The sequence below is a fragment of the Primulina eburnea genome, chromosome 2 (assembly GCF_022965805.1).
Source record: "Primulina eburnea isolate SZY01 chromosome 2, ASM2296580v1, whole genome shotgun sequence".
Taxonomy (NCBI): Eukaryota; Viridiplantae; Streptophyta; class Magnoliopsida; order Lamiales; family Gesneriaceae; genus Primulina; species Primulina eburnea.
This window is the reverse complement of record NC_133102.1, coordinates 15,347,447-15,409,249: the sequence shown is the minus strand read 5'-3', so window position 1 is coordinate 15,409,249 and position 61,803 is coordinate 15,347,447. Positions and strand designations below refer to the sequence as shown.

Genomic DNA, 61,803 nt, shown 5'->3' with positions numbered 1-61,803 from the left:
AATAAGCCAACTGATCAAGTTGAGCTAGTTGATCGATTTACAGATATCAGTTTGGAGGATAATGATGAAGGAGACAATCATATAAATCAAAACAACCTCCAAACACCCGAACCAGAAGTATTAGATCAATAAGCTGAACCAGAAGCCATTCCTAATGATCAGTTGATAGAGCAAACTGATGACATTCAATTAGGAACTGAAGAAATTGCTGATACAACAAATACTGAGTACAGATGGAGAAAATCACATCCACCTGAATTGGTAATAGGAAATCCATCTGATCCAGTAAGAACTCGCAGTCAAATGCTAAATTTATTTATCTATTCAGCTTTTGTTTCACAACTAGAACCGAAGAAAACTGATGAAGCTCTTGCTGATCCTAACTGGGTAAATACAATGCAAGAAGAGCTAAATCAGTTCACTCATAACAATGTCTGGAACTTAGTTCCAAGTCCAATTTCAAAAACTATTATAGGTACAAAATGGGTGTACAGGAACAAACTGAATGAGGATGATTCAATTGTGCGCAATAAAGCGATACTAGTAGCACAAAGATATAGGCAAGAAGAAGGAATTGATTATAATGAAACATATGCACCAGTTGCAAGACTGGAAGCTATCAGAATATTCCTTGCATATGCTTCATTCAAGAACTTCAAAGTCTATCAGATGGATGTAAAGAGTGCATTCTTGAACGGTCAACTACAAGAGGAATTATATGTTGAACAACCCCCAGGTTTTGTAAATCACAACTTTCCTGATCATGTATATCATTTGAACAAAGCCTTATATGGTCTTAAACAAGCTCCCAGAGCTTGGTACGAAACTCTTTCAAAATTTTTAACGGATCATAATTTTTCTGTTGGATCAGTTGATAAGACCTTGTTCAAATTTTCCAAGAATAATCACATTTTACTTGTTCAAATTTATGTTGATGATATCATATTTGGGTCAACTAACCCCAAATTATGCGAGAAATTTGCTAAGTTGATGCAAGAAAAGTTCGAAATGAGCATGATGGGTGAACTGACATTCTTTCTTGGACTGCAAGTGAAGCAACTGGAGACTGGTATATTCATCAGTCAGACTAAATATACAAAGGAGCTGCTGAAGAAATTTGGCATGGAATCATGTTCAGCTGCAAATACTCCCATGAGCTCATCAGTAAAATTGGACACTGATCAAAGGGTAATATTAGTTGAGGCGACATAATATCGAGGTTTAATAGGTTCATTGTTGTACTTAACTGCCAGACGTCCTGATATTGTATTTGCTGTCTGTATGTGTGCTAGATTTCAAGCAAATCCTAAGAAATCACATTTCTCAGCTGCTAAAAGAATTTTGAGATACCTTAAGGGTACACAAAATGTTGGTTTATGGTATTCTAAAGACTCTACTATCAATTTAGTTGGATATTCAGATGCAGATTATGCAGGATGTAAGCTTGATCGTAAAAATACACGTGGATCTTGTCAATTTCTAGGAGACAGACTGATCTCTTGGTTCAGCAAAAAGCAGACATCCATAGCTACCTCAACAACTGAAGCAGAATATCTTGCTGCTGGTAGTTGTTGTTCACAACTGATCTGGATCCGGCAACAACTGAGAGATTATGGAGTAATTACAAATGAATCGCCCATATTTTGTGACAATACGAGCACAATTGCCATCACCTATAATCCAGTTCTTCACTCAAGGACCAAGCATATAGATGTCATGCACCACTTCATTAGAGATCACGTTTTGAAGAAGGACATTAGACTGGAGTATATTTCAACTGGGCAACAAGCAGCTGACATATTCACCAAACCATTACCCGAGACTAAGTTTTCTCACTTTTGTAATATTCTTGGTTTAATTGACTTGTCTTAAAATTATTATCGATGCTGTTTTACTAATAAAATTATTTGCATAAAATAAGAACACAACAACAAATCGAAAATGATACTTTATTAAGAATAAAATCGATTCCATCTTACAAAAGAAATCTCAGAACTAACTGAATCTTGCCATTCTCTAATCCAATCATTCAACTCATACATTCGGATTCTAGAAATGATTCAGTTATAGAAATCTTCTCACTCACATGCCATTCCTTCCATAGCATTGCATGTAACATAACTTTGTCATCAACCAGGTATGTAACATGCCTAACTTAAAAACGATTAATATATCTTCTTGCTATTGCTGCTTGAGCACGAGAAGGAGAAGCACCACTACTACTTATCCTCTGCAAATCATGAATTTGAACCATGTTGACATCACTTTCTTCAAAACATATTTTTCAATCTTTTTCTTCAACTCTTCTAAATAAAGCCTTGATTGTTCAGTAACATGAACATGCGTACTACTGCATGCATCAGAATTACTTGAATCCGACATATTGAACTGTCATTGTCTCACATTTTATCTCTCTCGTCTTATTTATAGACATATGACATTAAATGTTGAAGAAACCAAAGAGTCTCAAGTCAACCGAAGCATTTTTCCTATTTTACCCAGACTTTTTATTTATCAGTTGTTAATTATCAACTGATATCAGTTTGTCATCTATTACTTAATGCTTAACTGACTTTAGTTCATAGTCAACTTATATCATTTAGTCTTTCATCAGTTCATCTATTTAAATTCTCAATTCATATATAACAACTGATGAAATTTATCATTTGAAAAAAGAGAAGAACAAAGTTAAGCACATATAAATACTTCATTCACCATAAACGTTTGCACGAATTACATCATCATATTTTTCCTCTACAACACTTATCCACATTTTCAACCAAGCGGATAAAGGTCCGGTAGATGTCTTGACAAAGCTATGAGAATCAGCTATGCGCTTAAGGATTTTCAGCTCCTTTCGAAGCATTAGCTGATAGATATGATCATCCTTAAAGACATCCACCCACACAGCTATGTCCAAGTGATCCCGCACTTTTCTCAACTCTGCCACCAGTTTGGGAGTGGTAGCCTCTCCAGTATTATACAAGAACTCAAGTTTTTGTAATTTTTCCCAGTAGTGAAGACTCTTATAGAAGACTTCATCTTTTATATCAACCTTCCTGGTCTCCAAAGCAAACGGCGAAGCACTCGAGCTACTCATATCTGCCATTCTTTTTGTCTGGAATATTTTCACCAATAAGACTGAAACTAACCGTGTTACTTCTATTTATAGCTGAATATCCTGGAAGCTGAAGGGCCGTCAATGTTTCAGCAAACGATAATCTTTTTGACCTTTAAATTTATTTTATATCGTCACTTTAATTATTCTATGCACCGATTAAGGGGGAATATCAGTTTTTAAGAGGTTAACTTAGAAGACAATAGTTTGTGAATTCTCAACTGAAATGAATCAGTTTCCCAACTGATTGTTTATCTGGATATTTTACAAATCTTCTCATATAAGTTAACAAATTAAAAACTTATTATATTCCAAATCAACTGATTTGACTGCAATTTCGTAACGTGGCCTATTTTAAACCGTTCATTTTTTGCACACACGCTTACATAACACGTACACATATTTTTATTCAAATATTTAATGGATTGACACGTGTCCCGAATTTGAACAGTCACGTACAAATGTACTATGCCCGCTTCAATTCAGTTTTCTTTCTTACACATACAATCAGTTCCTAAGAGCATACTAATTCCAGAGCTTATCTTTTGCGAATTTCAGATCATTTCGGCCATCTCTCCTACATAATGATTATGAACCAAAAACCGAGTGAATAGCGAGTTCTTCATATTCCATTTTATATTATTGGATAGGTATGATCAATCTATTTTAACTATATATTACAAATAGATCTTTCGAAATGGCGAATCAAATCCCAGCTCACATGTTGAACGCTATGGCCATTGACTTTGACTCAGTTTTATTAGTTCAAGAAGCTGATGTTAAGAACGTCTTTCTGAAGATTTAATCTGCTGGTCTCAGGATGTTTTTGGGACAATCCTTGTAGGAAATTTACCCAAAAGAACTCCAGGATCTCTACTCAAATGGATATATAAATCCTGGTGGAAGCATTATTTTCTCTGTCAATGGTCAGTTGGTGACCATTTCTGAAGATTCTTTCGGAGAAATCTTTTCATTACCTTCTGATGGATTAGTAAAACTTGGTGATGTTAAAGCATCAGATATTGAAGAAATGCAAACTGCACTCTCTGCTGATGGATGGAAAATCAAATTTTCCGATCCTAAGAAGGAACTGAAGCATGAGGTTCAGTTGCTGGCTGATATTGTAGCCAAAGGGCTACTGGCTAAGGCAGGATCGTATGCTGCCCTGACTTTGGAAAAGTTTCAAGCTATTACGGTTATTATAGTTGGAAGAAAATTCAATTGGAAGCAACTCATTTTCATTATCTTGAAAAATATATTTTCCTCCACCAAGAAATCCAAAGGATTTGCAGTGCCGCTAAGATATTTGATGAAAGTCAAAGGGTTGGTGGCTGATGATTCCGAGCGATTATTTAAATTCAAAATTCTCAATGGGAATAATGTTCTGCAACCCAAGACTAAATTCGATATCTCTCCTGATCAGTTCGTAAAGATCAAAAAGGAGATTAGGACGCAACAGGCTGCTCCCAAATCAGTTAAACAGGCCAAGACATTGGCTCAACTGAAGACATTTAAAAGAAAATTGATTATTAGTGAATCTGATTCCGAGAAGATGCCCTCTCCAGAAGTTGCAAAGAAACCAAGAACACAAAGGAAAAATTACCAACCACAGCAGAATCTATTCCTACTGAAAGGCTGAAATCTTCAAATGCCCAACAGCCTATCAAATCAGTTCTCCTGAAGTTCATCCCACCAGAAATATCAGCTGATGCAACAACGGAAACAGTTAGGATCAAAGCTCCTCTAATTCATATCAATCGACCTACTGTTCTAGCACCTGCAAGACCCAAAGGTATAAAGATTACAGAATTGGTGGATACTACTCGTACTGGATTGGAAATTCCACACGTCCTCAGTACTGAAAAAGGCAAAGGCAAATTGATTGAAGAGCCTAGGCCATCCAATTTCATTCAAACTCATATTGACCTTGTTTGAGAACAGGTCAATAATTTTGCAGCATCAAAACTTCAATCCTATGATGCCTGGACCGCTTACAGAACTCAAATTTTTGCTAAGCAGCTGAAAAAAAAATCCCAGCTGAACAAGTTTATCAAACTGGAAGCCATTGTCCTCAAGATAATCAAAGCTGCCACAATTGTTCAGGCTTTGGAGAGGAAAACCTATTTTTTTTTACCAAATTCGAGCTAAGAAGCTATTTCAACTGCTTGAGAAATTGAAGGCAAACTACATTCCCACCAATCCAACTGCTTATAATGATCGAGCTGTGATCACTCAGCTAGATACAGATCTTACTAGCTTGCAAGCTCAGATAAAAATGTGGGAAATGGATCAGGAGTTAGTTCTTCCTGAGGAAGCCTCTGAAGAAGAAGAAGAAGAACCCTCCTCTCAGTAGAAAGAGCCACCCTCAGAACAAACTATTGTTACAACTGAAGAAACAGTTCAGAATGTGCCACAATCATCTGCTGTGGAACATCAGTTGTACTCTGAAGCTGAGTTGAATTTTGCCAACATTGATGAAATTATTCAAGCAGTGGTGACAGAATCTATTATTAGTGAATCCATTTCTGAAGAAGTTGATCACTCAACTGATCAAATCACTCAAGAGGTTCCTATCTCAACTGAATCACCAGTTCAGCCTGCTGATTCTGAACTAAAGGAGCAAACAATGGTGCCTACTCAATCACCAAATCAACAGATTGCTGAAAATATGGAGGCATTGTTGATTCCTACTGAAAAACTTTCAACTGATGAACCAGCACAAATAACAGTTCATGACCCTCTCACTGAAGATCTTATTCAGCAGGAAAGGCTTATTCAGCAGGAAAGCCCAATTGCTGATCAACATCAATCTTCATCTCCTCCAGTCCAAGTAGCAGTAACTGAAACAGATGTCCCAGCACAAACTGTTCCTGAAACGATACTATCTGATAGAACCATGGTAGTCTTTGATCAAGTTTCACATGAACCAAGAACATCTGATCAGTCATCTTCTCTTCAATCCACAGAAATGGATCTTGTCCTTGAAGAAATCCAGAATATGCAACACAATATGCAGCAGATGATTACTGAAATCAAGAGAATTCAATCCACACAAATTTCTCATACTGTCAAATTGGATTCTTCAATGGAATTTGATTCAGCAAAACTGAAAGCCATTCAAGCAAACATGGAGTCTCTTACCCGAACTGTGGATGAGATGAAAAATAACAGAGGACTAGCTCAAAGTCTCTTTAAAACTCAGGATATAATCAGCAAACGAGTTGAGCGATTGGAAACTTCTGTTTCTAATAAAATAGAATTGCTGCAGACTTCTTTACAAACTGCTGTCTCAAGTATCTCCTCAGATGTCAAAATTCTTTCCACTGACGTTCGAAGACTATCTATGAAGATGGATGTGTTTGACAAAAAGGGGGAAGAGATCAAAGAGATTCTAGAACAACAAAAGAAATCTTCTCGTTGAAGAAAAATCTTTACAGATTCGTGTAGTTCATTATTCAGTTGATCAATCTCTTATTTTATCTACAATGAGTTCAGACGTTCAGTTATTATTTACTTAGTTTTGTCAAACACCATAAAGGAGGAAATTGTTGGAAACTAAATTCCGGCGTTTGACAAAATATGAAACAACTGAAAATACGAACCAACTGATCGAGTAAACTGAACTCAGCAACTGATCGAGTAAACTGAACTCAGCAACTGAATCTAATAAACTAATATACGCAACTGAAAACGCATTTCAGTTATTCTCCTCACCAGTAAAACTGGAACAGGTCAACTGACAGATAATACATTCAGCCATATGCTTTTAAGTTAAGCATCCTTCAACTAAACATGTCTCGGGAAATAACATTCAACCGACAAAGAGACATAGAAGACTGCAACTGAATATGAAACGCCACACTTCAATCAATACAGCTTAGAACAACGCATTGCAGTTAAGACGCCACATTACAATAAATGAAGCAAACAATTACCAAGGAATAATGAAGTGGCAATCAACGGATACAATGATTCAAATATATCTCAAGTTACCGGTGGAAGGGAAGCTTATAAATATAACAGAAGACAGCTGAATAACAAGGAGATTACTCCATTCAAAGCTTGCTGTTATTCTGCCAAAATCTTAGCTCATTCATACTTGATTTATTCGTAGCATTTAAGGCTACAATTTGAACTCACTAGCACTTTGTAATAATCGTTAAATTCGATAGTGCTAAGATCAGTTACGCACTGAGAACATTTTGTAATACTAAGAGTTTCAGTTTTTGGCAGTGATAAGTCCAAACTGAAGTGGGTCAATACAAACCTTGTATTCGATCAAAGTCTTTTAGTGAAAATCCTATCCTTGAGATAGAAGGGGTGACGTAGGAGCAATTGAAATCTCTGAACATCCAGAAACAATCCTTGTGCATTTCATTTCAGTTTTGTATTCTATCTTTCAGTCAGTTACTTTCCGCAACTACTTTAGTTTAACTGATTGTCATTGACCAACAAGATTCCGAGAATCAGTTTGTCACCAAACTGAACTTAAAATTCGAAAAGATCAGTTTTAATTGTGACTGTTTATTCAACCCCCCTTCTAAACACTCTTGATACGTTAATCGATCCTATCAAAGTAGTCAAAGATTATCCACAACCGAGGGTCACCTTGGTGCATTCAAATGTCACTACTTAAACATTGATTATTTCCCATTTTTAGCTCCTCCCATGGCTGGATTTTTTTCTCTTTTAGGACAAGCATCAATGAGCGTTGAGATGAGTGTTTTAGCTTGTGAGCTACGTTTCTTCTTCCGAGCGTCTTCCCTTTAATTCTTTTGGTATTGCATTGCTTCAGATTCTTTTGAGATTTTTCCGAGTTTTTGAGTTGAAAATTTATGTATATTGTTGAGTTTCTTTAATTAAAAGTTTTTGATTTAAAGGTTGAATTTTATTGCTTACATTATTTGCTTCAGAAATTATGGGTACTCACATCCCACCCTTTTTATGGGAAATTTAGTCATTGAAATTTAGGTCAGGTTAAATAACTAAAGAGATGAGGGTACTCGCTGCACAGTCTTTCTTCTAGTTCCCAAGTTGCTTCTTGCTCAATATGATTTGACCATTGTATCTTGACTTATGGAATTGTTCGACGTCTCATCACTTGGTCTTTGGTGTACACTATTCGAATATGGACTTCTTCATACTTCAGTTCTTCGTTCAGATTTCCTTAGCTTAGAGCTGTGCAACTTTAAGAATATTACTTGGATCCAGGATATGCTTCCTTATTTGTTAGATGTTCAAGACGGTGAATTCTTGACATATCTATTGGTAAAGCCAGTTGATAGGCCAGGGTTCCCACTTTTCCAAGTATTTCGAAGGGTCTGACATACATTGGATTTAGTTTTCCAAATTTGCTAAACCAAACCAATCCTTTCATAGGTGAGACTTTAACATAATCTTTCTCACCAGTTTCAAACTCCAACTTTCTTTGCTTTAAATCAGCCCAACTCTTTTGTCGATCTTGAGCTGCCATGAGTTTTTCCCTAATAATGGCTACTTTATCAATTTCTAGTTGAAGAAGCTCAGGTACGGTGATAACCTTTTCTCCGACTTCATCCCAAGTCAGAGGTGACCTACACTTGCGACCATATGGTGGTTCATACGAAGCCATTTTGATACTAATGTGATAGCTTTTATTATAAGAAAATTCTATCAGAGGTAATTGTTCGCTCCAATTCCCACTAAAATCCAAAGCACATGCTCTCAACATGTGCTCAAAGGTTTGAATTTTCCTTTCAGTTTGGCCATCTGTTTGAGGGTGATAGGCTATGCTGAGAGTAACTTTGGTTCACATGGCTTCTTGAAAACTTTCCCAAAATCAAGATACGAATCTTGGGTCTCTGTCGAATAATATACTCGTCGGAACCCCGTGTAATTTTACTATGTTGTCCATGTACAGGGTGGCTAGTTTATCTAGGTTGTAGTTCATTCGCACTGGTAAGAAATGGGCAGATTTGGTTAATCTGTCAATGATTACCCAAATCCCATTGTGGCCTTGTCTTGATTTTTGTAACCCTACCACAAAGTCCATGGAGATGTGTTCCATTTCTACTTTGGTATTTATAATCGTTGCAGAAGTCCAGATCGTTGATTTTCAGCTTTGAAATGTTGCAGGTTAGGCACTTGGAAATAAAGACAACTACGTCTTTCTTCATTCCATTCCACCAGTAGTTTTTTTTCAAATCTCGGTACATCTTGGTGCTTCCATGGTGCACTAAAAACTTTGACTTGTGTGCCTCCGACATCACTTCTTCCCGAATTCCATCGATGTCTGGTACACACAAACGTTCTTCATCCAGAGAACACCATTCTCATCAGTCTAGAATTCTTGGGTTTTTCTTTTTTGAAGTTGTTCCTTAATCTTTGTGATGGAGGGATCTTGGTTTTGTTTCAACTTGATTGATTCTCGAAGGCATGGTTGTGTTGAAAGAGAGGATAAGCTCACCTTCCCAACGTTTCTTCGTTTTAAATCATCTGCTACCTTATTCGCCTTATCCAGAAGGTAATTGATCGATAAATCGTAATCTTTCAAAATTCAATTCACCTTCTTTGCCTCATGTTTAAGTCTTTTGAGTGAATATGTATTTGAGGCTCTAGTGATCAGTAAGTATCTCGCATTTGACCCCATAAAGGTAATGTTTCAGATCTTTAGTGCAAATATAATTGCGACTAACTCAATATTATGGGTTGGGTAATTTTGCTCATATGATTTTAGTTTTTTTTACTGCATAAGCAATTAATCGTCCTTCCTACATGAGAACACATCCCAGCCCTCCTATTGACGCATCACTGTAAATTGTGAAATTATTGCCTTTTTCGAGAAGTAAGAAAACTGGTGTAGAGGCAAGCTTCATTTTTAGGGTCTAAAACTCTTCACTCTAATTGAATTCAGAGTTCTTCGTAGTGAACTTGGTGAGCGGAAGAAAATCCTTCAACACATTTTTTTAATAGCCGACTCATCCCCGAAAGCTTCGAATTTCTATTCCAGTTTTCGGTCAAGGCCAGTCCATGATTGTTTCCACCTTATTGTGACCAACTATGTAATAGCCAAGCGTGGTGTACGGTACGGTTTAAGTTTTCATAAGTTTATTGACTACTTGGTCAAATTTAAGTATAGTTTGGATGTTAAGAGTTTCGATTTAGGATTTATAGTATGGTTGGTTATAGATGATGTGTAGTGCTATTGTAGCGGCGTTACGATTAAATTCATGATAAATCGTATGTTGAGCCAATTGGTATGAGGCCAATTGGAGTGATTAGATAAGACATAGAGGTGTAACTTTCTTATTTTGAGTTTTGTTCAAATCATTGTGGAAGGTAAGTCAAAAGAGCCCCGAAGTGTGTCGTGCGTTTCGTAGTTCCTCCAGTGACACATGTTGGGCGATTTAGCATAACCTTTTACTCATACCTCCAAATGATCTGAAATTTGGAGAGCTTCATGAAAAGACATAGGGCTACAACTTTGTAGTTTACCACTTTTTCTAATACGGAAGGTAAGAGGCCTTTCTGAAGCGATCTTTAACGTGGCAGTACGCAGAGTGGCGCCCGAGCGGTAATGTTTGACCGCCCGAGCGCCACTACTTCTGAAATTTGGGTTTTGGGCAGAATCATTGGCGCCCGAGTGGTACTTTTCGACCGCCCGAGCGCCGGGCACAGTAACAAAAACGTGTTTTCGGATTTTAAGTGTTTATATGCAAGAGTTGGTCTCATTTTTCCTCATTTCTACTCCTCCTTCTCGATTCTTCTTCTCTAGGGAGAGCTAGGGTTACATTCTTCTCATTTATTTTCTTTAATCCAAGCTTCTTGTTAGTTATTTGTGTTGAGAGCAAGATTATTTTGGGATCAAGGAAGCTAAGGTAAGCTTTTGGTTTGGTTATTTCTTGGTTTTGGTGTGTGAGATGATATGGGTTTGTGATGGTGTTGATTCTTTGGGTTTATTGGTATTGTTGTTGGATTATTGAGATGTTAATGGTGTTATGTATGGTTTATTGTTGTAGGATTGCTATCAAGAGATTAGATACAAGGTTCCAAGTGGTTGTAAGTGGAATCTCATTCTTGTGCTCACATGAAAGTATATGTATTGTATTTAAAGAGTTTTATTGTGCTATTCCCTTCCATTTGATTCATAGTATGTATTGACTCATTGTGTTGTATAGTAGAGGCTTGTATATGCCTCAATTGTTTAAAAAAGGAATACAAGATAAAAGAGTTTACAAAGTGTTTGATTAAATGCCCCAAAGAGAGTTTAAAATGATTTATGAATTGATAGATACATAGTCAGATATTGCATGCAATTAGTTGATCAACGACCATAGGCTTATATCCCTCAGAGTTATCGATTTATATCGATGGGATATAGGTACAGAGACAGAGATACTATATAGATATCAATCCAACAGAGAAAAGAGAAATACCATCTTATTGTTATATTATTGCTATGTTATTCATGATTCAGAGTTGATGGTATTTAATATTTTTAAAGCCATGTTTTACAGAGTATGCTATGTACATTGCTATGTAAGAGTTCCACTTGTCGAGTTTTATACTCATTTCAGTTATTCATGTGATGCAGATATGAGCGACGAACCAGGACGTTGATTGAAGCCGGGGTCATATGCATATAGAGATGGAAGGAAGTGGAAGATTATTTTGTTATACATGATCAAAATGATATTTTGTATTTTGATGCAACACTTTTTGGATCATGTATATTCTTTTGATGGTATATATATTGGAAATGTATTTTGAATCATTCCTCCCTTTAAAGAAAAATTTTAAATTCCGCTGTTATTTTATAAAATGGGTCAGAGGGGTCACATTTAGTGGTATCAGAGCACCGTTCTTCGGACCAATGCATATGACTTCGTCTACTTTCAACGGTGCGGGTATGTCTTCTTCTACATCTATTCATTCTTATCTATTGATTTTTTTTGTGTGAGCACATTGTAGAGTATGCCTCCTAAGAGGAAAGCCGTAGAGGGTGAGGATAGTTCTTCCACTAGAGTTGTCGATGAGTTCGGCAAGTTGTTGAAAGAGCAAGCCAAGGTCCATAGTGAGCAGTTCCAGCAGTTGCTCCGTATGCAAGGTACAGGCCAAGGTAGAGGTCAGGGTAGAGGCCAAGTAGCTCAAGCAGTTGGTACCGATGGGATCTTTACTGCTTTCAAGAGAATGGATCCGCATGAATTTGCAGGAAGCACTGATCCTTTGGTAGTTGTAGAGTGGATCAAAGCTCTTGAGGCGATTTTGGATCATCTCAACTATGAAGACAAAAACAGAATCATTTGTGCAGTGTTCATGTTGGTCAAGGCTGAACAAATTTGGGGGAATGCTACCAAGGTTGGTGTTGATTTTCCGACATTGAAATGGCAAGAGTGCACTGATCTTTTCTACGACAAGTACTTCCAAATTCACTTCGAGCGCGGAAGGTGACTGAGTTTCTAGAACTTTGTCAAGGAGGTATGAATGTTGATGAGTATATTCTGAAGTTTGAGGAGGGCTGTCTGTTTGCCCCGTATATTGCTTCCAACGACAAAGACAAGGGTGATCATTTCATTAGAGGCCTTCGAGCGGAGATCAGAAGGGACATTAATATGTCCAAAGCTGTGACATTCAAGGAGATTGTAGCTAAGGTCTTGTTGGCCGAACAAGATGAGAAAGACATTGCCAGGGAAAGACAGGCGAGGCAGCAGGCCATTGCTCAGAGAGGCCAGGGTTCGAATCAAAGAGGAAGGGATCGTTTCAAGGGGAAAGGCAAGTTAGAGCCGAGTCCTAAACCACCGACAGTTTCATTTGATCCCGAGAATCCATTGTGTCCCAAGTGCAGTAGACATCATCTGGGAGAGTGCAGATTTGGTACTCACACTTGTTATCGATGTGGCACTGCAGGCCACATTGCCAAAGATTGTCCTAGAGGAGCGAGTAAAGAGAAGGTGCAGGGTCGCATCTTTACCATGACAAAGGAAGGTATAAACCATGATTCTTCTGTGATCTCTAGCAATATTTTAATTTCAGGCAGAGTAGCTAAGACATTGATTGATACAGGTGCTACTCATTCTTTTATGTCTGAACTATTTTTGAGATCTTCGGGTATAGTTCCTTCTATTCTTCCCCTCCAGTTTAATGTTGTATTGTCTTCGGGGGATGTGTTGTGCCCGACATCTATTGTGTATGCGTGCTCTGTTCAAATTGATGAGCGAGTGGTTTATGCTGATTTGATTGTCATCCCGATGGTTGCGTTTGATATTATACTTGGCATGGATTGGCTATCAACCTATCGTGCAATGATTGATTGCGTTGCTAAGACGGTGACATTTGCAGATGATGGCAATAAGGAAGGTATGCTCGCCAGTGCAGGTACTTCGCTGGTCATTCCTTTTATTTCGTGTCTTGAGGCTGAGAAGTTGTTGTTTAGAGGATGTGATGGGTTTTTGGCTTCTATTGTTGATGTGGATATAATGATCAAGTTAAATATTGATTATATTGATGTTGTGAGAGAGTTCTCTGATGTATTTGAGGATGATGTGCCGGGTTTGCCGTCGGACAGAGATGTAGAGTTTGTTATTGATTTAGTTACAGGTACGGTTCTTATTTCTAAGGCTCCGTATAGAATGGTCCCTACAGAGATGAAAGAATTAAAGACGCAGTTGCAGGATCTTTTGGATAAAGGTTTCATTCGACCGAGTTCTTCGCCTTGGGGAGCTCCGGTTCTTTTCGTCAAGAAGAAAGATGGATCATTGCGTCTTTGCATTGATTATAGAGAGATCAACAAAGTGACTATCAAGAATAAATATCCGTTGCCACGGATAGATGATTTGTTTGATCAGCTGCATGGGGCTACAGTGTTTTCGAATATTGATCTGCGATCTGGCTATTATCAGCTGAAGGTTAGGGAGTCTGATATCCCTAAGACAGCGTTCCGGACCAGGTACGGTCATTATGAATTTCTTGTGATGTCTTTTGGTCTGACTAATGCTCCTTCAGTCTTCATGGATCTTATGAACCGAGTGTTCAAGCCTTATTTGGATAGCTTTTTCATTGTTTTCATCGATGACATATTGATCTATTCCAAAACTAGAGAGCTTCATGCAGAGCACCTCAGAGTTGTTCTTCAGTTGTTGAGTGAGAAGAGGTTGTATGCTAAGCTGAAGAAATGTGAGTTCTGGTTGGAGCAGATTTCTTTCTTAGGCCATGTAGTTTCTAAGGATGGTATAGCTGTTGATCCAGTGAAAATCGAGGCGATTAAGAAGTGGCCTATCCCTAACACTGTATCAAAGGTACGCACTTTTCTTGGATTGGCGGGTTATTATCGTCGTTTTATTTCAGACTTCTCCAAGATTGCCCTGCCGTTAACCAATTTGACGAGGAAGACTGTGAAGTTTGAATGGTCCAATCAATACCAGAAGGGATTTCAAGAGTTGAAGGATAAGTTGACAACAGCTCCGGTACTTGCACTACCCAGTGGTTCAGAATACTTTGTTGTTTATTCTGACGCGTCGAAGAAGGGTCTTGGTGCAGTGCTGATGCAACGTGGAAAGGTAATAGCCTATGCTTCTCGTCTGTTGAAGGACTACGAGAAGAATTATCCTACGCATGATTTGGAGCTGGCAGCTGTGGTTTTCGTCCTGAAAATCTGGAGACATTATTTATATGGCGAAAAGTGTGAAATCTTCACGGACCACAAGAGTTTGAAGTATTTGTTTTCTCAGAAAGAACTCAATATGCGACAGAGACGGTGGTTAGAGCTTGTCAAAGACTATGATGTGACTATTAGTTACCACCCAGGAAAAGCGAATGTTGTAGCTGATGCTTTGAGCAGTAAGTCGAGTTCTTCTTTGAGTTCGATGATTCAGCAACCGTTGTTGTTAGACTTGCAGCGAGAGGAGATAGCTTTGGTGGTTCCAGGAACCATTGCTCGCTTTTCAGCATTGGTCATTCGGGCTACATTGACGGACAGGATCCGTAGAGAGCAGGTCAATGATTTACAGTTGACAGAGTTGAGAGCTAGAGCAAAGAAGAGAGATAATTCAGAGTTTGGATTGAATGGAGATGGTTTAGTGACTTTTAGAGGCCGTATTTGTGTTCCTACTGGTGATGATATTCGTAGAGACGTCTTGACAGAGGCTCATACTGTGCCATATTCGATACATCCAGGTGGTACCAAGATGTATCAGGATCTTCGTAGACTCTATTGGTGGCCAGGTATGAAGAAAGATGTTGCCATGTTTATTTCTCAGTGCCTAACTTGTTAGCAGGTGAAGATCGAGCACCAGAGACCTGCTGGGACATTGCTATCATTGCCGATTCCTCAATGGAAATGGGAGCATATTACAATGAACTTCGTGACTGGTCTTCCTAGAACGCAGAAAGGTTTTAACTCTATTTGGGTTATTGTTGACCGATTGACCAAGTCAGCGCATTTTCTCCCAGTCAAGACGACGTATTCCATGAACCAGTATGCCGAAGAGTACATAACAAATATTGTTAGACTTCATGGTATTCCTGTGTCGATCGTGTCTGATCGTGACCCTAGATTTACTTCAGAGTTTTGGAAGAGTTTGCACAGAGCTATGGGTTCACGGTTAGCTTTTAGTACAGCATATCACCCCCAGAGCGACGGTCAATCAGAGAGAGTTATTCAGATTTTAGAGGATATGCTCAGAGCTTGTACTATTGATTATCCTGGTAGCTGGGATTCCAAATTGCCTCTTGTTGAGTTCACGTACAATAACATTTACCAAGCGACGATTGGCATGGCACCGTATGAAGAAATTTATGGCAGGAAGTGTAGATCTCCCTTGTATTGGGACGAGATTGGTGAGAGGAAGATGTTGGGTCCAAAGTTGGTCCAACAGACAGCTGATGTTGTTGCTGTTATTCGAGAAAAGATGAAGACAGCGCAGTCGAGATAGAAGAGTTATGCTGATGTGCGTCGTAGACAGTTGCAGTTTGAGGTTGGCGACCATGTGTTCTTGAAGATAGCACCTCTCAAGGGTGTGATGCGGTTTGGCAAGAAGGGAAAGTTGAGTCCAAGATTTATTGGCCCATTTGAAATCTTGGATAGAATTGGTGATCGAGCTTACAGGTTAGCCCTACCGCCAGATCTTGATAGAGTTCATAATGTTTTTCATGTTTCGATGCTCAGGAAGTATATTGCGAATCCTTCCCATGTTCTTCGCCACGAGCCATTGGATTTGACGCCGAATTTAACGTATCAAGAGATTACAGTCCAGATTCTGGATCGCAAAGTTAAACTGTTGAGAAACAAAGAGATCAGCATTGTTAAAGTCCTTTGGAGGAATCATTTGATTGAAGAAGCCACGTGGGAACCAGAGGATGAGACGAGAGAGAAGTATCCCGAGTTGTTTGCACAGTGACGTCAATTTCGGGGACGAAATTCCTCTAAGGATGGGAGATTGTAATAGCCAAGCATGGTGTACGGTACGGTTTAAGTTTTCATAAGTTTATTTACTACTTGGTCAAGTTTAAGTATAGTTTGGATGTTAAGAGTTTCGATTTAGGATTTATAGTATGGTTGGTTATAGATGATGTGTAGTGCTATTGTAGCGGCGTTACGATTAAATTCATGATAAATAGTATGTTGAGCCAATTGGTTTGAGGCCAATTGGAGTGATTAGATAAGACATAGAGGTGTAACTTTCTTATTTTGAGTTTTGTTCAAATCTTTGTGGAAGGTAAGTCAAAAGAGCCCCGAAGTGTGTCGTGCGTTTCGTCGTTCCTCCAGTGACACATGTTGGGCGATTTAGCATAACCTTTTACTCAGACCTCCAAATGATCTGAAATTTGGAGAGCTTCAGGAAAAGACATAGGGCTACAACTTTGTAGTTTACCACTTTTTCTAATTCGGAAGGTAAGAGGCGTTTCTGAAGCGATCTTTAACGTGGCAGTGCGCAGAGTGGCGCCCGAGCGCCACTACTTCTGGAATTTAGGTTTCGGGCAGAATCATTGGTGCCCGAGCAGTAATTTTCGACCGCCCGAGCGCCGGGCACAGTACCAAAAACGTGTTTTCGGATTTTAAGTGTTTATATGCAAGAGTTGGTCTCATTTTTCCTCATTTCTACTCCTCCTTCTCGATTCTTCTTCTCTAGGGAGAGTTAGGGTTCCATTCTTCTCATTTCTTTTCTTTAATCCAAGCTTCTTGTTAGTTATTTGTGTTGAGAGCAAGATTATTTGGGGATCAAGGTAAGCTTTTGGTTTGGTTATTTATTGGTTTTGGTGTGTTAGATGATATGGGTTTGTGATGGTGTTGATTATTTGGGTATATTGGTATTGTTGTTGGATTATTGAGATGTTAATGGTGTTATGTATGGTTTATTGTTGTAGGATTGCTATCAAGAGATTAGATACAAGGTTCCAAGTGGTTGTAAGTGGAATCTCATTCTTGTGCTCACATGAAAGTATATGTATTGTATTTAAAGAGTTTTATTGTGCTATTCCCTTCCATTTGATTCATAGTATGTATTGACTCATTGTGTTGTATAGTAGAGGCTTGTATATGCCTCAATTGTTTAAAAAAGGAATACAAGATAAAAGAGTTTACAAAGTGTTTGATTAAATGCCCCAAAGAGAGTTTAAAATGATTTATGAATTGATAGATACATAGTCAGATATTGCATGCAATTAGTTGATCAACGACCATAGGCTTATATCCCTCAGAGTTATCGATTTATATCGATGGGATATAGGTACAGAGACAGAGATACTATATAGATATCAATCAAACAGAGAAAAGAGAAATACCATCTTATTGTTATATTATTGTTATGTTATTCATGATTCAGAGTTGATGGTATTTAATGTTTTTAAAGCCATGTTTTACAGATTATGCTATGTACATTGCTATGTAAGAGTTCCACTTGTTGAGTTTTATACTCATTTCAGTTATTCATGTGATGCAGATATGACCGACGAACCAGGACGTTGATTGAAGCCGGGGTCATATGCATATAGAGATGGAAGGAAGTGGAAGATTATTTTGTTATACATGATCAAAATGATATTTTGTATTTTGATGCAACACTTTTTGGATCATGTATATTCTTTTGATGGTATATATATTGGAAATGTATTTTGAATCATTCCTCCCTTTAAAGAAAAATTTTAAATTCCGCTGTTATTTTATAAAATGGGTCAGAGGGGTCACATTTAGACTAGCTCAATTGGTACCATGATTGTGCTAAGTACCTATATTCCATGTGGTCTTAGGTTCGATCCTGGGAAGGCACAGACTCCAGTTCATGGGCTGGAGGAGTTCTATGAGTAACCCGTACGACGCCTATGGAAAGCCCGTGAGGGAAAAGGCCCCATAGAGGGAGCCCAAGATCGGGATAGCCTTGGGTCGATCGGGGCAGTGGGCCGTATGGGCGGTCCACTGGGCCTGTAATGGGTCGTTACAAACTAACATGCCCATTTCAGATATTATATGATCCAAGAATGTGACGCTTTTTAGTCAAAATTCACATTTCTTAAATTTAGTATATAGTTATTTTCTCTGAGCATCTGCAAAGTAAGATGAAGATCTTACTTCCAGTCTTCCTCACTTGTTGAATATACAAGAATTTCATCAATAAATACTACCATAAACTTGTCGAGGAATTTCTTGAACACTTTATTTATGAGGTCTATGAATGCTGCTAGAGTATTGGTCAGACCAAAGGTATTATCGTGAACTGCTAGTGTTCATACCTTGTTTTGAAGGATGTTTTAGAAATATCCTCTGCCTTCACCTTTAGTTGTGGTAGCCTGACCTTAGATCGAGCTTTGAAAATATCTTAGCTCCTTTTAACTGATTGAAAAGGTCATATATTCTTGAAAGATGACATTTGTTCTTGATCTTATTGAGTTCTTTGTAGATCGACACACTATCTTTTACCTTCACCATTCTTCTGTACCAATAAGACTTAAGCTCCCCAAAGAGAGACATTGGTCTGATATTGGAATCGATCTTCTAGCTCCTTGAGTTCAACTGAAGAAGTCATTCTCTAGGGTTGCTTAGATATTAGTGCAACATGAGCTATTAAGTTGCTTTTGAATTCTACTTCACGGTCTGAGATAATTCAAAGTAATGCTTCCCGAGCACTCGTACCACATGAATATTTTATAATCTTGAGTTGAATTCCTTATTTTGCATCTCTCATTATTGCTAGTTAAACTTCTTTGCCATACTCCATGGCTTCCTAAGTTTGAGAAGAAGAAAGGGATGGTTTATTTTCCTTATCCTTTCCATGAAATACGATTTATTCTTAGATTGGAGTTTGGCATTCTTACCCCGAAAATCTACCATTGCATGATTCTTGTCCAACAAATCAAATTTCATAGTACACTAAATAAAATCTGAACTAAATATATGTGTACAATACTTATTTTATTCTATCTTAAAATTATCACGATTACTAACTCAAAACTTAAAACCGATATAGGATCTTAGAACACAACTCTTTATCAGCCTATTGACTTAAGTCCCAAGAATTATAACCTAGTTAAAATTTCTTTCAACCTTATACGGAAGAAATTAATTCCTCAAACAATTCTTCTTTTGCTAAACCTTTATTTAATCAAAACTATGAGCCTAGCATGCTTTAACACCAAAAAGTTTCGTTGGATGTCTTTCTCCTCAAATCTTCCCCTTTTTTTTTACTATAAGAAGAGTCGGCACTTATTACGTATGCTACACTTCCTAGATGCCCATCAATATATTATTTTATTTTCATAAGAAAATGACCTAAAAATAATATAAATTTCTTAATAGCTATTATTTCTTACCTTCATAAGATAGTACAAAATGCGACATATTTAAATTTAGCACTTAGCATTCCCAAATTAATTGTACATACCATTAATTATTTACACAAAAATCAACTTCTACATCTGAATATCAAAGCTTATATAATTCTTATCTCATATTTTCATAAATAATTTATTATCCTCGAGTCAAACATTTCATTTAAGTCCGGAGCTTATCTTCGATAGGCAAATTCTCAAAAATGTAAGTGAACTTATATTGATAGGTGTACTCCCAAAAATATAAGTCAACTTATATTTGATAGGTACATTCCCAAAAATATAATTCAACTTATCTTTGTACATTCCCAAAGAATTGTTACACTTCTTTCTTTTGGTATCATATAATCATAATACCAGTCTAGCATACCTTATCATCTTTCCATCATTACTATTCTTTTTCCACTGCATCCATAGGTGGTTCTTCTTCCACGTTTTCCACGATAAGGTGCATATAGTGATTTTGTTCTTGCAGCCTATCCATAGTGCCATGAAGCTTGGCGATGTAACGTTCGTCCTTGCTAGCAAAGTCTTCATGTTGATGACGAGAGCTATTAGCAAGATCCTTCTCAATTTCAATCCTTACTATCAACTTTCGATTAGGGGAAACTAGTCGTACTACGTGAGATGGGTTACGTAGTGTTAGGGCAAGCTGGATCTCTGCTCGATCAAGATGATGAGTGAGACATTGTATCATTTTGAAGTAGGTTCTTAATCTCCATGAGTTCTTTTTCTCTTGTTTTTCTCTAGCGAGTTGAGCTTTTAGGGTTGAAATCTCTCAGGTTTGGTTGTCAATGGTAAGCTGAATCATGCAAAGGGCGGCTTGAGCACGAGTACGAGGGGTGGCCTCTACGGGGTCGAATTGATTGGCAAGTAGCTTTGATGCGCTATTCACAAAATATCCAGACTCCCCCCAAAAAAGGACTCTTGACAAAATTTCCAAGACAAATCGAATGAAAAAGGGATCAAAGTTACGTTATCAGATAAGAAAGTTATTTCAATTGAATATAATTTTTTATGGGATTTTCCAAAGGTGGAAAGTTTAGCAATTTTCTCATACATTGAAATTATGGAATCGTGGATGGAATCGAGTGTTGAGATTTCTATGCGATGATATAGATCATACAAATATACCCACAAATGGAAATAGCTTGAATTTTTGAATTTAAACGATGAAAGATGAGTTGGATTTGTCGGAATGAGTTGGATAGGAAGACCTGGATTTTTGCCAAAATTTCTATCAAACTCAAAGCCGGATTCTGAACCTGGCAGCTTCCCCGAGACCAAGGAGCCGGTGACATCTAGCATTGTTTAACAATTACATGAAAAAAATAAGCCTCGTAGAAAATAGCTAAAAACCAGTCTTTTCATAAATAAACATTTTCTTTTATAATGAAAACAGAATGGAAATTACATCAATAATGTTGCAGAAGAGAAATACAAAAATACAAAGTTTTGATCTTTGATCTTTTGATACTATCACCAGCCCTAGAAAGTCTCTTGTTCTTCATCATTCAATTGCTCCTCATTATTATCTGGGGAGAGATGTAATGGTGAGTGTTTTGGAAAAAACTCAGCAAGTGGCGGCCGATCGATTAGCATAAGTACATATAAAGATAATTTAAGATCATCTTTTAACAGATTTTCAAAACACATTATACCGACATTATCATATCAGAAATGAAATGTGGAAAATAGGATATAACAAAAATTCAGATCAGAACAAACCAGAAAAAACGAAACATTGTTATTCATCTCATTATCCATGGTCAAATTGTCCCCCATATGTTAGTTCTGATTATCCATGGTCAAATTGTCCCCCATATGTTAGTTCTGATTATCCATGGTCAAACTTTTGTTATATCCTTTTAATAGTGAGATTCGGAACTAACATATGTTCTTATCAGAACTAACATATGGGGAACAATGCATAATGGATATATTTATATCCTCTGAATAGTAACATATGTCACCCATATGTTAGTTCTGATCTCATTATCCATGGTCAAAGAAGGAAGACAGGTGCCGGCTACTTCATCTGATTATCCATGGTTAAATTGTCCCCCATATGCTATCAAATTGTTCATTATCCATGGCCAAATTGTCCCCTATTCAGATCAGAACAAATTTGAACAAACAAAACACAGTTTTATACCCATTGATGGGGTCCAGACATAATTTACAATCGTCGTTCCATATCCAACTCAAATCGTAATTATGTACCACAGAATCAAATTCATCAAATAACACTTATCAAAATTGTGAATGGACTCCGCAAAATCAAAGAAAATCGAGACCAAAATGAATATATTGTACATCGATCGTGATTTTAAAATATATTATCACAATTTTTCGAAAAAATTAGACACACATACAAGCATTTCATGAAATACTTACACAAAATTTAAGTCACAAAAGAAATACCTAGCAATAGCTCACTTACAGAAATTCGAAGATATGGTTCGAAGCTTGCTGAAACTCGGACGAATGATCGAACTTGGACAAGACCTAACGACAGTGTTGACAGCAATTTACAGTACGAAATTGTAGAGGCCCGTATTTCGTATTTGTAAATTTAAGGAATTATTTAAATTTTTTTTTAAATAAATAACATGCCTCGTTCATAAAATAAACTTGATAGAAAGATTTAATGTTTAATGTAACAGCGGAAGCAAATATTGTTTTCAATCCACAACTTAAAAATAATTCGTCAAAGTAAAAACTTAGTTTGAGCATAAATAGTAAATGATAAAAATGAGGTCATCGGGTTCCTACTACTCCCGACTCAAGCTAGCTCACTGGTCCCGGCCCTCGGTCTCGACCTCATCAGTACCTACAACAATCAAGTCAAGTGAGTCTAAAAACTTAGCATGCATATATCATTAAAAACAAGTAAATAAATCATAAAATTATGCGTAACATAAAAATATCGTATCGTAAAGCGTAAGGTGAAAATCGTGTCATGGATAATTATAAATACGTGCATATCTGAAAAATTGTACGTAAAAGCTTTGCTCGATAGAGCTCTGTCATAACATATCGTTTCGTAATTTTCTATAGAGATAATGTACTACGCAAGTGGCCCATAACATAACATGAATCGTCTGATCAGACTAAACCACACTATACTGGGTGGTAGAGATCACCACAGCCCTTGGACTAGATGTCCGTACCCATACATAAACATAAACCGGTCGTAAGTCACCGGATGAAGCAATCCCATAAGCGTAAGTTGGTCGCAAGACATATTGCATATATCTCAAAAATAAACATTTTATATTATGCACGTAATATAATTATAACTCTGTTTTACCGTAAGGGGTTGAATCATTCCCAGGCTCGCTGCGACCTAATTATAACATGAGAAACATGCAATTAAACTTAACTTGAACAACACTTCATAATCGAACAAAAAACGAGACAATTACGCCCAACAACCTTAGTATTCAACCCTGACTCCGTATCAACCCGAACCAACATCGAACCATCATTTAGTCATGAATAAAATACACTTAAAATACTGGAAAAAATATCCCTTGGGCTCTAATACACGAAAATGATGAATGGAGGCATAAATTGTAAAACGGTCTTTCGAGAGTCACTTTGGCACATTACACCGTAAATTCTCGTACGACTTCTAAACTTAACCAAATAACAAACGGCCAAAAACATGGCCTTCCTAACTCAATGTGGTACTGTCCAGTTCAAGGCGATAGATTAAAATCCAACCAAGAACTCGAACATGACCTCTGAACCGAAGACAAAGTTGCTGTCCAATTCCAGCGGCAGCAACTGTTCTTGCCTCGCTTCGACTTCAAGGCTAATGGCCATTGGGGCTTGAACCACCAACCAGAGCCTCTTCCCAACATCCTAAGGTGTGGCTTGAACCATGGATAAGGACCCTAGGCCAAACAAAATCCAAACAATCACCTAAGACAATCCAAATCTCCACCCGAGAACACCATGCTATACCGTCGGGGGGGGGGGGGGGGGTGTATTGCTTCACTTGTTGTCCTGGTCATTCCATTGGCCATGTGATCGACCATGGCTTGATCTAGACATCATGAGTTATTGTGTGAACTATGGCTAAGGGCAAGAAGCCAACCAAGATCCACCCAACACCCTAAAAGTCAAAACTCACTCACCCAAAAAAGAAAAAGAAACCGAGGGACACTTGTGTTGTTTTGTTTTAAAAACTGATGGGACCATGAACCAAGCCATGAAAAGTCATCTTGGTCATGTCCTAGACATGCTAAGGAAGGGTTCTAACCATGGTTACAATCCTTGGGCCAACCATGATCCAAACTCTCACCTTAGGCAACCAACAAGAAAATCGAGACTCAAAAATTGCAACTATGGAGAGTTGCTGTCAACTGCGGGTTACTGGGGCGAAAGGGCTTAAACCAATGGACCAAAAGCTCCCTAACACACCCTATAACATGACTAGATGAAGCCTTGAATGCCTGGAACCGAGACACACCCTTAAATCGCAAAAACAAGCCAACCCGTGAAGCACACAAGGGAAGCCGAAAAAAAACTGCATAGAATTTTATTTGAAAGTTGCTAACAAATTTTGGTTTTTGTTTCAAAATTCATGAATATAACATGGTTTAAAATATGTATATGACTTGATTGAAGAGAAAAGAATAATACAGACATGCCTTGAATGTTTTTTGAAGAAAAACAAACACTACGACGAACACGGCGCGGCGGAGACAGAGTCCTCTTTTCTTTCTACTTTTTTCTCTTATTTCTCTCTTGTTGCTTCACGATTTTTTAGAGGTTTTTCTTCTGAAATTTTGGTGGAATGGTGAGGGAGAATGAAGGCTAGGAAGTGAATGAGGAAGTTGCAAGATGATTGGAGATTTGAATGGCAAGATTCAAACTTTTCTATCCTTGAGTTTGAGAGATAAGGAAATGATTTGACCGAGGGAGATTTAATGGGTGATGGCCGAAATATTCTTATAAAATTAAGGTAGAAATATTGCTTAATTATTAATTTTTGGTGATTAAAAGTGAGGGAATTATCTTACCAAAAAACGATAAGGAAATGAATCAAAATGGTGAGTTGTCAAACATTTTTAAATCTACAAGGGAGAATGCCGAATTTTTCAAATTAAATGGGAGAAAAATATTGCTTAATTATGAATTTTAACTCTTTAAAGTTTTAAACACTTATTGTGTATTCTAGAGAAATAAATAAATTAATTTGGGATAGTAATTTTCATGCATGCATGGCTAAGTTTTGAAATAAATTACTAACATGTTAAGTTACAATTCTTTAAATAAAATAAGCCTAGATTAACTTATCTCAATTGGTCACACATTTTAATTTAGGCTTTTAATTAATTATTGAACAAAAAGAACTTATTTACTAACTTAACTCCAATTAATTAAATAAATCCTTAAACCTTCTTTTACATTAAAATAAATCATTCTTTATCTTAAATAAAATTCTAGGAATATTTTCTTATTATTAAATTTTATATCAATGCTCCGACTCCAGTCCGGCCTCGCTTATTTAACTGAAAATATAAAACTAAACTTGTGCGAAAAATAAATAATCATAACTTAATGAATTTAAAGAGAGAATTTAAACCCTCATGCATAAAAATCCTTCTAATTTAAATAATAGTAATTATGCATGGCTTATACGTAATCTGATTTAATGGGTTCTATAACTCTCCCCCCTTAAAAGAAATTTCGTCCTCGAAATTAAAACTTACCGAATAATTCAGGGAACCGACTCCTCATTTCTGGCTCAGATTCCCACGTGGCTTCCTCCTCCGAATGGTTAAGCCACTTTACCTTCACTAGCTTCACCAGTTTGTTCCGAAGCTTCTTCTTCTATCTGCCTAAGATCTGCACCGGTCTTTCTTCATAAGACAGGTTTGGAGTGAGCTGCAACGGTTCAAAATTCAAGACATGCGAAAGGTTCGCCATATACTTCCTCAGCATAGAGACGTGGAACATATTGTGTACTCCGGCTAGATTCGGCGGAAGAGCAACACGATAAGCTAACGTCCCAACCCTGTCGAGGATCTCAAATGGTCCGATGAATCTCGGACTAAGCTTTCCTTTCTTCCCGAACCGCATGACACCTTTCATAGGTGCTATCTTCACAAAAATGTGGTCGCCAACGGCAAACTCAAGATCTCTCCTCCTCTGATCCACATAATTCTTCTGTCGACTCTGAGCAGTCCTCGACCTATCACGGATCTTGACTACTACATCGGTAGTCTGCTGAATAATCTCCAGACCTAATTCTGATCTCTCCCATACTTCATCCCAATGAATAGGAGATCTACACTAATGAGCGTACAGTGCTTCATATGGAGCCATACCTATGGACGACTCAAAACTGTTGTTATAGGTGAACTCTATCAATGGCAACTTAGACTCCCAACTCCCTGAGAAATCGATGACACATGCACGGAGAATATCCTCCAAACTCTGGATACTTCTCTCTGACTGACCATCTATCTGAGGATGGAAGGCTGTGCTGAACAACAACTTCGTACCTACAACTGAATGCAGACTCTTCCAAAAGGAGGAAGTGAATCTAGGATCTCGGTCAGACACTATAGAAACGGGAATACCATGAAGTCTGACTATCTCTCGGATATACAGCTCTACATACTGAATCATGGTGAAAGTTGTATTAATAGGTAAGAAGTGTGAGGATTTGGTAAGACGATCAACAATTACCCAGATAGCATTTGATCCTCTTGCTGACTTCGGCAAACCTACCACGAAGTCCATGATAATATTCTCCCACTTCCACTCGGGAATAGGAAGACGCTTCTGCAAGCTTGCTGGTCTCTGATGCTCCGCTTTCACTAGCTGGCACGTCAGACACTCGGATACAAAACGTCTGATATCCTTCTTCATTCCGGGCCACCAATACAACAACTGCAGGTCTTTGTACATCTTCGTAATCCAAGGATGAATAGAGTACGACGACATGTGGGCCTCGGATAAAATATCTGCTCGAATAGAATCACTGTTAAGAACCCACATTCTATCTCGATATCTCACAATACCGTCGCTAACTGTATACACAATACTGCCCTTGGCCTCATCTCTCTGCCTCCACTTGGCCAACTGCTCATCTGCTGACTGCCCACTGCGAATACGGTCTAGAAGAGAAGACTGAATCGTCAAAGTAGATAGACAGGGAACTCTACCTCGAGGATAAGTCTCTAGGTCAAACCTCTGCATCTCAAACTGAAGAGTTCTCGGAATCACCAAATGAGCCATCACTGCGACTTTCCTGCTCAGTGCATCCGAAACTGCATTAGCTTTGCCTGGGTGGTAGCTAATGTCACAGTCATAGTCCTTCACTAGCTCCAACCAACGCCTCTGACGCATATTCAGCTCTTTCTGCGTAAAGAAGTACTTGATGCTCTTATGGTCGGTAAAGATCTGGCACTTCTCTCCGTAGAAATAATGCCTCCAAATCTTCAATGCAAAAACTACGGCTCCCAAATGTAAATTGTGGGTAGTGTAGTTCTTCTCATGGATTTTCAACTGCCGAGAAGCATACACTATCACGTTTCCATGCTACATCAACACTTCGCCTAAACCGAGCTTCGAAGCATCGGTATAAAAAAATAAAGTCTCCGGGCCCTGACGGCATGGCCAATACTGGTGTTGAGATAAGAGCTTGCTTCAAAGTATCGAAGCTCTTCTGACACTCATCGCTCCACACAAATTTTGCATTTTCTTTGTCAACGACGTGAGTGGAACTGCGATAGAGGAGAATCCTTGGATAAACTTCCGATAATATCCTGCTAGCCCAAGGAAACTACGGATCTCTGATGCATTCTGCGGCACAACCCAATCTCTGACTGCTGCAACTTTCGCTGGAACTACCTCGATAGCGCTACTAGAAAGGATGTGGCCTAAGAATGCCACCTTCCTTAACCAGAACTCGCACTTACTGAACTTCATGAATAGCTTATGCTTTCGCACGGTCTGCAAAACTACTGTCAGATGTCTGCTGTGATCCTCTTGATTCTTTGAGTAGACGAGAATTTCGTCTGTGAATAATATCACGAACTGATCGAGATATGGTTGAAATATGCGATTCATGAGATCCATGAAGATCGTTTGCGCATTAGTCAGACCGAACGGCATCACAAAGAACTCGAAGTGTCCATATCGAGTCCTAAAAGAAGTTTTGAGAACATCGGCGTCTTTCACCCTCAACTAGTGATAACCAGAACGCAGATCAATCTATCAGAACACTGAAGCTCCCTGCAACTGATTAAATAAATCTTCAATCCTCGGGAGTGGCTATTTGTTCTTCACTGTAAGCCTGTTCAACTCCCAGTAATCAATGCAAAGCCTCATCGTACCATCCTTCTTCTTCACAAACAAGACTGGCGTGCCCCATGGTGAAAAACTCGGGCGAATGAACTACTTGTCGAGAAGTTCCTGAATCTGCTTCTTGAGTTCTGCCATCTCTGTCGGTGCTAATCAGTACGGTACTTTTTATATCGGTGCGGTACCTGACACAATAGAAAACTCCACTTCCCGCACAGGTGGCATACCAGAGACGTCGTCAGGAAAAACGTCTAGAAAGACTCTGACAATTGGGACGTCGGAGGCTGACTGACTGTGTGTCTCGGGAACAGATACAAAAGTCACTAAAAATGCTCGACACCCTCTACGCATAAGCTTCCAAGCCTGGACACAAGGTATAATGCGCAATAAAGGAAAGTACCTGTCAGGTTCGAAAAAAACTGCTCTCTCCCAATGCGGTCGAACTAGAACAGATCTCCTCTGGAAGTCAATCAAAACTCGGTTCCTTAATAGCCAGTCCATACCCAGAATGATATCAAACTCTTGCATCGGCAGTACGATCAGATCCGCATAAACGAGATTACCATGAAGTTTGAGGTCTATGTCTCGGATCACATTAGTAGCTGCCAGCTCCTCTCCAGAAGGCAACACTACTGAATATGCCACATCTAGCCCAATGGTCTTGATCTGGAGGAAATTAACAAAGGTCTCCGAAATGAACGAATGAGTAGTCCCTGAATCTATCAAGGCATTCGTAGCTGAACCAGCTATAAAAATTCTCCCTGAAAAGTTGGAACATCAAGCTGAACCCAATAATTTCTAGAACTTAACTTATAAACATGCGAAGGTCAAAGTTCTTCTAATGTAAATTCCCGAAAGCCACAATGATTAGAACATGCAATCTTATATCCAATTATAAGTTCAGGATCTCAACCCAAACCCCCGAAACAATAACTTTCAAATGTAAACTTAAAACTTTAAGATACCTGTCAAGAGCACGTCTCCGGGTTTGTCTCCGCTGCATGGAGAGCAAAAACTCTGCCTTGGGTAGGTAGACTCCCCTGCGGGAAATACTTCAGCAAGTGGTCAGGACTACCACACTTGTAGCACTTCCATGAGCCGTACATACAGGATCCAGCGTGATGGCACGTGCACTTAGCACAGATTGGTTACTCTACGGTCCTCGGGACTGCCCGTCCCTGCTGCTGATGCTGTCCTGTGTTCCTGAATGGGCCGTGGAAAGGCCTCTTACTCTAATGCTGCTGTTGAGGAGTGAGGTGCGGCACTTGGACTGGTCGCTTGTCCTGGCGATCTCTCTCAATATCAATTAGATCCTGCTCTGTAGCTAGAGCTCTGGAGACAGCGATGTCATAGGTAGTAGGGCCAGCCACCCTAACATCACGGCGCAAGATCGGCCGTAGACCATCCATAAACTGTCTCAACTTTGCTCCCGCATCATTGGCAATCAGGGGTACGAAATGGCAACCCCTCTCAAACTTACGGATGAACTCCGTAACAGTCACGTCACCCTGTCTCAGGGTCATAAATTCCATGGTCAACCTAGAACGCACCTCGTCAGTAAAATATTTGGAGTAGAATACCTCTGTAAAGCGCGTCCAGCTCAGATCAGTCACATTCAAGGCTACGGATGCTCCTTCCCACCATAAGCGGGCGTCTACCCCAAACAGATAGGTCGTACAACGAACTCTGTCCTCATCTCCAAGCCCCATGAACTCGAACATAACCTCAAGGGACTTAATCCAGCCCTCGGAAATCATGAGATATGTCGTCCCTGAGAACTCCTTCGGTCACATCTTCATGAACCGCTCATAGGTAGCCTCAGGCCCCGTCTTCCTGGCTACCCCAGCATTGTTCCCCGCAAACTGTGTGAAGAACTGTGTCATTCCAGCTAGCATCTGGGCATTCATGTCTGGCGGAGGGGGTGGTGGTAAATCTCTCTCCTGCCTATGACCCTCACCGTCCTCATGACGATGCTCATCATCTCTCACGGCTCAGGAATGCGTCTAGGAGGCATACTGTTCAATACATAACCCATACGTAACTAACATGCATAATTTCTATTATTTCTTTATATTTAAATAAATACTGCATAATCATAATCTGAACATAAAATATTTCATGAAAACATGTTGTTAAAATATTTCATGCTTTAAACGAAATGCGTAAACGTAAAACTTACAGACCGAAGACGTGACTTCGTGAGCTTCTCGAGGTCAGTAGTAGTACAACCCTTTACAAGAACATAGGCTCTGATATCAACAGTAGAGGCCCGTATTTCGTATTTGTAAATTTGCGAAATTATTTAAAATTTTTCTTTTAAATAAATAACATGCCTCGTTAATAAAATAAACTTGATAAAAAGATTTAATATTTAATAACAGTTGAAGCAAATATTGTTTTCAAACCACAACTTAAAAATAATTCGTAAAAGTAAAAACTGAGTTTGAGCATAAATAGTAAATGATAAAAATGAGGTCCTCGGGTTCCTAATACTGCCGACTCAAGCTACCTCACTAGTCCTTGCCCTCGGTCTCGACCTCATCAGTACCTACAACAATCAAGTCTTGTGAGTCTAGCGAGTCTAAAGACTCAGCATGCATATATCGTGAATAACAAGTAAATAAATCATAAAATTTCGCGTAACATAAAAATATCCTATCGTAAAGTATAAGGTGAAAATCGTGTCATGTATAATTATAAATACGTGCATATCTGAAAAATCGTACGTAAAAACTTTGCTCGATAGAGCTCTGTCATAACATATCGTATCGTAATTTTCTGTAGAGATAATGTTCTACGCAAGTGGCCCATAACATAACATGAATCGTCTTATCAGAATAAACCACAATATACTGGACGGTAGATATCACCACAGCCCTTGCACTGGATGTCCGTACCCATACATAAACATAAACCGGTCGTAACTCTCCGGATGAAGCAATCTCATAAGCGTAAGTTGACCACAAGACATATTGCATATATCTCAAAAATAAATATTTTATATTTTGCACAAAAATATAATTATAACCCTGTTTTACCGAAAGGGGTTGAACCGTTCCCAGGCTCGCTGCGACCTAATTCTAACATTAGAAACATGAAATTAAACTTAACTTGACCAACACTTCATAATCGAACCAAAAACAAGACAATTATGCCAACAACCTTAGTATTCAACCATGACTCCGTACCGACCTGAACCATCATTTAGTCATGATTAAAATACACTTAAAATACTGGAAAACATATCCCTAGGGCTGTAATACACGAAAACGATGAATGGAGGCATAAATTGTAAAACGCTCTTTCGAGAGTCACTTTGGCACATTTCACCGTAAATTCTCGTACGACTTCTAAACTTAACCAAATAACAAACGGCCAAAAACAAGGCCTTCCTAACTCAATGTGGTACTGTCCAGTTCAAGGCGATAGATTAAAAGCCAACCAAGAACTGAAACATGACCTCTGAACTGAAGACAAAGTTGCTGTCCAATTCCAGTGGCAGCAATTGTTCTTGCCTCGCTTCAATTTCAAGGCTAATGGCCATTGGGGCTTGAGCCACCAACCATAGCCTCTTCCAACATCCTAAGGTGTGGTTTGAACCATGGATAAGGGCCCTAGGCCAAACACAATCCAACCTACGACAATCCGAAGCTCCACCCGAGAACACCATGCTGTACCGTGGGGGGTGTATTGCTTCACTTCTTTTCTTGGTCATTCCATTGGCCATGTGATCAACCATGGCTTGATCTAGATATCATGAGGTATTGTGTGAACCATGACTAAAGGATAGAAGCCAACCAAGATCCACCCAACACCCTAAAAGTCGAAACTCACTCACCCAAAACAGAAAAAGAAACCGAGGGACACTTGTGTTGTTTTGTTTTAAAAATCGATGGGACCATGAACCAAGCCATGAAAGGTCATCTTGGTCATGTCCTAGACATGCTAAGTAAGGGTTCTAACCATGGTTACAGGCCCTGGGCCAACCATGATCCAAACTCTCACCTTAGGCAACCAACAAGAAAATCGAGACTCAAAAATTGCAACTATAGAGAGTTTCTATCAACTGCGGGTTACTGTGGCGAAAGGGCTTAAACCAATGGACCAAAACATCCCTAACACACCCTATAACATGCATAGATGCAGACTTGAATGACTGGAACCGAGCCACACCTTGAAATCACAAAAACAAGCCAACCCGTGAAGCACACAAGGGAAGCCGAAAAAAATCTGCATAGAATTTTATTTGAAAGTTGCAAACTTCGGTTTTTGCTTCAAGATTCATGAACATAACATGGTTTAAAATATTTATATGACTTGATTGAAGAGAAAAGAATAATATAGACATGCCTTGAATTTGTTTTGAAGGAAAACAAACACTACAACGAACACGGCGCGGCGGAGACGAAGTCCTCTTTTCTTTCTACTTTTCTCTCTTATTTCTCTCTTGTTGCTTCACGATTGTTTAGAGGTTTTTCTTCTGAAATTTCGGTGGAATGGTGAGGGATAATGAAGTCTAGGAAGTGAATGAGGAAGTTGCAAGATGATTGGAGATTTTAATGGCAAGAGACAAATTTTCTGTCCTTGAGTTTGAGAGTTAAGGAAATGATTTGACTGAGGGAGATTTAATGGGTGATGGCCGAAATATTCTTATCAAATTAAGGTGGAAATATTGCTTAATTATTAATTTTTGGTGGTTAAAAGTGAGGGAATTATCTTACCAAGAAAAGATAAGGAAATGAATCAAAATGGTGAATTATCAAACATTTTTAAATCTACAAGGGAGGTGGCCGAATTTTGCAAATAAATTGGGGGAAAAATATTTCTTAATTATGAATTTTAACACTTTAAAGTTTTAAACACTTATTGTGTATTTTAGTGAAATAAATTAATTTGAGATAGTGATTTTCTTGCATGCATGGCTAAGTCTTGAAATAAATTACTAACATGTTAAGTTACAATTTATTAAATAAAATAAGCCTAGATTAACTTATCTCAATTGGTCACACATTTTAATTTAGGCTTTTAATTAGTTATTGGACAAAAAGAACTTATTTACTAACTTAACTCCAATTAATTAATTAAATCCTTAAACCTTATTTTACATTAAAATAAATCATTTTTTTTATCTTAAATAAAATTCTAGGAATATTTTATTATTATTAAATTTTATCTCAATGCTGCGACTAAAGTCCGGCATCGCTTATTTAACTGAAAAGATAAAACTAAATTTCTGCGAAAAATAAATAATCATAACTTAATAAATTTAAAGAGAAAGAATTTAAACCCACATGCATAAAAATCCTTTTAATTTAAATAATAGTAATAATGCATGGCTTATATGTAATCTGATTTAACGGGTTATACAGAAATAACCGGCACGACTCTTCCTTCTTCTCCTTTGGTAGCGTCGGCCGAGAGATGCTTTGATATGGAGGGTTTGAAATCTTGAATTTTTTTGGGAGGAATTTTTGTAACACTTTCTTCACCATATGAGGCCTTATTTATAGGTGGAAAAATTCTTTTTCCTTTGCCCTCCATTAGCCGAAATGTGACTCTTCAATTTCCCAGGGATGATGGTCCAAATAGCCTCCAAGTGGTGAAAGATAATCCACAACCGAGGGTCACCTTGGTGCATTCAAAGGTCACTCCTTACACAATGATTATGTCATATTTTTAGCTCCTTTCATGGCTGGATTTTTGTCTCTTTTAGGACAAGCATCAATGAGTTTCATTGAGCTGAGGATTTTAGCTTGTGAGCTAAGGGTTTCTTCTTCCGAGCGAATTCTCTTCAATTCTTATAGTTTTGCATTGCTTTGGTTTATTTTGAGCTTCTTTCTGAGCTTTTCGAGCTGAAATTTTACGTTTATTGTTGAACTTCTTTATTTAAAAGTTTTGGATTTAAAGGTTGAATTTTATTGCTTACGTGATTTGCATCGGAAATTCCGGGTCCTAACAACCGAGCTCCCTCTAGGGCCTTGTCCTTCACGAATCCCCATTTCCCTACCGTCATAATTAAATTACTTCTTTCCAAACAAATTTCCTCGTTTCTATCACTTTATAAAATTAAATGCAATAATATAGTTTTCTTTTAAACTTACAACACATCTTTTAGCATTTATCGTTTTGCATCATAAAATTCCATAATCTTGTAAATAACATTTTAACATTCATTACAGCATTCAAGGCACTGTAAGAATGCCTAACATTTTTCAAGTGTAAAATGACTGTTTTGCACCTGAAACCTCAACTTTCCCAAATTACCATTGAACCTTAAAACGACGACCCGAATCCATCCAAACTTACCATAAAACATTAAAATACACCCATAAATATTTCTTAGAAATAAACTTAAGTACCTCGACTAATTTTGCAATTCGTTTTAAAACTTGAACCTACATCTCAATTTTCATCCAAATCAACTTGAAACTTAACCAAATTTGAACCATAGCTTATTAACACCTAACCATAACTATACAACCCAATTCAAGCCATTTAAAACCTTGAACAAGCCTACCTTGCTGAAAAATTCTGCACAATTTCGAAAACCCTAACTTGAACCAACCCTCAATTCCTTCGATCCTAGCACATGGCCAACCCAACCAGACCCTAGTTGACTATCTTAGGACCTTGACCGACCCCTGGAGACCCTCCTAGACCGAGCTTAAATGACCTATAACCCACAGTCCCTCAAACACGATCCTACATGATGCGCGCGACCACCCTTCAACATACTGCCCTTCCTCCTTGCACCAGCCTTCCCTCAAGCCATCTAGGACTGTGAATAGACCCTAATAGGACCCCTAGACGTGACCCTATAGCAGCACATGGCCTTCTCCTTCCTAGTCCTCAAAACCAAAACCCTAGTCCCATAAAAATAAATTTTCCTTCAGCATGTTGCCCTATCTTTTCCAACCCTTAAATATGCATCTGTGGACCCTTAAACTTGTGGAAAAAACATTCCTTCCCATAGCCCTATCATGGCAGCCGCTTTGTGCTACACAATCATGAATTTACAAACACAAAAACTCAAGTTTTGTTCATATTTTGCGATTAAAACGAAAATAAAAGAAATTGAATCATGTTTTCATGTCCACATATATTAAAACATATAATATGCTATGAACGATGAGTAAAGAAGATTAAGGTGTGCCTTTGCGTATTTCACGCACGAAAAACAATCATCGACGCGATGGACATTGGCGGAGAGACGAGGTAGGAAACTTGATGAAATTTCCCTTCAACTTCACGTGGATTTGCATCAAAAAATTTGTGTGTACACTCTGCTGATGGAGAGAGCAAAAGCCCTAGGTTTATAGTGTTTTAAACATGCGGTTGAAGAGTTTTGTGGTTTAAAAACTCATTAATTTTATATCAATAATTGGGCAGGAGTTTAGTCCCAATAACCTTATTATAATAGGCTCATTATAGTGTAGGTAAAAAATTTCGTTTAGAAAAGTTTTCGAAAATATTAGTCGAGTTCCCAAAAAGTCCTTATTTTCGTCAAAAATCGATTACCATTTTAAAATGCGAGTTGGCGTGTAAAAACATCTCAAAAACCACCATTTTCAAAAATACCATTTAAAATATACCATATATTAACTAATTAAAAATAATCATTTAATAAAAAAAATTCCCTTTTTCGTCCATGATCTCTGTTCTTCAATCGCCTCTTGAATAACCTTTAAAAACATGGTTTTATGCATCCTAGTATAAAACCATATTTTAACATTTAACATGCCTATCATATTTGATAAATGTAATTAAAATAATTCCATTAATCATTTTTCTTAGATTTGCATGCAGTTGGATTACGTTATCACATTTCGGACCTTACATTCATCCCTTCTTAAATGAAATTCGTCTCTCTGAAATAAATTAATCAAATGGCAAAAATCAAGTGGCTAGATCATTCAGAGAAGAAAGCTACATGGGAAACGGAGACGGACATAAGGAGTCGCTACCCGAAGTTATTTGGAAATTCTTAATTTCTTCCTTCTCTGAATGATTTAGCCACTTGATTTTTGCCATTTGAATAACTTTAATTCAGAGCCTTCTTTCGTCACTTATCTAAAATTTGTATAGGTCTTTCCTCGTATGACATTTTTCGAGTCAAATGCAGAGGTTCATAATTCAGTACATGTGAATGATTCGATATGTACTTTCGTAGCATCGAGATGTGGAACCCATTATGCATTCCAGCTAGCATTGGTGGCAAAGCCACTCTATAGACTCATGTACCAATCTTCTTTAAAATCTAAAATGGTCCTATAAACCTTGGACTGAATTTTCATTTCTTACTGAATCTCATAACACCCTTCATAGGTGCTACTTTCACAAATACGAAGTCACGTACTGGAACTCTAGCTCCCTTCGTCGCTTATCGGCGTATCTTTTCTGGCGACTTTGAGCATTATTCATCCTATCTCGGATTTTTGACTACTAGCTCTGCTGTCTTCTTGATCAAGTCCGGACCAAATTCTCCTCTTTCACAAACCTCGTCCTAATGTATAGGTGATCTACATTCCTCCCGTAAAGTACCTCATAAGAAGCCATACCTATAGAATACTTGTAGGTATTGTTATAGGTGAACTCCACTAGAGGTAACTTCGGTTCCCAACTTCGTTGGAAATCGATCACACAAGCTCAGAGTAGATCCACCAAAATTTGAATCACCCTTTCGGACTAAATATCGCTTTGAGGATGAAACGCTATACTGAAAAACAACCTCGTTCTCATCGCTGAATGTAGACTCTTCTAGAAGGACAATGTGAACCTCGGATCTCTGTAAAAAACAACAGACACTAGAATTCCATGCAGTCGGAATATCTCACGGATGTACATTCCTCCCGTAAAGTACCTCATAAGAAGCCATACCTATAGAATACTTGTAGGTATTGTTATAGGTGAACTCCACTAGAGGTAACTTCGGTTCCCAACTTCGTTGGAAATCGATCACACAAGCTCAGAGTAGATCCTCCAAAATTTGAATCACCCTTTCGGACTAAATATCGCTTTGAGGATGAAACGCTATACTGAACAACAACCTCGTTCTCATCGCTGAATGTAGACTCTTCTAGAAGGACAATGTGAACCTCGGATCTCTGTAAAAAACAACAGACACTAGAATTCCATGCAGTCGGAATATCTCACGGATGTACAGCTCTGCATAGTGAGTCATGGTGAATGTTGTCTTAATAGGTAGAAAGCGCGCTGATTTCATAAGAGGATCTACTACCACCCAAATGACATTAAATCCCTTAACAGTCCTTGGCAATCCCACTAAAAAATCCATAGTAATATTTTCCCATTTCCACTCGCGAATAGGAAGTGGCTTAAACTTCCACTCAAAAATCTATTAACTGGTTTAAAATACGAGTCGGCGTGTAAAAACATCTCAAAAACCACAATTTTTTAAAATACCATTTAAAATATACCATATATTAAATAATTAAAAATAATAATTAAAATAAAAATATTTTCCCTTTATGGTCTCCGGTCTCCGTTCCTCAATTTAATCGTATCTCGAATAACCCTTAAAAAACATATTTTTATGCATCATAGTAGAAAACCTTATTTTAAACATGTAAACATGCATATCACATTTACTAAATGTAATTAAAAGAATTACATTAGTCATTTTCGATTTTTCCTAAATTTGCATGTAGTTGGATTATATTATCTTTGGACCTTACATAAACACTCTTAATATCACCAAAAGACTTTTGTTAGTTCAAGCAATTTGCAAAACCTCACTCAGCATGTCTATCCAATGGCCTATTAAAAATCCTACTTAAACTCAACTCAAAACAATATCTGTATAAAGATTCTTTCTCACAATTACAATGATTTTAGAATAGACTTAGCAAAAAGTGATCCTCAATGACAGGGGCGGATCTAGGATCTTGGGATTGGGGGGGCCGATTAGTATATTTTGCGACGGTTTTCTCAAAAACCGTCGCTATATTTTGCGACGGTTTTATCGATAAAACCGTCGCTAAAAAAATGTTTTAAAATTTTTGGGGGGGCCGTGGCTGCCATATAGCGACGGTTGTTGATAAAACCGTCGCAGATTTTGCGACGGTTTCCGTCACAACCGTCGCTAAAATTTTTTTTTAAATTTTTTGGGGGGGCCGTGGCCCCCGTTCGCCCTACACTAAATCCGCCCCTGCTCAATGATCATATATAAACTATAACAATGTGCTTTAGAAATTCAGCTTGACTTGTTAGCGAGGCTCTCAAAGTTTTTTAAACCAAATATCTAAGAAAACAACGAGATTCTAAGAGAGTAGAATGTTTGGATGAAGTCCATTAAATAGACAAATTGCAATATTAAAAATAAACGAATTCTTTTTAATAGTACGTAGACCTTGGCAAAATATAGTGTAACGTCCACTACTATTAAACTTTAAAATTCTACTAAATTTTTTTTTTTTACATCATTTCGAAATTCACCATTTAAAAATAACTTAACACTTCCATAAATCAAATAGTTTAACATTAAAAAATCTCAAATGCATAAAAATATCTAAATCATCAATTAACCAAAAAATCGTACGTCGGCCTTTAACAAGATCCACTAACATCAAAATAAAGCATAAAAATCTCTAATAAATCATTAACAAAAATCTTTTTAAACTTTAACAATCAAGCTAATACGGAAAATAAATGTCCATCGGGATTGTACTGCCGAACTCGATCTACGCAAGCGTCAGCGCCTCCCTCAATTTCATAATCAACTGCAGCAATCAAATCTAGTGAGTCTAATGACTCAGCATGTTCTAAACACGAGTAACAAATAATACTTATACAAGCACATGCATTTAAAATCATACTTTTATTCAAAATAAATTTGTAAGCATAATTTAATCATAAATCGTCAAATCGTAAAGCTTTCAATCATTTATAATTTTAGGTGAAGTTTGATCCTTGAAAGTGACTAGCCTTTATCCTCTAGTCGACTGATTAGTCTCAGTTCACCATTGCGCATGGGGACGGGTACCAGGCACCGACGTAAAAATGAAAATACGAATCATTGGGCTCCTTTTGGGCCTTTTCTCGTAAACGGGCTTTCTCTGGAGACTTCTATCTCACGATATTCCCAAAAATCATATATCGTATCTTTTATGTCACAGTCAATTCACATCCTTCAAAATATTTTCCCTTTTCTTTTTCATCATAAATATCGTTTACTTTCCACATTTGAAAAAAAAACATTTTAACAGCAAAAAATTCATTGTTTTACCGTAAATCAAAAAATTTTCTTATTTTCATCATTAACATTCAAAAATATCATTTAATATGTGTTATGATTCCTCAGGACAATGCTAACCTTTTTCATACTACCCAAGTATAAAATGACCGTTTTGCCCCTAGACTTAAAATTTCTCTTCTTTTTTTTTTACTTTTTCTTACGTTTATGAATCTAAACCATCCCAAATAAATATCTAATCTTAAACTTAATTTTTAATATTTTTATTTACGTAAACTCGAGCTCTTTGATTTAATGTTTTAATTAATAATTCGTAAAGCATTTAATTCCCGATTAATTCAAACTGAAATATTTTTTTTCTCAATTTTTAAACATAATCTTTGTACACCTACAATACCCTCGTGAAGCATTAATCGACCCCTGTGGACCATGGTTTGAGCCCTTTTCCATTAGACTCGAGAATCTGAACCCTAGCTCACCCCATCAAGCCACGGCACAAATGCAGCGAGCCACTACCGAGCCAACTTGAGCCAAACCCTGACAAGAGCCCCTAGGGACACTACTGAACCCTCTGGACCAACGCACCTAACCGCTCAATCAAGGAACCAACTGCGCGAGTTCCCCCGTATTTTTCCTTGCTTCCCTAGGACTCTACTCGAGTAGGACTCTTGCACTTGCTTAACCACCGACTCCACCGTACCCTAGCCATCACTGGACCATGCTCCAACCCAACCTAGCCATCCTAGCCATCAGCGTGACCCCTACCCGCAACAACAGCCCGCCGCATGCATGCTAAGAGTCCATGCAACCGTGGACTCTTCTCTACCGGTCGTCCTTGGGTCCAAACCATGCTAGGACTCTTCCTAGCCCTTAGTCACATCCAACACGACCCTTTACCTAAGACCTGGTTGAGCCGCATGCCCTTTTCCCTTAGGCGAGGCCCTACGTGCACATGCACCATGAAAACCCTAGGTTCTAAACATTAGCTATGCACGGCCCCTTCTGACCCTGTCTAGCGCTCGTCTCATGCCTAGACGGTCCTTGTTATAGCACTTAAACATACTATGTTGGCAGCGTACTCGTTGGAAATCATAACACATTCTTATGCACGTAAAAATCTTCAAAACTTTAAAAATAATCGTCAAAACAGCTTGAACATCAATATTTTTAATGAAAAATAAACAAAAAATGCATAATATGAATTGAATGATGCGTCAAAGATTTAAGAAACATGCCTTTTCATTTTAGAACGCTTGAATATGCGATCCTCGGCGTGGGGCACAAATAAGGTCGAACGGGCGACTAAGAGTCCTTATTTTCTCCGTCTCCAATATTTCGAATTTTAGTATATGTATAGTGTGTGATTTCGGCTGCTATGTGATTCAAATAACCTAGGAATCCTTTTTATAATTTTTAATTTGCATGTTAATGGGTTTAGATTTGAGTTTAGGTTCAATTAGGCCTACTAATCCTAACTAAATTAGGCCCAATAACACCTATTTAATTGAAAAAATAAAAGTTTATAAAATTTAGTTTTCGAAAATAATAATTTTGATCTTTTAAATGTTCATCATTTGCCCAAAACCGGCTTTCCGAATAAAATCGAGCTTATATCGTAAAATAATTCGAACTCTATCATTTTTAGAAAAAATTAATCATATTTAATAATATTAATAATCCTTGAGAATTTAAAATAAATTAAATTAAAAAATTATGAAATTTAATTCATTTGCATGCATGTGGTTTACGTAGGTTGGCTTTCGGACGTCACAAATCTTCCCCCCTTAAATAAAATTTCGTCTTCGAAATTAAGACGTACCTAATAATTCGGGATAACGACTGCTCATCTCAGACTCAGTCTCCCAAGTGTTTTCTTCCACCGAGTGATTCAGTAGGTATAAAGCTGTTTTCTGTCTGGCCCCCCATCAGTGGGTATAAAACTATGTTCTGGCTTCACCTCTTAGAGGACTAACATATGGGGGACAGTTTGACCATGGAAAATCAGATGAGTAATAGTGTTGTGTTTGTTCTGATTTGTTCTTTCCGAATTTTCTCATAATCTTTGCCGCACGTTTCGAATTTTATTCAGTTCCGTTATGATAAGTCAATGTAATAAATTTTGAAATTATGTTAAAAGATGCCTTTAAAATTATCTCTATATGTATTTGTGGAAATAGATCGGTCCTCACTTGCTGAGTGTTTCCCAAAACACTGACCCCTTACATCTTTCACCAGATAAGAATGAGAAGCAATTGAATGAGGAGGAACAAAAGGCGTTCTGGGGCTGGTAATCGTACAGAAAGATCAAGGATCAAGATTTTACATTTTCTTTTTATTCCGCTTCCGCAAAACTGTTGATGTAATTTTATTCAATTGGCATTGTAAAGACAATATCTATTTATGAAAAAGACTGGTTTAGTTTGGCTATCTGCTACGAGGCTTATTGTTTTCAAGTAATATATAAACAATGTCGGATGTCACCGATGCCTCGGTCTAGGGGCGTGACAGGCCTTCTCCCTCACGATATTCTCGAAAATCATATATTATATCATTTATGTCACAGTCAATTCACATCCTTCAAAATATTTTTTTTTCTTTTTAATCATAAAATATCGTGTTCTTTCCACATTTGGAAAAAAAATGATATTTTAACAGTAAAAATTACACGGCTTTACCATAAATCATAAAATCTCTTATTTTCATCATAAACATTCAAAAATATCATTTAATATGCATTATGATTCCTCGGGACATTGCCAACTCTTTCCGTACTGCCTAGGTGTAAAATGATCGTTTTGCCCCTGGACTTAAAATTTCTCGTTTTTGACTTTTCTTATTTTATTGAATCTAGACCATCCCGAATAATTATTTAAGCTTAAATTTAATTTTAATATTTTTATTTAACATAAGCTCGAGCTCTTTGATTTAAGTCCATAATTAATAATTCGTAAAATATTTAATTCTCGAATTAATTCAAACTTAAATATTTTCTTCCCAAATTTCAAACATAATCTTTTTACACCTAAAATACCCTCGTGAACCATGAACTGACCCCCGTGGACCATTCGAGAATCCAAACCCCCCATCGAGACACAGACAAAATCCACCAAGCCACCTTGAGCCAAACCCTGACTAGATCCCTTAGGGACCCTACTGAACCCTCTGGAAAACTGCACCTAGCCCCTCGATAAAGGAACCAGGCGCGCCAATTCCTCATTATTTTTCCTTGCTTCCCTAGGACTCTACTCAACTAGGACTCTTGCACTTGCTTAACCACCGACTCCACCGTACTTTAGTCGTCCCTGGATTATGCTCCAACCCAACCTAGCCATCCTAGCCATCGCCACGAGCCCTACCCTCAGCAACAGCCCGCCGCGTGCATGCTAAGAGTCCATGTAGCCGTGGACTCTTCTCTACCGGCCGTCCTTGGGTCCTAGCCCTTAGTCACGTCCATCACGACCCCTTGCCCAAGCCCTTGTTGAGCCGCACACCCCTTTTCCCTTAGCCGAGGCCCTACGTGCACATGCACCATGAAACCCTATGTTCTAAACACCAGCCAGGCACGACCCCTTCTAGCCATGTCCAGCCCTCGTCTCATGCCTAAACGGCCCTTGTTCCAGCCTTTAAACGTCCTATGTTGGCAGCGTACTCGTTGGAAATCCTAACACATTCTTATACACGTAAAAATCTTCAAAACTATAATAATAATCGTCAAAATGATAAGAGGCTTGAACATCAATACTTTTCATGCAAAAATAAAAAAAACATGCATGATATGGATTGAATGATGCGTCAAAAAATTTAAAATATGCCTATGCATTTTAGAATGCTCGAATATGCGATCATCGGCGTGAGGCACAAATAAGATCGAACAGGCGATGAAGACTCTTTATTTTCTTTGTCTCCAATATTTCGAATTTTAGTATGTGTATGGTTTGTGATTTCGGCTGCTATGTGATTCAAATAACCTAGGAATCCTTTTTATAATTTTTAATTTGCATGCTTATGAGCTTAGGTTTTAAGCCTTTGAGTTTAGGTGCAATTAGGGCTACTTATCATAGGTAAATTAGACTCAATAGCACCAATTTACGAGCTAATATCGTAAAATAATTCGATTATATCATTTTTTGAAAAAATATAATCATATTAATAAGCCTTGAAAATATTTATTTTATCTTGGTCGTCCTCATTCTCTTTTCCCGGCCTATTATCGAATATTAGGGTAAAAACTATAGATTTCAATTAAATCGTGCAATTGGACCCTTAATCATATAATATGCATCATGCAAGTATTTAAAATCAATTAAATAAAAAAATTAAGCAATTTAATTCATTTGCATATATGCGATTTACGTATATTGGCTTTTGGACGTCACATATAGAATCTACTCCCATGTGTCTCCAACAATTTTTAGATGAGTACCGTGGATGAGTTCTCGGAGACTTTGAAAAATAACGACACTGATGCATTTGTCATCTAATAAAAACATTCTCTGACCTCTTGGTCTAGCTGAGTAGTAGATCTTCAACATTTAAGGAAAACATCAACTTGTTATAGCATAACATAAATTTCTTCTTTCACGGAATCGAATCCCCTTTGACAGATATGTAAGAAAATGTGACACATATCAGAAGAAGAACATATGTGTAGGAAATGAAGACGGCCATTGCCTACAACTTTTGACATGTAGGTAATGGTGACGGACATTGCCTACAACTTTTGACAAACGCGCTCAACTTTAGAAACTAAGATGCATACACGTTTCTTCTTCTGCATCTCGGTTCCCGATACACTCATCGATGGTATGAGAAACACCTATAAATAGGGCGATTGAGGTCCCTCAGCATACACACCTCATAAGAAACATACACCATCTATCGAGAGGGTGGAGTGCTTAGAAGGCATTGATCGAAGGAAAATCAAAGAAATCAAAAGATTTCAATTACCGGAGGTAACACTCGATTTAAGATTCCGCATATTATATATCATGTTTATATATACGTACAAACATTATTTTGAGAAACATCTAACATTTGGTATCAGAGCCGTGATACCTCTGCCTTGAATATATTTGTTTCATATCATGAAATTTTGGGAAAATAATTTTAAGTTTTACGTAAGAAACTTAAAATTTAAAGATCGGGCATACTAATATTAAGAAACTTACTTTAGTATTGTGTTCTCGATCGGAGTTTGAAGTTCTTCCTGGAATATTGAAAAATAAAATAGGAATTTTAGAGAGCAAATCTTTCGGAACGAAAAGTTGCAGAAGAAGAACATTTTCTTGAAAAGAAACAAAAGGTTTTGCATTCAATAATTTCATCTGCATGTATGCATTGAAATTATGAAAACTAAAGACCCACAATATTAAAGACACTTGAAAATTGTCGGTTGAAATTTCATCTGCATGTATGAATTGTATTAAAGATACTTGAAAATTGTTGGTTGAAAACTTCAATTATTTATTATTATTTTTTAAAAAATAATAACAATAATAATTAAATAATGCGGGACCCACAATTAATTAATGCGGACCCGCAATTTGATAATTGTAAAGTTTGTATTATTATTATTATTTTAAAATAATAATAATAATGAATAAATAAATAAAGATTAATGTGTTATTAATATGTTATTAAATTATATGTATAATTTGGTATACATATAGTATTTGGTTAAATAATTTGTACACATTAAAATAATTCTAAGTTCGACGTAATTTTTAATACATGTTTAGAAATTATTTTTGCATGTTAGATAATGTCAAATATTACGGATAAGTGTTTAATTTGTACATGCAAATTTAATATTGTGTTTGCATTTATTCTTGAAATTTAAATGAAAATTGTATTGAAAAATATTTTGGAAAATCAATATTCACATTATGTTCATATTAAATTATATTGAGATGAACATATCAAGTAAGATGTGAATATAATAAAATATTTCAGATATTCATAAATGAATAAATAATCCTCACTTTATCACTACTCTGATAAAAAAGAAAAACTGATGAGGAGCCCACATTTTTATAAATGTGATCCTCACTTTATCACTACTCTAATTGAAGAGAAAAACTTATGGAGAATGTAATTGTTCATATTAAGTAAAAATGTGAATATAAAGTTATTTAATGAAAATATTTTGGGTTATAAAGATTCACACAAATGTGGATAATTAACTTGAATAATAATTATAAGGTGTCGTAAAAAAACGTGATCTGAGGGAGTTCTTCAAAGATCGGTTTAAACTGCCTTGACTAGCCACTGGTCTCCCTGATGAACATTGCTCTGTCTAGGAGTTGGGTATTTAAAGGGCCTTAGCACTGTCTATCTTTCTTGGGAGCACTATTGGAAAGTGTTGATTGCGAAATAATTATTATATTAAGTGTTAATTTTAAATAATTGAGGAATAGCCACAACATCCTTAATTATGAAAAATTATGCATTAAGTGGGTTTGGATCACATAATGGACATCAATTGTAATTAATTATATAAACATAATAAAATTTACCCCACAGAGATTTTTATTATATTTATATAACTAATTAGATTAAAATATCATATTATATTTTTCTTAATTTTCCCACAGGAATAAGGAAAATAAATTTTGATAGTTCTATCACAAAGTTACAGAAAAATCATATTGAATTAAAATTTTAGCCCACAGGCAAATTTTATGTCACTAGATTTTTAAAACCTGAATTACATTTGTAAAACATAATATTGTCTCAAAATTTTAAGCATGTGATATTTTGTGCAGTTATGCAACCTGCGAGTTTTTCTGATATAAAATGTGACATTCCCGATCTAAAGGGCGATAATTATAAAATTTGGAAAGAAAGAATTCTTCTTCAATTAGGGTGGATGGATATTGATTATGCTATACGGAAAAACGAACCATCTGCTATTACTGAAAACAGCGTTCCGGATGATGTTGATCTTTATGAAAAATGGGAGTGATCTAATCGACTCTGCATAATGTTCATAAAGACCAAAATCTCTGCTGGTATGCGTGGTTCTGTCGATCAGCATAATAATGTCAAAGAATTACTGAAGGCTATTGATGAACAGTTTCAGTCTTCAGATAAAGCACTTGCTAGCACCCTAATTATGGAATTCTCTTCATTAAGGCTCACCAGTATGAGAGGTGTGCGAGAGAACATCATGAAAATGCGGGACATAGTGGCTCGGCTCAAGACACTTGAAGTGGAAATGTCTGAGACTTTTCTTGTGCACTATATTTTATGCACTCTTCCACAGCAATATGGACCCTTCAAAATTTCCTACAATACACATAAGGATAAATGGTCGATTAATGAATTAATGACCATGTGTGTTCAAGAGGAAGGAAGCTTGTTGATAGAAACAAATGATAATGTCTTCATGACCACACAAGGAAAGTATAAAAAGCAAGCCAAAGTCAAGGGTAAAGGGAAAGGAATAATTCCACCCCAACCTGACATCAAGAAAGAATCCAAGTGTTTCTTCTGTAAAAAGACGGGACACATTAAGAAGGATTGCAATAAATTTAAGCACTAGCTTGAAAAGAAAGGTATTTCTACTTCATTTGTTTGTTATGAATCTAATATGGTTGATATGATTTATAATACATGGTGGATTGATTTTGGTTCTACAATCCATATTACAAATATCTTGCAGGGTATGCAAAACCTAAGGAAGCCAATAGAAAATGAGCGAAGCATCTATTCAGGAAACAAGATGTCTTCGCATGTGGAGGCTATTAGGACTTGCTGCCTAATGTTGAACAGTGGTTATATTTTAAAATTAGAAAAGACATTTTATGTTCCTAGTTTTTCTAAAAATTTAATTTCAGTTTCAAAACTTGTACCTCTTGGTTATTCATTTCAGTTTTTGGATAAATCAATAAATTTGTTTTATAAATCAAATCTTATTGGAAATGGTACAATGGTTGATGGTATTTTCTTTATTTATTTACAAAATAATAACACCACTATGCATGTTCAAGGAGGTATTAAAAGATGTGTTATAAATGAAGATTCCTCTATATTATGGCATCGGAGATTGGGACACATTTCAATAGAGAGAATTAAAAGATTAGTGAATGATGAAGTACTTAGTACTTTAGATTTTACTGATTTTGAGACTTGTGTGGACTGCATTAAGGGAAAGCAGACCAATAAGTCTAAAAAAGGTGCCAAGAGTAGTACAGAAATATTAGAAATCATACATTCAGATATTTGTTGTCCAAATATGGACATGCAAAGTTCGAAATACTTCATCTCTTTCATTGATGATTACTCAAGATACATGTATATCTACATGCTTCATAACAAAAACGAAGCACTAGAAGCCTTTAAGGTTTTTAAGGCTGAAGTGGAGAAGCAATGTGGAAAACATATTAAGATCGTGAGTACTGATAGAGGTGGAGAATATTATGGTAGATACAATGATAATGGACAAGCACTTGGTCCGTTTGCAAAGTTTCTCCAAGAACATGGGATTGTTTCCCAATATACTATGCCTGGTTCTCCGGACTAAAATGGCGTAGCTGAGAGGAGAAACCGAACATTATTGGACATGGTGAGGGGCATGTTTAGAAGCCCTAAACTTCCTAAATCCTTGTTGATTTAAGCTCTTAATACAGCTGTGTATATATTAAACTGGGTTCCAACTAAGGTTGTCCCAAAGACGCAATTTGAGTTATTTAAAGGTTGGAAACCAAGTTTGCAACATATACGCGTTTGGGGTTGTCCTTCAGAAATAAGAGTTTACAACCCACATGAAAAGAAACTGGACCCAAGAACTATAAGTGGATATTTCATTGGGTAAGCCGAAAAATCCAAAGGGTACAGATTCTATTGTCCATCTCACAACACTAGAATTGTGGAATCAAGAAATGCAAATTTCTTGAAAATGACTTGATTAGTGGAAGTGATCATGACATAATTCTTGAGAATGATCACATTAATGAACAACCCTTTTATTCAATTGACAGATTGGTCGTTATTCACATCCCTCAAGACCAAATGGGTGTTAGACAACCAGTTACTGAAGTTCCACAATTTGCTGATGAAAATTCAGTAGATCAAGTTGTTAATGAAGAACAACAAGAAATTGTTGATCAACCAAACAATCTAAGGAGATCTACTAGAATAAGGAGATCAGCAATATCTAGTGATTATGTTGTGTATTTACAATAATCGGACTTTAACATTGGAGCCGAAATGATCCTGAAACGTTTTCACAAGCCATGAATTGTAATTAGTCAAAACTATGGTTTAATGCTATGAAAGAAGAGATTAATTCTATGGCAGTTAATGGAGTCTGGGATCTTGTTCAGTTGCCTGATGGTGTAAAAGCCACTGGATGTAAATGGGTCTTCAAAACAAAGAAAGACTCATTAGACATCATTGAAAGGTATAAAGAAAGACTTGTTGCTAAAGGATTCACTCAGCAGGAAGGAATCGACTACAAGGAGACTTTTTCTCCTGTATCGAAAGATTCTCTTCGTATCATTCTAGCATTAGTGCACATTTTGACTTAGCTTTACAACAAATGGATGTGAAAACAGCTTTTCTCAATGGAGAACTAGAGGAAGAGGTTTATATGAAACAACCTGAAGGATTCTTCTCTATTAATGGTGAGCAATTGGTTTGTAAGCTTAAGAAATCTATATATGGATTGAAACAAGCTTCCCGTCAATGATAATTGAAATTTCATGATGTTATCTCTTCATTTGGATTCGTTGAGAAGCCCATGGATCAATGTATATACTAGAAGGTCAGTGGGAGCAAGATTTGTTTCCTTATTCTATATGTGGATGATATATTACTTGCAACAAATGATAAGGGTCTGTTATATGAGGTGAAACAATTCATATCTAAAAACTTTGATATGAAGGATATCGGCGATGCATCTTATGTCATTGGCATTAAGATACATAGAGACCGGATTCGAAGTATTATAGGTCTGTCTCAAGAAACCTATATAAACAAAGTTTTAGAGAGATATCGGATGAAAGATTGTTCACCAAGTATAGCTCCCGTTGGGAAAGACGATAAATTCAATTTAAGCCAATGCCCAAAGAATGATCTAGAGCGTGAACAAATGAAAAACATTTCTTATGCTTCTGTTGTCGGAAGCTTGATGTATGCTCGGGTTTGCACTAGACCTGACATTGCATTTTTTGTTGGGATGTTGGGAAAATATCAGAGTAATCCAGGTTTAGACCATTGGAAAGCTGCAAAGAAAGTCATGAGGTACCTTCAAGGGAACAAAGATTATATGCTTATATTCAGACGAACTGAGAATTTGGAAGTAATTGGATACTCTGATTCAGACTACAGTGGCTGCATTGATTCAAGAAAATCCACTTCAGGATATATTTTCATGCTAGCTGGTGGAGCTGTATCTTGGAGGAGTGCAAAGCAGACATTGACTGCTACTTCCACTATGGAAGCTGAGTTCGTAGCTTGTTTTGAGGCAACCTCACATGGTGTGTAAGGCTCAAGATTTATTAGTCTTCATTAATACGATATTCGAAGATGTGAGAGTGCATGACATTGCATGAGAAACACTAAGTAGAATGGGAGTAGGACAGACATGAGAAAAGATGAGAAAGGTTAAGAATAAATGTAAAGGGCCGAAGCTATGGCGCATATGCGCGAAGAAATGCGCGCATATGCATGAGAATTACAGTAGCATCGGCGCATATGCGCGAATAAAGGCACGCACATGCGCGACACGTCCAGAGACATTGGCGCACATGCGCGAGATAAGTCGCGCATATGCGCGACACCTCCAGAAGCTTTGGCGCATATGCGCGAAAAGAATGGCGCATATGCGCGGGTTGTTGTAATTAACTTGGCCGAGACCAGTAGGTCTCGCGCATATGCGCGGGTGATGTCGCGCATATGCGCGAGACGTGTACACCAAAGGATGAGCCATTTGTCCAAGACCATGCAAGATATATATAGTGTTGGCCTTATTTCCTCTCCTCTTGTTCAGCTGATAACCGAGAGAAATTCAGAGAGAAAGGCTTCAAATTTTCCTCCATCACTTAGAATTGTGATTTTGTAAGATTCATACATCCAAATTTAAATTCGATTGCGGTTTTGAGCTCCTCTCACTCAAAGCTACAAGGTGATGTAAGTATTGTTCACTTTCAACATGATTTGAGATACTGGTGTTGGGAAAACTTGGATATGCTTGTAGATATATGTTCTTATGATTATAAGCATCATATATTCGGAACAGGATCGAGAAACGGATATGTTACGTGATTGTTATGATTTTTTCAGCATGTGTAGTATTGAGTTATGCAGATTTTTGAGAGTATGATGTTCTATGATGTAATGCCCGAAAATATAATTACCGTAATCTGAAATGATTTGGATACGATTACCGTAATCTGAGATTAATCTGAAATGACTTAGTGAATTAATCGCGATAATTATCGACGGAACGGATCGGACTAGAACACATGAGAAATGTGTAAATGTGTGTGCCAAGAAAGAGCCCTGCGCACATGCGCTGTATGGATTGGCGCACCTGCGCGGAGCTGGCCGAGGCTTACGCGCACATGCGCGAGATAATGCGCGCACATGCGCGGCAAGGCCAGTACCATCGGCGCATATGCGCGACGGAGATGGCGCATATGCGCGGGAGGGCCAGTAGGGGTGGCGCATATGCGCGCCATGTAGTACTTTCGCCGAGACAGTAGGTCTCGCGCATATGCGCGAGTAGTGACCGCGCATATGCGCGAGACGTGTTGCACAAAGGTTGTGCCATTTGCTTTGAATGCACGGAAGGTATGTATATATATATATATATTGGCATGCAATTCTTCAGAATTGGAAGGAGAAAATCGAGGGTTTAGGGAAAAGCTTTGTTCTTTTTCTTTAGAAATTGATTTACGAGCAAATCGTTTATCTAAATTGGAATCCGACTTCAGTTCTGAACTCCTCTCGCTACGAGCTACACAAGGACGTAAGTTTTATTACATTTAGACAAGATTTGAATTTATGATGTTGTTATAATTGAATATGATTCAGATATGGTGTTTCTACTACCGTAGATTTTGTAGAATCGAAGTCAGATTTAGAAACAGATTGGTTATGGCATTGTTATGAATTTTAGAGTTGATTTGATTGAGATTGCTATCAGAATTATGCTGTTATTCATTTTACAAGGTACAGATACTGAAGTTATAGATTGTGCTGAGATTTATTAGGAATTCTGGTAGGGTAATTGTGATGTTAAGACTGACGGGGTTACAAGACTGTAGTGTTATGCCGTCTAAACATCAGTTGGTACAGATTGATCAGATTCAGTATTGGTTTCTGTTATCTTGTGATATGGTTGATATGAATCAGATTGTAGCTTATTCAGATATTGACCAGACAGATTTTGAATTGGATTATACATTGATACAGTGTATCGATTATTGTCATTTCAGATCAGATATGGACAAATTGGACTTCGAGATTTCGTCTTCCTCAGACGGGGACGACAAAGGTATAATTCATGTGATATCCGGGAAGAACAAGTCAATTTAGATCGCGTTGAGTTGCCCACTAAATCACATACTATACTCTTGTTATGTTTTATATGATTATGTTATGATGATAAATTGTTATTCATGCATTAAGATAGGACAGTCTGGAGATCAGGCAGACTCTAGACGTTCGGCGATATCTCAGCTTAGGGGAAGATCACCTCCCCTATTGTAGATGTGGATACAGATCAGGCCGAAGTCTAGGAATAAGACGTACAACACCTCGATTGGTAGGGTAGGTGACAGCCAGTGACGTCTTATTCACCCCGGGATCCCTAGAGTTATAGTTGAGTCGAGTCTAGACATGATTTGATTAGGACTGCATGCTCATATGGATGTAGCTCCTAGATCATGGGACCCATCGTTATTGCTTTCAGTTATGATAGCATGTTTGTATGATTTAGATTGTTTATGTGCATATTTATTGATTTAAATTGCATGCGAGTTTAAATGGATTTCGTAGATTAGGAAATCTATTGTTTGATTCTAATCATGAATTATTTTGAATATATACATGCTTACCATGTTTTATACTGGGATTTATTCTCACCGGAGTTATCCGGCTGTTGTCTTGTTTTGTATGTGTGCATGACAACAGGTGGGGCTGGATCAGGGTCAAGATGATGATGAGAGAAGACGAGTGTAGCGTGGTGATTCCGGACTTACAGTAGACTTGGTTTTATTACTGGACTTTAGTAGTTGAACCTTAGATTAGCTTGTTGTACTTTAATACTGAAATGTATTTTATACAGACATGTATAGTATTTAGATTCCATTACCTTCCGCAGTTATATCTTAAAACGAAAAATTTTTAGACCCTGTTTTATCTTAATTGATAATTAAATCCCAAAGATGATTAGCGTCCGGGTCCCCACAACAGGTGGTATCAAGCGAAGATCCTTTAGAGATAGATCTTTAGATTGAGATAGTCAGAACTGATAGATTTTTTTTAGATTGACTTAGATTGAGATAGAAGAGAATGAGCGGGGTAGATGAATTTTCTTTCCTTGCATGTGTGTGCTAGCATGAGATTGATTTTAATGTTGACTGACATTGTGTGCTAGCATGAGACTAGGTGTTACTGCTTAAAGATACATGTTTACCTAATTATATGATTTGAATTGGTATCATGTATTCTTGAATACGAATCAGATCGGATTCATGATCAGCAGTAAGATGATCATGATCAGAAAAGATTGGCACATCATTGTATTATTGGATTACTAATGTTTGTGGTAATCAGATGTACCTCCCCGAAGGATTTTGGAAACAGGCAGTACTTCGTATAATCAGATGGATATATCAGAACCGCAGATAGATGTGTCAGCGACTCCGATGGAAACCAAGTTGGCAGAGTTTCAGTTATTACAGCCGCCGATTCTGAGTGGTATCGAGACATCTGCCGAATGTCAGAACTGGTTTGATGATATGGAGATACTGTTAGGGTTACTTGATTGTACAGATGCGCAGAGGGTTAAATTGGTAAGATATCAGTTACGAGAGGCTGCCAGAAATTGGTGGATTACGATAAAAGGTATATTAGAACTACGTGGTACGGTGATCCGTTGGAAGTCTTTACAACTGAATTCTATCAACGATTTTTCTCAGTGTCTTATAGAGAGGACAAAAGAGCGGAATTTGAGAATTTGAGACAAGGTCAAATGAATGTTGAAGACTATATTGCCAAATTCTCTACGCTACTGCATTTTGCTCCTCAGTTGGCTGGGAATGATGAAGCTGTAGTGAATCAGTTCGTCAGAGGATTGAATTCAGAGATAGTAGCATTGATGAATATACAGCAACCTTATCATTTTGCTGATGTCTTAAGTAAAGCGAAGAGAGCGGAGGCCAGTCTGACTAGACAATTGACAAGGTTGTGTGTGAAGCAACCGCAGACACAGCAATCCCCTCTCCGATTGGATCGTGGCAGTACAAGTGGAAAGCAAGAGTTATTGAAAGCTCGGAAGCAACCGTTCAAGAGATTCGGAAGTGGTTCCTCTAGCTCTAGTGGATCCAGTTCGCATTATACGGGCGTGTATTGCAGGAATTGTGGAGGGAGACGCTCCACGGAGCAATGCCAAGGAGTGCTTGGTAGATGCAATATATGTAGACAGCATGGGCATTTTGCTAGAGTGTGTCCTCAGAAGGGTTCCCAAAGATTTCAGGGCGCAGGACCATCTGGTGGCAATGTATAAGAAACAGACCCAGAAATTACAACAGGTACTATTTTATGATTTTATTGCATACTCACTGATATGTACAAGGGCATTTTTATGAGTATCTGTGATTGGATAGCATGAAGATATGCTGTATCTGTTGGGTCTGTGTATACTGTAGTATTGATTCCTTGGCTGTTGAGGAATATGTGGATATCAGAAATTTCTGTGACATATTATATACTACAGTTAGATGAGGATGGGACTGGATTAGATTATGATGTACTTGTAATTGTCTGATTTGGATTGCATTATTGACATGTATATGCTAAACAAGTACAGAAATATCGTAGAATGTGTTCCAGAAATGGTAAGATTTAGACCCGATCTAGTTGATAAATGAGGATTTTAGATCCAGAAACCCTTAGAAAATTGTATTGTTTAGGGCTCGATTATTACAGAAAGGAACAGATGGCATCCTTATGTATCCAGTAGATCCACTGAAATCGAGCCTAACAATTACAAATTTGATAGTAATGTACGAGTAGATTGCTAATCGTTAGATAAGATGTCAGATTTGTTTTGTATCAGAAAGATAGATTTTAGAATTGAATCGATACCAAGTACTGTGTTTAGTTAGAATTCAGTACAGAATGAAGTGAAAGAATTGACAGATTAAAGTAGGGGCTAAAGAATCCAGTTGATTGTGTATTTCTCTTGAAGACATTTTAGTTCTGTTTCTAGATTGACAGATTATGTGTTCAGGGGTATTTTGAAGAATTATGCTTGTTATATCTATGATTCCGGGATATATCCACAGCATCTGATTGTTTATATTGAATATTTGAAGACTGGGTTAAATATTCCGAGAACTGTGATTATGGTATACAGCAATGGGTCAGGTAGGAATCCGGTATACAGTTATTGATACAGGTTTTTATTCAGACTATGCAGTATCAGAAATATCAAAATTAGCAGCATGTCAGATATGTCAGAACTTTCTTATCTAAGCTGGACAGATTATCTTATTCTGATTATCTTCTTCTTGTGTTGATTTACATCTGCTGAGTATTGTTATGAGTTAAATCAGTAATTGAGACATCTTATATTGTTTGGGAGTATATTCTAATTGCAGAATTGTTTCCAGCTTTTGATATGGATAGTCAGAGCCGAATACCAGGTAGGTATTTCTTATTTATTTTATGTTATTAACTGATTTTGTACAACATAGTTCGAATCTGAAATCTCAGGTATGTCAGAAATGCACAGTAAGGGATTCAGTTTCATTCAGATGGTTCAGAATGTTTGATACTCGAACAAATAGTGTTGGTATAGACAGATTTGATCAGTTATAACAGAATTTGTACCGAAAGATTGGTAAAAATGGTACTGATATGTCTGGATCGCTAACAAAAGAAGCCAGAAAGCTAGGAATCAGAAGATGATTACCGACTTAGTATATTCCTGAATAGAAATGGGAGTACATTTCTATTACTTTTGTGATAAAATTACCGCTATTTTCTTCAGATAGAGATGTGAGATGATTGTGATTGATAGATTGTTCAATCTATATCTAGTAGGTTGTATAAGAAGATGTACCAACAAAACTAGAAGACAGAGATCACTGTCAAAGAAATAATCAGATTGATGTGATTGTGATGAAGTTTGCACTTATGGTAGGTTATATCATAAGCTGTTTTCTCTCAAAATTTTGTTACAGATTGACAGGTAGTCGGAGTGTCTTGTTCAGATATTGAAAGATATTGGTAGAACTCTAGTGCTGAATGTTAGCACTAGTTATCAAGATAATTCAGAATGGATAGATGTAGGAAACCAATGTCGGATGATGACGATTGGTATTTGAAACCGAAGATGGAATAGGTCCTTGATTGGGATAAACAGATGGGATAGCAACTACATATGGTATTGCTTTGTTATGGATTGCAATTAGTATATACGGATGTTGTATAGCCAATGTTATCCGACTGAGATACTTGATGAATTCTGATTCCAGACTACAATCAGAGATTGATTCGGCTAGAATGAGTTAAAGAAAGATACCTCAAAATGTTGTTAGTGAGATGAGTTTGGATGTTAAACTCTGTTATATATTTCTTCTGATAAATTTGGTTTGATGATTGGTGAGTTCGAGGACGAACTCAGATTTAAGAGGGGGAGAAATGTAATGCCCGAGAATATAATTACCGTAATCTGAAATGATTTGGATACGATTACCGTAATCTGAGATTAATCTGAAATGACTTAGTGAATTAATCGCGATAATTATCGACGGAACGGATCGGACTAGAACACATGAGAAATGTGTAAATGTGTGTGCCAAGAAAGAGCCCCGCGCACATGCGCTGTATGGATTGGCGCACCTGCGCGGAGCTGGCCGAGGCTTACGCGCACATGCGCGAGATAATGCGCGCACATGCGCGGCAAGGCCAGTACCATCGGCGCATATGCGCGACGGAGATGGCGCATATGCGCGGGAGGGCCAGTAGGGGTGGCGCATATGCGCGGAAATAATGGCGCATATGCGTGAGTAGTACTTTCGCCGAGACAGTAGGTCTCGCGCATATGCGCGAGTAGTGACCGCGCATATGCGCGAGACGTGTTGCACAAAGGTTGTGCCATTTGCTTTGCATGCACGGAAGGTATGTATATATATATATATATATATTGGCATGCAATTCTTCAGAATTGGAAGGAGAAAATCGAGGGTTTAGGGAAAAGCTTTGTTCTTTTTCTTTAGAAATTGATTTACGAGCAAATCGTTTATCTAAATTGGAATCCGACTTCAGTTCTGAACTCCTCTCGCTACGAGCTACACAAGGACAGTAAGTTTTATTACATTTAGACAAGATTTGAATTTATGATGTTGTTAGAATTGAATATGATTCAAATATGGTGTTTCTACTACCGTAGATTTTGTAGAATCGAAGTCAGATTTAGAAACAGATTGGTTATGGCATTGTTATGAATTTTAGAGTTGATTTGATTGAGATTGCTATCAGAATTATGCTGTTATTCATTTTACAAGGTACAGATACTGAAGTTATAGATTGTGCTGAGATTTATTAGGAATTCTGGTAGGGTAATTGTGATGTTAAGACTGACGGGGTTACAAGACTGTAGTGTTATGCCGTCTAAACATCAGTTGGTACAGATTGATCAGATTCAGTATTGGTTTCTGTTATCTTGTGATATGGTTGATATGAATCAGATTGTAGCTTATTCAGATATTGACCAGACAGATTTTGAATTGGATTATACATTGATACAGTGTATCGATTATTGTCATTTCAAATCAGATATGGACAAATTGGACTTTGAGATTTCGTCTTCCTCAGACGGGGACGACAAAGTTATAATTCATGTGATATCCGGGAAGAACAACTCAATTGAGATCGCGTTGAGTTGCCCACTAAATCACATATGTTATGATGATAAATTGTTATTCATGCATTAAGATAGGACAGTCTGGAGATCAGGCAGACTCTAGACGTTCGGCGATATCTCAGCTTAGGGGAAGATCACCTCCCTTATTGTAGATGTGGATACAGATCAGGCCGAAGTCTAGGAATAAGACGTACAGCACCTCGATTGGTAGGGTAGGTGACAGCCAGTGACGTCTTATTCACCCCGGGATCCCTAGAGTTATAGTTGAGTCGAGTCTAGACATGATTTGATTAGGACTGCATGCTCATATGGATGTGGCTCCTAGATCATGGGACCCATCGTTATTGCTTTCAGTTATGATAGCATGTTTGTATGATTTAGATTGTTTATGTGCATATTTATTGATTTAAATTGCATGCGAGTTTAAATGGATTTCGTAGATTAGGAAATCTATTGTTTGATTCTAATCATGAATTATTTTGAATATATACATGCTTACCATGTTTTATACTGGGATTTATTCTCACCGGAGTTATCCGGCTGTTGTCTTGTTTTGTATGTGTGCATGACAACAGGTGGGGCTGGATCAGGGTCAAGATGATGATGAGAGAAGACGAGTGTAGCGTGGTGATTCCGGACTTACAGTAGACTTGGTTTTATTACTGGACTTTAGTAGTTGAACCTTAGATTAGCTTGTTGTACTTTAATACTGAAATGTATTTTATACAGACATGTATAGTATTTAGATTCCATTACCTTCCGCAGTTATATCTTAAAACGAAAAATTTTTAGACCCTGTTTTATCTTAATTGATAATTAAATCCCAGAGATGATTAGCGTCCGGGTCCCCACATATGAGGTTTATTATGTATTGTGGAAAGTAGATATTAATGTATGTTTAGAATTGGATTGATCGGTATCGAGAAACTAAGTCGTTATGCCGTCAAATTGTGTTTAGATGTACTAGTGCGTTGTAGAAGTGTTGAATTGGGTTAAGAATTAATAGAAGGTATATTGATCATTGCCATTTCAGATTCATTGTGCCTCACTTCGACACCGAGACCTCGACATTGATACAGGTTTAACAACGCAAGGTATAATGCATGTTTTTGTTTGGGGAGATACAACTCAAATGAGATCTCATTTGAGTTTCCCAACCAAAATCACATACTAGATTTATTATTTATCTTGAATTATGATTGTGATTTGTTTATAGATTTGTATTCAAATCTTTTGAGATGATTATGCATTGTTTACAGATTGTTATGCATTGCATTTAAGATAGGGAGTCTTGACAGAAAAAGTCAAAACTTCTAGATGTTCGGTGATATCACAGCTTAGGAGAAGACTCGTCTCCTATTGTAGATGTGGATACAGATTAGGCCGAAGTCTAGGAATAAGACGTACCGTCACCCCGATTGGGAGGGTAGGTGATAGATCGTCTTATTCACACCGGGATCCCTAGAGTTCTAGTCGAGTCGAGTCCAGACATGGTTTGATTCGCATTGCATGTTTATATGATTGTCATTCATAATAGCATGTTTCATGTTTAAATTGATTATATGCATGTATACATGTTTATACTGGGATTTGTTCTCACCGGAGTTTCTGGCTGTTGTTATGTCTGTATGTGTGCATAACAACAGGTGGGGCAGGATCTGGGTCGAGACAAAGACGAGATTGATATAGCGTGGAGACTACGGGCGCAGCAGAGGACTAGTGGTTTTTAGTAGACTTGGACTATTTGTATTTGCTTTATTGTATTAAACACTAGTTGAATGAATGTACTAGAATAAGGTATATTTGTATGTTGTAATATAAATAAAGAACTTGTGCTTGTGTACATACATTAGAATTAATGTTGTAAAGCAAAAATTTGACCCACTTTTTATATTAATGATCCATTTAATCCCAAAGAACAGAGTTAGAGCCCGGGTCTCCACAACAGGTGGTATCAGAGCGATAGATCCTTTAGATTGAGATAAGATAGAATGAGCGGGGTAGATCGAGTCTTCTTCCTTGCTTTATGAAGTGCTAGCATGATTTATTGCTTTCATTATTGCATGTTGTATTGTTATCTGACTTGAATTACAGCATGTATTAGTAAAGACTGAATCAGAGCCGATTCTGGATCAGAGGTAAATGATCATGAGGTACCTTCAAGGGAACAAAGATTATATGCTTATCTGACTTGTTTACTAATTTGTTGAATAGCAGATACATGCTTCCTAGAAGAGCAGCAGTGCCTCTACGACCCACAGCACCAGAACAGGGTAGCACATCCGGGGATCCAATGGACGTTACGGCTACGCCCATGGAAACTCTATTAAAGCGGTTCCAGTCATTCCGACCACCGACCTTAAAGGGTACAGAAAACGCAATCGAATGTGAAAGCTGGTTGGAAGATATCGAGATGTTATTCGAGTCTCTAGAATACAGTGATGAGAAAAGAGTGAAACTCATTGGCCATCAACTGCAAGACGTGGCTAAGAATTGGTGGTTGAACATCAAAAGAGCATTGGAACAGCGTGGCACGGAGATTACATGGAAAGTGTTCAAGAAAGAGTTTTATCAGCGATTATTTCCTATATCCTACCGTAAAGATAAAGGCGCTGAGTTTGCAAACTTAAGGCAAGGGAAACTGAACATCGAAGAGTACGTCGCTAAATTCTCTTCTTTGCTTCGTTTTTCACCCCATGTTTCAGGTAGTGATGAGGCCGTAGCGGATCAGTTTATAAACGGCTTAAATCCCGATATCTTTACATTGGTAAATACTGGAAGACCCAAAAATTTCGCTGAGGCCTTGAACCGTGCCAAAGGAGCAGAAGCAGGATTGATTAGGCAGCGGAGTGTTCCATATGTGGCCCTGAGTCCGAGACCATCACTACCTCAAGTACAACCTCCTCCTAGATTCGATAGCGGCGATAGTAGCAGTGGGCGAAAGGATCAGCTGAAAGCGAAAGGAAAGCAGTCCAAAAGACCTGGGAGCAGCTCATCAAGCTCCAGTGGATCCAGACAGAGTGGTTTTGATCAGAGTACAAGGTACACGGGTGTATATTGCAGTTCTTGTGGTGGCAGGCATGCCACAGAGCAGTGTCAAGGTGTAGGGGGAAGATGTAACATATGTAGGCAACAGGGGCACTTCGCCAAAGTGTGTCCCCAAAGAAGCTCACAAAGATTTCAAGGTGCAGGGCCTGTCTGCATCCGTAGCTCAGCCTGAGAGGCAAGCTTCATCTGTTCACTCCTTTCAGCCACCACAGTCACCGACGCAGCCCAGAGGCAGAGGTAGCCAGACCGTGAGCCAACCTCCTCGACAACAGGCTCAAGTGTTTGCACTGGCAGAGGAGCAAGCCCAAGATGCACCAGACGATGTCATAGCAGGTAACTGTTCCCTTTGCGGTTATCCTGCCTATATATTAGTAGATACGGGTGCATCGCATACATTCATCTCAGAACGATTTGCATTATTGCATTCTCTGCCTATTGAGTCTTTGTCGGATGTAGTGTCTATTACTTCTCCGTTGGGAAGTGGTTTGATAGCTGTGACCACGGTTAGACATTGCATCTTACAATTTGAAGGTCATGAAATTGATCTAGATTGCATAGTACTTGGGTTAGATGATTTTGATTGTATTGTTGGGATTGACATGTTAACGAAGTACAGAGCCACCGTGGATTGTTTCCACAAGATTGTCAGATTCAGACCAGAAATGTCAGAAGAGTGGAAGTTCTACGGTAAGGGTTCCAGATCTCGGATTCCCTTGATTTCGGCTTTGACTATGAATAGATTGTTGCAGAGAGGAGCAGATGGTTTCCTTGTTTATGCTGTAGATGTACAGAAATCGAGCCCGGCATTGGCAGATTTTCCAGTAGTACGGGAGTTTGTAGATGTTTTCCCAGATGAAATCCCAGGATTACCTCCAGCTCGAGAGGTAGATTTTAGTATAGATCTTATGCCAGGTACTGTTCCTATATTCCGAGCTCCGTATAGGATGGCGTCTGTTGAACTAAAAGAACTGAAAGCACAATTAGAAGATCTTCTAGCCAAGGGATATATCCGACCTAGTGTATCTCCTTGGGGCGCACCAGTGCTTTTTGTACGGAAGAAAGATGGATCGATGCGATTGTGTATAGACTATCGGCAATTGAACAAAGCGACAGTGAAGAATAAATATCCATTGCCGCGCATCGACGATCTCTTTGATCAATTACAAGGATCCTCTGTTTATTCTAAGATTGATTTGT

General features: G+C 37.7%; 2 protein-coding genes across 2 annotated transcripts; one reads left to right on the top strand and one right to left on the bottom strand.

Annotated features, from left to right (window-relative positions):
- Window positions 1-8,315: 8,315 nt before the first annotated feature.
- LOC140824145 (uncharacterized) lies at window positions 8,316-8,729 on the bottom strand. Its single transcript, XM_073185744.1, has one exon. The coding sequence runs from the start codon at window positions 8,727-8,729 to the stop codon at window positions 8,316-8,318; it is 414 nt and encodes a 137-aa protein (XP_073041845.1).
- Window positions 8,730-46,437: 37,708 nt separating this feature from the next.
- On the top strand, window positions 46,438-46,998 carry LOC140824144 (uncharacterized). The gene has a single exon (XM_073185743.1). The coding sequence runs from the start codon at window positions 46,438-46,440 to the stop codon at window positions 46,996-46,998; it is 561 nt and encodes a 186-aa protein (XP_073041844.1).
- The last annotated feature ends 14,805 nt before the right edge of the window (window positions 46,999-61,803 follow it).

Bases quoted from the DNA above. Each gene is read 5' to 3' on its own strand.
- LOC140824145 (XM_073185744.1), bottom strand. From the start codon at position 8,729: ATGGCTTCGTATGAACCACCATATGGTCGCAAGTGTAGGTCACCTCTG.
- LOC140824144 (XM_073185743.1), top strand. From the start codon at position 46,438: ATGTTCATAAAGACCAAAATCTCTGCTGGTATGCGTGGTTCTGTCGAT.